The following is a 72,089-nucleotide window of genomic DNA, read 5'->3' as shown; positions in this document are numbered from 1 at the left end:
GGTATCAACACATCCAAAATGGTCATTTGTTTAAATGCCACTAGAACTTTTTGGCATGCACATTCATTTGTCTACTATAAATGACATTTAAAATCTCTTCAGTTAGGCCTATAGGCCTATCACATAATTTGTGTGATCATATGATGCAGAGTGTGCCTTTGCTACAATCCTAGATAGTAGGCCTAACACCTATATTGGAGTAGCTCAACAGCATAACAATGCAGCTCAATTTCATAGGCCTATTCCACTTTCTGCATTAGGTTTTTAAAAATAGATTCACCATCATGTACTGTAGACCCATCTCAGCCATTCCCCACAAAGATGAATGGCATTAGGCTATAACATTGTAAACTAAATATAAAAAACACAGCATTTGTGGTTTTCAACTGAATTGATAATGAATTGCTATTAGGCTACATTTTAGGCTTATATTTTTATAAGACACCTCACAATTTACCCCTCCACCATCATCCATTAGGCCTACTTAGCTAGGCTAGGGCCTACTTGTAGTGGCATGGTGCTCATAGATTAGCAATAGGCACTGCAGCCATTAAGAGAGGAACTGGAGTTTTACCTACCATTCATAAGCTAACCCATACAGCATTATCAATAACTGCAAAGGAAATAGACATAATAAGAAGCTGATGAAGAAGAAGCTTATCATTTCTTTACTCAGGAATGAGTCCTTCTAGCTCTGAGAAATTGCTTTTGCAAATAACTTGGACATGTCAGATCATGAAATAATTTTAAGGCTAAGTCTTGTGACAAGGTGTAACAAAACTTGTACCTCCCTAAATGATGAATTTGGTGGTGTTACTAGGCTTACTCCTGTGTTAGGTTATTTTCATACCTGGCTTCACACGCGGGATTTTTTCCCCAACTCCACCGCGAACGTGCATTTGCGTTTCTATCGGCATTGCCGTCCGTAGAACCGGCGGGCAGATGCGCTTTCGCTTAACATGGGGCGCACTGGCTTGTCCCCTACTTCTTTCGGACAAACGTTGCGAAGTGGCTAGATTTGATGAGAAGGGCGTGACTAATTTGCGAACGGTAGAGAGAAACCTGGAGTGGATGAAAATGATTCCTACTAAAGCGTTAAGTATGTTCAACAATATATTTTAAATGGCACCAAATTTATTTTGGATTATTCCAACGGCAGATCACAAGGCGCAGGGAACTTTGACGTGCGTAATTGCCACGCTATTTAGAGGTGGGTAAACGCTATTTATAGGTGGGTAAACGCTATTTCCTGAATTCCAGAGGTGCGTAAACGGCGTTTACGTGCGTTTACCCTCCACTACAGCCCTGGCTGTAGCCTACGGTGTGGCATAGAGGTTAGCAAACCCATATCGGGAGCAGCAATGAAATGCCATGGAGAGACCAAAATCCAGAGCCTTCTATCGTGGTATCCAGTTCAGTTGAGGGAGGCAGCCAAAGAAGCAGGAAAAGTTTCATTGATGAGCTGCAAAGTGGCATGGATGGAGTCGAGGAGATGCTGGTTGACGGTGGCAGCCAAGCCAAAGAGATTCATAGTTCTAACCCTTTAGAACGTCTCTGGCTGAGCATGCATAAAAGGAATTTGTAATTAAGAGCTGAGACTGAGATACATGCTGGGTCATGTTTTATAACATAGGCCTATTGGTTTCTGTCATTTGTTTTTGTATTTCAATGAATTATCACATCACTAATTTGTGCTAAAATGTTTGCTATGCTCACTTTATGGTGTTAACGTAATTAATTGTATTCATTGTGAACCAATTTTACAAACACAGTCATCTCTGCTGATTATGTTTTGAAAATGTGACAAGGCAGTGGAACACATTTGAGCAGTAGCATCTGTGGCGCTAAACAGACTTCTGTCAAGACCAACAGATGGTCTCCTCCCATACGATTGGCCTGACAGCAGCACTGACTCTGAGCTGTGACTATGGCAAGACAGCGATGAGACTGCTCATGGTCATGGACACAGTGTGTACTAGCCTCATGCGCATGAGTACACTGCTGAATCAGAACTGAATCACTGGTAAATTATCTTAGATTTTTCATTTAAAGTATAATCACTTTCAACAGTCAAAGTGTTGGTAGTTTTTGTCACCTTAGAGTGCAGCATTCCCATCTAATGTTGGCCTATTTGTTGCAAGGAGGATTTGGCAGTGTGATATCAATTGATGCAGACACATACAAATGAAAACGGCAGACAGAAGACAAAGACAGCAACTGCGACTAATCTCTCAAATCAAGACAGGTTTAAGATGATGTTCAGCTGTCATGATCCCTGTGTGAACATGATAAGTGCAGCAAAGAAATGAAGACATCTAGCTCCTGATGTGCAGAGGGTATCCTAGCAACCAGATACATTCTGTGTTCCAAGGACCAATGTTTCCATGTCTAGATATCATGCATCATGTCGAGGTGATAACTCACACTGACACATTATGATGGGATGTCTGGAAAAGAGGGATAGAAATCTTCTCAGGAGCCTGAGGTGAGATTGGTGCTGCTTCTACAACATGATTTGTTAGTCTACAAGTGAACACTCTCTACACCAGTGGTTATTTTAAGTCCGTTTGGAAGTCTACTCTTTGAACAAACTACAGAGAGTTCATACCCTTGAGTTTGACCTTTCTGGCACTCCATCTACATCTGTGGTGAATGAGAGAGAGAGAGAGAGAGAGAGAGAGAGAGAGAGAGAGAGAGAGAGAGAGAGAGAGAGAGAGAGAGAGAGAGAGAGAGAGAGAGAGAGAGAGAGAGAGAGAGAGAGAGAGAGATCTGTCCTGAGAATAGTGGTCAGAGGGAGACACTGTCCTGCTGCTGTGGTGCTGCAGGACAGCTGCCTGATGTGATGAGGCGATGTGCTTGGTCAGATACTGAGCCCGTGCCAAAATGCTCACAACAGCATCTTCGTTAAGAATCTGAGTGAGTGAATGATACAGTTTTTGGCTCTGGTTGTTGATCTTTCTGCCTGTCGATTGGTTTGTCTGTCCATCACTGCTTGAGGGTTTGAGCGTCTGACTGTAGCCTACATGAGTTTATCTCTTAAGACCTATTGGGATGGGACTAGTTTTATATATGGACATGGGGTAATTATTTTATCTCAGAACTTCAGTAATAGAAATGGCTTCAGACTAAAACAAATGGACTCGGACTGAATTAAAATATCTCAGTAAACGAACAGTAGTGGGAGGGGAAACTCTCCACGTACCGTTGTGGCAGTCTTGTCATCACATGTGTGCCATCTCCACAATACAGTATATTATTAATGTCTGAGCTTATTATTATTATTATTAATCCATGCTAGCATTTGGTTCCTTCATTTCAATTCCATAATTGCCTGCTGGTTTACTATCCCATCAGAATCCATTGTAGTGCGCCTGAATGATTGTTGGTGCATCTGAAGAGTGTGTTTGACCTTGCCTCCTGATTTTGACAGCGAAAACAGAGTTATTTTTGTTTTGTTTTTTTGCTTGTTGTTGTAGGGAGCAACTCCCTAAAATAAAACTGAATGCTACATCAAGATTGTAATATTTGCAAACCTGGAGAAATAAGATATAATGTGTGTTTCATGTAGGCCTACTTAACCAGACATCCTTACACAGGGTTGCTTGGGACTAGTATTACTAGGGTAATTTATCCAGATCGTTTCACAGGTGGTGAAACTGTCAGCAAAGCTTTCCGTCATACTCCGCTATCTTTACTGACATGATGCGTTTTGATTGGATTACATTTCCTAGTTATTATTACTTTACCCCAGGTCCGTCTATAAAACCAGTCCTATCTGAATAGAGCTTCTGTCTATCTGTTTCATGGTAGTTTTGTCTGTCTGTCATTACTGTTTGTCATTTTCTCTATATGTCTGATCCATCTGTGTACCTTTTTATTGTTCTGTCTATCAATCTGTCTATGTTGGTTGGACTGAGTCAAAAATATAAAACGCGCGCACAAGACGCAGACGCAGACGCAGACGCACACACACACACACACACACACACACACACACACACACACACACACACACACACACACACACACACACACACACACACACACACACACACACACACACACAGTTCCTCTGAACAGAGTCAAACCACCAAGGGAAAATCTGTTTGCAATCTGAAATTGAAGCTGCTTATAACTAATTAATGTTTTCATTGTTTCATCTTGTTGACTAAAATGGCACTGACAAAATTCATATGATTTCCAAATCTTCATTATCATCATTTGCATCTGCCAGAAATAAATGTGAATAAATAAATAAAAAGAATGTAAATTGATGTTAAATATCCTGCTTTTCCAGAATGAGATTTTTCTTCACAACATTTAGGAATGGAGACTCTGAATTCATCAGTTTTGACAGATTCGACAGCTTCGTCAGGAAGGCAGAATGCCAAAAATGCATCAAAAATGCTTTCCTTTCAAAACGTTTCAGTGATCTCGATTTCCCCGTTTATTCTCTCCTTATCTCTGCTGTGTTCCAAAGGGGCCTCATTCAATTCGATTACACACTCCTACACTACACATAGCCGCTGCTCTTATCCACAGGGACATGCCTACTTAGCTGCAGGTTGCCATGTTAGATTAGGTGCCTTGCAAGGGCATTTCAGCCATGGTGCAGGTTACTCCTTCTCCACACCCACATGCCTGCTAACCATTACCCTAACGGTATGGGATTCAAACCTGATCCCAAGACCGCCCTATGTACTCAGTTCCTGTACCAGTGGAAAGCATTTGGGTGGGTGAATATTTTCTATAAATTGTGCTATTACTGTAAAAAAAAATAGAAGTCCAGTTTCTCCTTTGAGTCCCTATAACTACAAAGTGGATATCGCTGCCCTTGTCTGAGTTTCAGGTCAACCAGTAAACTGTCTGCTCTTACAGTAATGACCTGTGTGCTCTGTATCAATGTTTGCAGGAGGAGTAGGTAACTCTGTGTATCTGAAAAAGTACTTTTTGAGGGGCCAAGGCTATGGGCTCAGCAAAACTTCAAAGATTGGAGAGTTTTAGTGTTTCTCCTCATAGAATCCAATTTGTCTAGATATTTCAGGTGAATCAAAGGAACAGGGTGAAAGACTCTGAAATGGGAAATAAAATGAGAGAAAGAAAGAGAATTAAAGAGAAGACCTACAGAGAGAGAGAGAGAGAGAGAGAGAGAGAGAGAGAGAGAGAGAGAGAGAGAGAGAGAGAGAGAGAGAGAGAGAGAGAGAGAGAGAGAGAGAGAGAGAGAGAGAGAGAGAGAGAGAGAGAGAGAGAGAGAGAGAGAGAGAGATGAGTACTTTTATGAATCCCGAGCGAAATGAAGGTGAGAGGCAGGAAGAAGAGAAGAGAAGAGAAGAGAAGAGAAGAGAAGAGAAGAGAAGAGAAGAGAAGAGAAGAGAAGAGAAGAGAAGGCAGTTAAATAGTGTTCTGAGTGAGCCTTCCAAGTAGCAGGCTTTACAACAAAATATCACTGCATGCTGATGATGCTAATCTAGAGCAGAACAGATGCAATGTACAAAAAGAGCATCTGCTTGATGCAACCAGACAGATTCCATATGAAGATTTTAAATTAGCAATGCAAACAAACAAGCACACCATTTTCTCTGCAGAGTCAAAACAGCATGAATCTGGTACTTCACATTTTTCCATCGCAGCAGGTACAAAGCACACACAGTTTTGCTTAATCCATGTTTAATCTGTAATAAAGGTAAATAAAGATTGCTTTTGCTGAGAGAATCCCTTTTCTTCCCTGTACCGTGTAAAACTGAAATAAAACAAATCTGTTCCCTTTCTGATATGTGACTAAATTATAGTTTTTATATAATACAAATTACAATGCAAGCTTTCCTTTTCCAAACTTTAACTCAAGATTAATGTGGTGTCCTGATTTACATTGAGTCAGGGTAGTTCATATATTTCCTGTGAAAGTTTCACTTTGTACATTCACTTTTTTGTACATTCACATTTAATCTGTAATGGCTTTTTTTTAAACTGTCTTCAGACAATTTAGCAGAAAAGAAAGCAGAGTACCTCAGTGTGACAGCAAGTTCAATAAATTAGCTGCCATTCCATAATCTGTGGAAGGTTCATCACCTGGTGTGTGTGTGTGTGTGTGTGTGTGTGTGTGTGTGTGTGTGTGTGTGTGTGTGTGTGTGTGTGTGTGTGTGTGTGTGTGTGTGTGTGTGTGAGAGAGAGAGAGAGTGTGTGTGTGTGTGTGTGTGTGTGTGTGTGTGTGTGTGTGTGTGTGTGTGTGTGTGTGTGTGTGTGTGTGTGTGTGTGTGTGTGTGTGTGTGTGTGTTTGTGTGTGTGTGTGTGTGTGTGCGCGTGCACGTGTGCGTGTGCGTGCGCGTGTGTGCGTGCGTGACACGTTTGTGCCTTGAATTTCAGCTTTATCTCTCCTATTGTAACCTTCCACATTTGGCATTTCCATTTGTCCTCTGACAGCATGGTGTCTGTCTAACACAATGTGATAATTCACCTGCAGGATACTCCTATCAGTGCACAAGGCATCCAGCTTTATGACTTGCAAGAACTGGGTGGAAGAATGAGATTCTTCATAGGCACAAGGCTTGTAGATTATATTTCCCTGCATTTATACACTTTTCTAGTGTAGCACATACAGTACATGACCAGTGTACCGCCATCATGGTCTAGCACAGTGGTTCCCAACCTTTTTCTTAAGGGACCCATGTTTTTACTATTGTAAGCAAGAGTCACAAGATGCCCTCCGTTTCCTGCGAAAACGTATTTTAGTTATTTTATTCCTCAATTCGTCTTTGGTTTAATGTAGCACTTACAATTTGTTGCGTCTATGCATTTATTAGTTAAATGCTTTGTCTTTTATTCAACATGGGCTATATATATTTAAAACGAAACCCCTTAAAATCAAGAGGGCTCCGCGACCCCCTGTGGATCTTTGGCGACCCATAAGGGGGGTCCCGACCCATAGGTTGGGAACCACTGGTCTATAGCACAATGTGCTGATTTACGCACATTCTTATCAGATGGCAAAGAAGAACAGTTAACTGCTAAAGCAAAGAGTTAAGAAAATTCAGGCCTCTGTCTGGGTCTTAATGTGCAAGGCAGATCGTTTTTGCCAAGCTGGACGAATAGGGCCTAAGACAAGCTGTGACACACATTTCACTCCTATGAGTGAATGCAAATCGCTGGTGAAATGTAATACAGAACCCACATGGGTTCAGACACAGTGGTTTGGCTGAATGAAAGTGAAGTAGGCCTAATCGTTACCCGACACTATAGTTCATGTCATGCCATCAACTCCATGTGACATTCCAACCCAACAGTGTTTCTAAAAGCTGTTTCTGTTGGCAAATGAGCTTTGAAATCAACAAAAACAGTCCTGTCTATCCCGCTTCCATGTTTGATGACTTTTGGCATCATGCTGGTTCACAATGCAAAGAAACTGTCTGTTGTTTCTCTCCTTTTCAGCTGCATGTGTAAACCACGCTGTGTGTGCGTGTGCGTGTGCATGTGCGTGTGCGGTGTAACCTTCAGGAATTCACCTTGCACACAACCTGAGAGCATGACGTCCCTCTAATGCAATGTGATTATACATGCACATACGCAGGCACATAGTCAGCACGCCAGGCAGTTATAAACACGAGACTATCTGCAAGTCTTACACAGGACACACACACAGGACACACACACACACACACACACACACACACACACACACACACACACACACACACACACACACACACACACACACACACACACACACACACACACACACACACACACACACACACACACACACACACACACACAGAGAGAGAGAGAGAGAGAGAGCTTGCTCTGCATTACCCCATATCTCTGTGATGTCTCTGTCTCACACTGACAGCATTCTGAATTTGTCATTTCTCCCACCAAAACCTCCATTTGGGACAAAATACAGTGTGCGTGCACGCCACACGCACACGCATAAGTGCACGTGCACGCACACACGCACACGCATACGCGCACACGCACATGCACACGCACACACACAAACATTTAAAAAAAGGTTATTATTAAGTCATATAAATAAGTGCAAGCACTGGGGTTAGTGCTGACAAGACTTACCTACTTAAAAGTCATTTTTTCACTTCACTAGACAAGGTATGAAAACTTGTAATGATTTTTGGGTGAGTGGGAAGAATATTACATTTTTTATAAGCTTTTTATAAGCTTTATTTTATAAGCTTATGAAAATAGTTGTATTTTACTTCCTCATTGGTCTGCAATGCGAATTTGTAAGAGGGTTGGACTTTGGCCATGGTTACAGTTTGCGGCCAGTGTGAGTGAGTTTGCTTCCTCGATTCGAAATGAAATGTATTACACATGTTTTCTGTCTACAGTACAAACCCCTCTAACTGTTACATTTCCTTCCCTTGCTAGGTGTTCGGGTCTTTTAGACTTGTTTTCAGATTTTTACTTGAGAAAAATAGTATGAAATATTATTTTTTCACATTGAGATTTATTGGCCTTGGCTCATTTTCTTCACTGTGTCATTATCTTTTCTCTCACCTTAGAAAGCATCCTACATACACAGAGATTCACAAACAGGGAGGTGGAAACATAAGGGTAAACAGGAGCTATGATTTATTTATTTATTTATTTTAAAAATTTATGATTGTTCTACAGGCCTGGATCTTTTGAATCCGGGCACCTGTGTAACAAAAGCATGAACACTTTACAAGGCTTAACAGTGCACACCCAAGCTAGCATGTAGGCACAGAAATGCAGGGATGTAATACCTATGTAATGCCTTTTCTGTTAGATTACATTATCTACTCAGGTGTGTATGTGTCCGGTGACCCTCGATGAGAGCATTGTGGAGAGGGTGCAAAAGACCATAAGAGCTTTTTAAGGCAGCCTTAACAATAAGCTTTCATGGTGCATTTCCAAAGATGGGATTCTGGCTGACGGCAATACAATCTTCTGTGCATGAGAGGAGAGGGGAAAAAACACTTTCACTGAACATAAAGGGAGCTGTGCTGGCCTCTTTGAGCACAGGAGTCAAACAAGGTTCAGCATTTTTACAGCTGGAATTGCATTAGCTGTCTGGTGCTGGGATTCTACATGGCCTTTTTGTATGGGCAAGGTATTTAATAAAATGGAAACAGGCCGGGCATCTCAGATGGGAAAAGCTTATTCATAACCAGGAACACACACACCCTCACATACACATTCACGTTCATGTATCTATCACTCTGAGGGTTGCAGGCATGTCGATACCTTTGTACCAAACCAGAATTCTTTTGCTGTCCCATCCGTTATTTTCTGGTGATGTTTCCCTCTGTAACTTTACCAGATGGCTCGGTTGCAAATGGCCATTAAAAGGTGTTTATTCATGTCATGGCTGCAGAGGATAAGCCTAAGAAAGTGAATGTGTCATTTGTGAGTGTGTTGTAAAGCATGAACAGGTCTCACTTTAGAATACAGTCCCAGGAAAAAGTTTGTACACCCTTTGAAATTTCTTACATTTCTGTCAAAATTGATCATAAAACATGGTCTGATCTTCCCGGAAATCTCAAGAAGGAACAATCAGAGTCTGCTTTAATTAATTCCACCCAAACATTTACATGTTATCATATTTTTATTGGTCATAAGGCCATAACATTCACAGGAGAGCTGGGCATAAGTAAGTACACCCTTGCATTAAGTAGGTTTTAACCCTCAGTTAGTTGCAATATCATCAACTGGACTTGTCCTGTAGTTGCAGATCAGATTAACAAAACAATCTGTTTGTATCTTGTCTCCCTCTTCTTTAGAGAACTGCCTCTCGTCAGCAAGGTTTGTGGGAGGTCTGGAGTGCATAGCTTTCTTGACTTCATGCCATATAATCTCAATTGTTTTTTGTCAGGGCTTTGACTGGGCTATTTCAAAATGTGTATTTCATTATTATGAAGCCATTCTAAAGTCGATTTGCTTCTAAAGTATGGGTTGTTGTCACATTTCAGGACCCATACTCTTGTGTGCTTCAACTGTGTGACAGACTTCCTCACGTTTTTTCTGTAAAATATCACAATAAACTTGAGTTCATTGTTCCACTGATAATAGCAAACTGACAAGGGCCTGAGGCAGCAAGGTAGCCGCATATAATGATGCTCCCGCCACCATACTCAGAGGAGGAGATGTAACCAAGAATAGCTAAAAATGGGATTCATTCTGACAATCTAAAATTAATGGGGTTTCTGTCCAAAAAAATATTGCTGCACCTTTGAGGTTTGCGAAAAAGCATTTATATGCTTCATAGAATTACTGCAAAATATTCTGTAGACCAACGTTGAAACCAAAGTTGAATTGTTCAGGGGAACACACAATGTCATGTTTGGAGGAGAACTGGAGAACCACACCTTCACCAAAACATCATCTCCACCTTTGAGTATGGTGGCGGGAGCATCATTATATGCGGCTACCTTGCTGCCTCAGGCCCTTGACAGTTTGCTATTATCAGTGGAACAATGAACTCAGAAGTTTAGCGAGATATTTCACTGGAATATCCCAGTCAAAGCCCTGACAAAAAACAATTGAGATTATATGGCATGAAGTCAAGAAAGCTATGCACTCCAGACATCCCACAAACCTTGCTGACGAGAGGCGGTTTTCTAAAGAAGAGGGAGACCAGATACATCCAGATTGTTTTGTTAATCTGATCTGCAACTACAGGAAACATCTGGTTGAGGTTATTGCGACTAACTTGGTGTTAAAACCTATTGAATGCAAGCGTGTACTTACTTATGCCTTGCTGTCATGTGAATGTTTACATCTTATGGCCAATGAAAATATGAAAACTTGTAAATCTTTGGGTTGAATTAGTTAAAGCAGACTCTGGTTGTTCCTTCTTGTGATTTCCGGGAAGATCAGACCATGTTTTATGACCAATTTTGACAGAAAGGTAAGAAATTTCCAAGGGTGTACAAACTTTTTCCTGGGACTGTAGTTCCTCAGATGTGCTTAGGTAATGAGCTATAACTCCTCTGTTATACATTAGCAAGTCTTAACGAGTCATTTGTAAGCCTAAATATCCTGCAATCCATGACAGGCAGTCACATGTCATAATCAACAAACACAAACCATTAATATGTGTTATGTTAGGCCTATTACATAACACAGTGCTATTATGCAATGTGTTGTTGCAATTGCGTAATGTGAACAATTCCATTGTATACCTGAGACCGTTTCCCCACATTTCTCTTGCAAATTTTTTCATAAACCTGTGTTGTTAAAAAAGACTTTGTTTACACAAGTGGGTTATAAACATAGCCAACATGGAAATACCCAAGCATGTTTGTATGGACACTGCACTACCTGTGTAGCCTATGTAAAGTAGCTGTATGACAGTAACACAGGCAGGACTGTTTATTTAGCCCTGCACAATGAGTCCATACACAATCTTTCTGGGAAACTTGGTCATCACGTCACACACAAATGATGTCTATTGCCTGTAATAGACAGGATGTTGCCCCTCTCTGACGGCCAAATCTTTACAGTGGGTGAAGCTGTTGACAGGTGAGATGTGCAGCTGGATTTCTCACAAGTGAACTGTATGTATATCTCCTGAAGGAACAAATACTGTGCGTATTCACTCAGCCAGAGTCTAAAATCTTCATACATGTGAGCAACCATTTACGTTTGTAACCTAAAATCATTTGATTAAATGTAATAAAATGAAATGAGAAAGTTTTGCGGTTGCTTTTTAAAATATTTGGTCATTTCATCTTTTCACAGACAAACGACCAGAGTTCTATTTCAAATGGAGGACAACCAGACCTATGCCAACGTATCTGACTTCCGATTCAACAAATTCTCAATCTGGGATTACACGAGAATGATACTTTACTGGGTTGTTTTCTCCATTGTATTTCCTGGAATTTGCTTCGCTTTGTACAAGTTACACTCTATGTCAGTGTTTCTCAAACTTTTTCAGACCGAGGACCACATTGTCACCACAAAAATGTTCAGGGACCACCTGTCAACCGAATTGACAGTTGACGGGTGGTAATTCAACACTGCTAATTTTGATGCAGATCACTTACTTTTTATTCACATTTACAAGTCTGTGTTATTGTGATGAAAATATGACTTCAGCTATGTTTAGCTTTTTAATTCTGTCACACATATAGCTAACTGCTAGCTTGTCTTGGAAAAGTAGGAATCCTCTGGCGGACCACCTTAGCCCTGTCGTGGACCACCAGTGGTCCCCGGACCACACTTTGAGAACCACTGGTCTAAGGTGAGGCCTGATCAGGTTGCTCCAGTGTATGTCACAAACCTGCTCATCTCTGACCTGATTCAAGCTTGTCTCAATCCAATTCAAATGACTGCACTGTATAATTTTAGGTTCTGTAAAAATTGCCAATATTTTGAATACAATTACAATATCTATATTTATGGTGATCAGGCATACAGATTTGGTGTACAGGTTAATGTTTTGTTCATGCTGTGTGTATCTGCAGAGAGATATGTAATGGTAGCACATGCTGTGTGGTACCGCAACATCCCGAATTACATGGTATCAGTTATTGTGTCTGTTGCCATTTGGATCTTGTCAGCTTTGAGCTGGCTCATTCCAATCTTCACACCTATTGAAGAACTCCCAGGGTATGTCATGGGCGCCATCTTGCTTCTCCCGTATCCCCTGGTGATGTTCTTCTTTGTAGCAACATGGCACGCCCTGTCCAGGTCATCAGTACCTCGTAATGACCAGATTCGCATCAGGAGTATCTTGGGCCTTATTCTGGGTATTTACACCATCTTATTTATACCATTCATCCTTGTCATGATCGATCCACACTATTTTAGTGGATGGTACATCTACCAAATTGGTTACATTCTTGTGGCATTGAATCCCCTATTTGATTTTCTACTTTATGTACTCATCAGGAAGGATGTCACACACTTGTGTGGCAGTCTTCTTCTCTGCTGTAATAAGAGGCAGGGGGCAGACACAACACAAGGGTGAGATACTGTAATCAAAGCATTAGTCTGCAATCATTCAGTCTGTTGCTTTTAAAGTCACATTCAATGGTGACATAGGACTGTATCTCAACTTCTCATTACTTTGTGATACTGACTGATGTTCTCATTTGCTCAATGTGATACAATTCATATATTTGAGTATTTTTTTCCTCTCCCTTGTCATGTTTAATAACTTCACATGGGTCATAATCATATTTTAATCTGTGAGTACACAATAGCATCATATAATGTTGTTCACAATATATGCTATTTGTTTCTATGTTGTCCAGGCCACCCGAGGTCTTGCAGTGTGTACTGACTGTTACTTTTTTCAGTCTCAATTGTTTAAGAAATCCCTACTTATTATGTTAAGGTGTCAAACAAGGTGTCATACAAAGAGGTTTGCCTTCACTAAAAATCCTTTACCCTACATGCTATAAGAATGCTAAATGATAGGTGACATGTCATACAGTGCACAGTCTTATGTTATATGTATTTTATGCTTGATGTAGGCCTATTGTTTTACATATGTATGAGGAAAGTGGATATGTGATGTGACCCAGTGACTGTGAAGTTCAAGAAAAATGTTCTCCCTGGGGACAATAATGTATACTCTACTCTACTCTACTCTACTCTACTCTACTCTACTCTACTTTACTCTACTCTACTCTACAAACATCAATAATGATTAAACAACATAAGAATACCACATGATTGTTCTTCTTAAGACTCTGCACATCCGTTATTGTATGGGTATAGAATTGTACAGTATTGCATAGAATTGTATTGCATTGTACTACATTACATTGTATAATGTGCATATTAGATCTTGCCAATTCTCAATCTGTTCTTTTCTGTTTGAAAATATGCATCTCACTAAGTGGTCAGCATCAAACATCAAAATTGGTGAGGACACTCTACTTTATTTAAGACAATTCAGAAAAGGGGCTACATGTTTGTTGTTTTTTTTTAAATAGTGCACTTGTCGTTTAAAAAGTTATTGATGCCGCACAGAGCATTACACATGCCTTTTGATAGTTAGACTGCTATTTTTGTGAAAGTGATGAAAGGGCGAATGACTGAAACATTTGTCAAACAACTTGTACAACAAACAACAAGCTGCTCATCTGTCAATCAGCATTTTGACCTCACCTCTCTCTCTCTCTCTCTCTCTCTCTCTCTCTCTCTCTCTCAAAACCAAGCAAACCGAGTGAGCATGAGTGTGAGAAAGCACAAGGGTTCTTAAACAGTCCTTGCCTGACTGTGCGTGTGCTTCATATTTTTAATGTTTCCTCAGAGAGAGCTGTTCTCAGCAGAACACTTTAATGGTCCAACTCCCTAAATAGCCAAGGTTTATTGTAATGGAAAATATGTGGGGACTTTTGAGCTTGTAACAGGACGACTTAGAAAGCACAATTAATGAGGAGGAGAATGAAGAAAGAGAGCATAAATTGATAGATGAAAAAAGCGAGAAAGAGGGAATGATAGAGTGAATGAAGGAGAGAGAAATAAAGAGAGATGGTGATGAAGTGAATAAGAGAGATAGGGTATAGAAAAATAATTTAATTACACCATGGTCTGCATTTTATTTGACTTGAATCTCCTTTTTATAGCACCACCAGGTGAGATAAAGCTATCAGAGTATCTCAATGGAAAAGTCTCATCTGCAGCTGAGTAACCCCCATACCAGATAATTAGCAAAACAACTAGCGTCTCCTCTTAACCTGAGACAGCACATCTAAGGTTCACCTCAAGACACACTATCATGGACAAACTGAATACAGAAAGTGTATGGAGAGATAAATGCTACTGAATATTCATTATGAGCTGTCTGTTACAGTTTACAACCAAGTGCAGTTTTCAACACCACCGTTGTCAGGGAATGACTACTGCATGTATAAAGTTGTTGCTCTGATGGAGTCGGCACAGCCATAATAACTAGGATGCCATGAGCTGCTCTCAGAAATATGCACACATCCAACATAGTGAAGCTGAAGTCATATTGAATGAACTCAATGTCAAACCACATTGCCTTGCCACATAGAATACAAGAAGCCTCGTGAACTAATTAAAATATATGTGAACTCCAATGAAATGAGTCTAAAATTAGTCAGGAGCTTTGCGAAGTTGAGCTCTTCCTCAGCAATACAGCCACTCGAAGCTTGGCTCCCTCAATGACATATTGATCAATGCTGTGGAATGTCTTCCCTCCCTAGCAAGATCAATGAAATCACTGATTATGATATTCCACAAAGTTGGCCAATAGACAAAAGGGTGCAGAGAGGTAACCAAAGTTCTGTAATCGTAGGCTATGGTACATTGCATTCACTTTCAGTGTCTATAGTCTAATAGAGTAATGGAGGTTGCGATGGATGTTATAGTAGGCCTATGTTTAATGGATTTCGGAAATGGATAGATTAATAGATATGTGGAGAGACTCGGTTCAGTGGTCGACAGGGATGACGCGTCATTAATTGCTTGAATGAAGGTGAATTGATCTGGCTCACCTGCAAATTAAGGTGCATGACAGGGGCTCTGGTTGATAACAATCTCACATGAGTCACTCTGAGAGAAAATTAGAGTTGGGAAGAGGAGAGGAGAGACGCAAAGGATGGGAAATCGATTAAAATGGTCATTGTCTATTGCCAGATGCTGAATACACACAGATTACACACTTACATGTGCACAGACAGACAGACTGACAAACACACACACACACGCACGCACGCACGCACGCACGCACGCACGCACGCACACACACACACACACACACACACACACACACACACACACACACACACACACACACACTTTTGAATGTTTTTTAAAGGAAGGAGAAGAGGATGAAATAGGGTTTAACTCAATCACATAAGGGGAAGACATGGAGGAAGAGAGGTGGCTGAAAAAGTGAGACCCAGAGAGGCCAATGTGTGTTTCTCGCACACACATGCATTCACAAACACGAACACGCACACATACAAACACATTTTTCCTGTGTTGTATCAGCTTGGCTGAAGGAAGTGTGTGTGATCCCGTGCTTATTTCATAGCTGACTGGGCAGAGAACACTGAGCGTTAGTCACAAAGTAGTTCTGAAGATACGTACAATGACGATTGTTTATTCACACCGGCCAAATTACTCTCACGAGACCTAAGCCTGACATTTTTTTGCTCTAACAGGTTGAATATATCGTTGGTTCACTTCAAAGGCAAAAAATAAATTGTTCTCTATTTTTGTCCCATCCCCCCTTCTGCAGCTTGTATCTTTAAGCACTGACAATACAACATGAAAAGAAGTGGCCACTGTGTGAGTGGAGAGACAGATCACTGCTGTCTCTAGAGGATTCTACTTTGTTTCCTGTTGTGAAATGTGTCACTTCCCCAGCTCAGAAACTCACATGAAAACTGTGACTAAATCATAATTAAAAATCTCAGAGTTAGTTGAAGAGTGGGAACCCTGACGGATGATGTGGCCCATAACTGAAAAGTGAGAAAAGGTCGTACGTGTTTCGGCGTGTACGTGTTTCGGCGTTCTGCCTTCCTCAGAGATGTGGCAATAACTATATCTTAATTGCCATAACAGTTGGTTTCCTGCCACTCTAACAGTCTCTGTGGTGGTCTTTACTTTGTTTTCCACAGCTGAGAAAATACAATACAGCAAAGAAAGATTTCAGATTCTGTGATGCGATACAGTAGAAGGCCACATGCTAATAGACTAGGGCTGCACGATTCAGGAAAAAATGTGTATCACGATTTTCTTGATAAATAGAGAGAAACGTCTGCTTCAACCACTATGTTTTGCTCTCACTAAAGAATTTGAACTCTGAAAATAACACCACACAGAATTTCATTTTATTTAGCTTTGTGAGCCTAAAGGAAATTGAAATGTTCCCACATCACCACTGCTTCATGTTTCAAATGGGTCTCTCAATAGCCTCGTTGGCGGCGATTAATTGCAATTAATTTCATTTGTTCAAACAACCCCTTATTCGATTAATTGTTGCGTGGGAAAGCAATAACAGGGGACTTTATGGGAACAGAGGGAAACTGTGTGACGAAGCTCATGATGGAACAAAAAAAGAAACAAAAAAGAAAAATAACCTCTTAAAAAAGTAAATTGCGTGTGTGAACCGAGATCAGGTTTTTTGACAGTATTGTGCAGCTCTAACAATGCCACATCCTTGAATCCAGACCATTTTGAATGGGCTTTTATAGAAACACGATTTGCTATGATGAAATGTATGTGCAATTTAATGGTCATATCATTGTATGCAAACTTACTTTATTAAGTTAACCGAAATGAGTTAGAGAATAAAAGATGTAAACTATCCAACCCACTGTATCATATTGTCACTCCAAACGACCTCTATCTGGAAAATTATGGGTATCATAAGATTCTTCGAAAGAGAACAACTGGTGTCAACAGATAGCTAACGAGAGGCCCATAAACCATTTAAAGTGGACAGCAGTGGCCATCACAGTACAAGAGTCTGAGAGTCTGCAGTCACCATAATTGTTACCAAAGCCAGTAAATGACTCCTATCAATCATTCAAAGAAACTAGCCGAATGGGCATCGTTAACCCTAAAGCGACCGACTGGGGTCATTTATGACCCCGGGCACATATTTTCATACACCATTTCTGCAATTTTCATCAGAAAAACTTGTCCTTCTAGGAGTTTGTCAATACATATGTTGTGCATGTTGTGAATGATTTTTGTGAGTTTTGGACCATCTATATGGGATTTATAATCAAAACACCTCTGGATAGGGTGACCAGACGTCCGGTTTTCCCCGGACATGTCCTACTTTTGAGACCTAAAAAAAAGTCCGGGGGGAATTTCAGAAATGTCCGGGATTTTATTGGACTGCCTGAAATATAGACCTAATTCATCTGCACTGTAATTTTCACTTCCATTTGACTCCACTCCAGGTTTCTCTCTACCGTTCACAAATTAGTCACGCCCTTCTCATCAAATCTAGCCACTTCGCACCATGTGTCCGAAAGAAGTAGCCTAGGGGACTAGCCAGTGCGCCCCATGTTTACAAGCGAAAGCGCATCTGTCCGCCGGTTCGACGGACTGCAATGCCGATAGAAACGCAAATGCACGTTCGCGGTGGAGTTGGAAAAAAAATCCCGCGTGTGAAGCCAGGTATGAAGGTAATCTAACACAGGAGTATGCCTAGTAACACCACCAAATCCATCATTTAGGGAGGTACAAGTTTTGTTACATCTTGTCACAAGACTTAGCCTAATAATTCTTTCATGATCTGACATTTCCAAGTTATTTGCAAAAGTAATTTCTCGGAGCTAGAAGGACTCATTCCTGAGTTAAGAAAGTAAGCTTCTTCTTCATCAGCTTCTTCTTCTGTCTATTGTCTTTGCAGTTATTGATAACACTGTATGGGTTATCTTATTAATGGTAGATAAAACTCCAGTTCCTCTCTTAATGGCTGCAGTGCCATTTGCTAATCTCTGAGCACCATGCCACTACAAATAGCCTATCTAAATAGGCCTAATGGATGACAGTGGAGGGGTAAATTGTGAGGTGTCTTATAAACATAGCCTAATGCCTAAGCCTAAAGCCATATGTAGCCTAATAGAACTTCATTATCAATTCAGTTGAAAACCACAAATGTTGTGCTTTTTATATTTAGTTTCCAATGTTATATAGCCTAATGCTGTTCATCTTTGTGGGGAATGGCTGAGATGGGCCTACATGATGGTGAATCTATTTTTAAAAACCTAATGCAGAAATTAGAATAGGCCTATGAAATTGAGCTGCATTGTTATGCTGTTAAGCTACTCCAATATAGGTGTTAGGCCTACTATCTAGGATTGTAACAAAGGCACACTCTGCATCATATGATCACACAAATTATGTGATAGGCCTATAGGCGTAACTGAAGAGATTTTAATTGTCATTTATGGTAGACAAATGAATGTGCATGCCAAAAAGTTTGAGTGGCTTTTAAATAAATGACCATTTTGGATGCGTTGATACTTTATAGGCCTACTATCATACCTCATACCCATATATACTTTCATACCTGTAGATACACAGATACACCGATGACATACACCGATGACCGATGACATACACCGATGACCCCCCCCCCCCAAAAAAAGTGTCCTCCTTTTTACAAATCCAAATCTGGTCACCCTACCTCTGGGGTCATTTATGACCCCGAGAGGATCCATGAGATACTCAATATAATGTCCATTGTTGTTGTAATTTTCAAACTCTGGTATTTGTATTTTGTGTCTTGGGGCAGGCCATGGTCAGTAGACCCACAATATTCATAATACAAACATTTATAGTATTAAAATATAATATATTATATAAATAAGCAGGGCACCCCTGCGATAGCCAACGAAGCATATTGTGAGGGCACCCAGGGAGCATTTCCTCTGTTATTGCTCCATATTTGTTGATATCATGGAAAATGAAGAAATTTTGAGTGTGCATAAGGTTATATGTTTGAGACATGGTTTGGTTTTGTCTATGTAAATTACCATATTCTCTGATCTTGTGATTTCATGAACCCAGGAATGTTGAGTACCCTAAAGTTTTATTGCAGAAATATCATCTATGGGCCTAATAGATAGAATTTGGCTTGGTTTCCCAAAGTTTCACTTTGAGCAATTTCCATAATTAGCACAAATATATTATGGTAAGACTACTACAAGTGAATAGGCTAAAAAAATAAAAGATAGATATCACCATGAAACTTTCTCAGTTGATTACTGATGATGAGAGAAGAAAAAAATGTATTGGATGTTTTTTGTATTTTGATGTTTACATATGCAAATGAGGGCATACATCATATTTAGCATATACGTATGTAAGTTTGACTAATTTTTAGCAAAACAATAAAATGTTCAAATTCACATTTTTTTGCTTTAGATGAGGGACAAGTATGTACAAGATGTAAATAAATTTGAATGAACCCCAAAAAATAATTTATATAGTGGTATTTCTATATAAACTCCTTGGGGTCATAAATGACCCCGCTCGGTCAGATTAGTCGCAAAAACAGGCCGGTCGCTTGAGGGTTAAGAGTATCATAATTAGATGCATGTGAGATTTTAAATATTGGAGGCACAGCAGGAGTCCCACCCCATGAGGGCTCCTCTCATCTATAATGTTTCCCCTTCGCCAGGTTAATAATGCAAGTCAGGGATATTATATTCCCTTAGAAGTGACAGGGTTATCTGTCTTAATTAATTTGCCAAAACAGCCCAAGCGTTGAAGCAGGGAACTGTCCTCATTCTATCTCTCTTACTCCTCACTCCCCCCACCGCTCCTCTCTTTCTCCGCATATGCAGCAGTACAGACGTATGCAATGCTCTATTGGGTCATCATTTGTTATCTTTATGTGCAGTCTCCTGGTGATGAATGGCTGTTGGTTATATTACCTGCTGTGAGGCAGAACCAGTCATTTGTGTGTGTGTGTGTGTGTGTGTGTGTGTGTGTGTGTGTGTGTGCGTGCGTGCGTGCGTGCGTGCGTGCGTGCGTGTGCGTGTGTACAGTAACTACTCCAGTTCAAACATGCACAGTAACATGGAAGGCCTCACCTTTCCTTACTAACTACTGGGGGCCCTCACCTGGGACCAACCTTCCAGCCTTGACTTCAACAGCAGCATGAGGATGATGCTGATTAAAAGGCTCACAAAGGAGGTCTTTGTGCACATCCCCTCAAGGCATGGTGCAGAGCAAAAAAATGTTCATTGACAATAATGGAATTGACAATTGCAGATTGAATGAAATGTCAGCACCCGTGAAATGCCTTTTTTATTAACCCATTGATGCCTGATGTTGCGTTGTGCAACATTGGCCCTGGCGCCTGGAGCTGCATTACGCAACATTCAGGCTCATGAGATTTGAGACAACTTTATTAAAAAAACTCTGTTTGTTTGAGATGAATGAACTCTTTCTAATGAAAGATGAGGGTCTTAGTGTTTAAATGCAAAAAATATTTTACATTTTTTTATATGCTTCAGAAGCTGAGATATTTAGGTTTTTATAGGCTGAGGGCAGCTTTTCTTAAAAAGGGTCAGGCATTCAGCACCCTTTTTTGCAGGTGCCTTAGGCGTCAATGGGTTAATTGGTCTATTTTATGACAAGAAATAAAGTCACACTTTGACTTCAAGTTGTCAAGTTTCCTCATATTTTTGGACGGCTTCAAAACGTCAAAAGAATAATAATAATAAAAAAAATCACAAATCTCACCAGGTATTCCTCTCTTGGCCAACACACACACACACACACACACACACACACACACAAACACATACACGCAAACACACACACACACGCGCAAACACACACACACAGTGAGAGAGAGAGAGAGAGAGAGAGAGAGAGAGAGAGACAGTCAGACAGACAGACAGACAGACATAGAGAGAGGGAGAGGTAGAGAGGGATGGAGACAGGGAGACAGGGAGAGACAATGGTCCAGAGCCCCAACACCTTTATACTACCCTAATAGTGGAGCTCAGCAAAGGATTCAAACCAGATTCACCTTAAGCCTGGCTCAAACTACGCGACTATCGCGCCGATTCTCGCCTGAAAACCCCCCTTACGACAATCGCTGGAACGTTACCCCCCAGGACAATCGCAAGCGATTGTCGGGGAAGATTTCCTCGTCGTGAGCGACGTTCTAAGATAGAACTTTGGCAGCTCAAAGAGTCGCCGACCGCAAATCGTAGAAATCAAACAGTATTTGATATTTGCGACTGGAAATAGAACGTCGGGCATTGTCTCGGTGGCTGCGAGCAGCGACAAGATTGACAGTTGCGATTCTCTTCTAGTGTGCGGTGCACCCCGACGCCAAAATCGGACACACAATCGCTAGTCGTGTAGTTTGAGCCAGGCTTAGTCTGCCACTCTATTCATATCCATCATTTGCATGTGACGTCAAACGTTCTAGTGGACGGCCACTGGACGGCAAGAGGACGGCAGAGTGCAGCATTAATGAATGGATTCCTATGGGAGTCGCAACGTTTAGTAACTCATAACGTAACTTAGATCACCGATAAACTAAACACCGTAAACACACATTGTGCTGTTTGTTACAAAAACAGATAGGGTTACAAACCAGGCGTGACTTTTCACTGGATCTCAAAATAAAAAGAGGAAGCTGAGGTGAATCGCGGCAACCAACTGGAAAACCATCAAGCTACTCGAGTAGCCTGGATGAGCACCACGGTAAGTTTCTCATTTGCCATCCTTTATATCACCGTTTGTCTCTTAATTCGTGAACGCTAGTTAATTTAAGTCTAATGTGCAATTTCAATGTTTTTTTTCTGTGAGGTCAATGCAAGATGCTTTCCATCATTAACGTTAATTAATTAGCATCATCATTATGATGGACGTATGCTAAGATATTGCAGGCTGTAACGTAAACACGGAATTCATAAAGCTCTTGGTGAAATAGCACGGCTATGACGTTCATACTGTTAAGGTTCAAATGTAAAAATAAGCCATGTGTACATCTCTAGCGGTGATTTCCCAAATAGCTTAGGCCTACTCTCCAGCATGATGCTGTCATGAAATGCCAGTCCATTATCCATGCTGGCCTATTTATGACATGCTTAGGCCCACCAGTCTTGGTGTTGTCCTTGTCAATAATAGGCCTATAAAGTGCACCACTTTGTTGTGTTGTCATCCAAATTGTCTGCCCTCTGAAATCACACACATCAGAGGCTTAATGGTTTGGGAAGTGGTATTAAGATTGGAGGGTTGCAGGTTCAAATCCCATCCTACACCTCTCCCTTCACCTCCCATCCAGGCTGTGCCCTTGAGCAAGGCACCTAGCCCCATGCTGCAGGGTCAGTTAGCAATTCACTGTGAGTAAGGAAGTTGCCTTGGATAAGTGTCAGCTAAGTGTTATCTTTCTGTTTCTCCAGATGAGAAGAGCGATGATCTGATGTCATGACAGATTGGATGTATGGAAGAGCCAGAGGTCCAGCACACCAAGCCAAGTTTAGCCGATTTCAACCTCTTAATCACACCAACTCAATGTAGTAGTTTATTTTTAGACACAAAGTACAAATACATTTCAAGGTTATGTAGGTGATGGGAGGGGATATCTATTCTGGGGTGGACATGTACAATAGACGTGCAAGTACTTATTTATATTAATAAATGGTTATCTGAACTAGGTCTGTAATAGTCAACCCATTGATGCTGGATGCTGTGTACACGTTGTATTGACCTAGGTGCCTGGAGCGACAGCATTCAGGCATGACATTTTTTTAGATTAAAAATGTGGGTATGTTAGAGCCGAATTAACATGTTCCAAGAGGATGGTCTTGGCTTTTAAAACTCATATCATGTTTGTATGTGCTTCAGAGACTTATTTAGTTATTTGGTTTTTTTAATAGGATGAGGGCACCTTTCTTAAAAAGGGCATAGGCAATTAGCTGGCATTTTTTGCAGGTGCCGGCTAAAATGGGTTAATATTATTTACATACAGCACTATCCCCATACTAGTATACCCATGTCACCTGAGATATACATTTAGTGGAGACAATATAATTAGTTAGACTAGACTGAAGATTGACAGGCGGTCATGGGTAAACGGTTAGAGTGTCAGACAGTGCTCTTCCCCATCCTCCTTTGGCCCATTATGTAATGTACTGGTATGTCTGGAGATTAACATACTAGCCATTTTGGCTAGTGATGAAAAAAGTTGATTTAGAGCCCTGCTGAAAACTCCAACAGCTGGTACAGATGATCAGTGCATCAGGTGAGGAATGTAAGTAGGCCCGATGAGGAAACCAGCATCACTGATGGTGAGGTCCTGGTGCTGTTGCAAAGCCCAAGCGAAAGAAGCCTCTCTGGACACCTCTTCATGTTGGCTCCCCCATCTAATTAAAAAAAAAGAAAAGACAAACATGCTATTTAAATTAATCTAGCCATGCATTTGTAATGTACCGGTACAGTACTGAATAATTAACTCCCTTGGCAATATTGTCTGAATTAAAATGTGATGTAAAATGTCAGAAAATAACACTCATCCCAACTTACTAGTCATGTCTTTACCTGTGCTGCTGGGATGCAATTCTTGGACGTCATCCTGGCCACCATGACTCATGGTTTTAGTTTGGGTGCTGACCACCTGACTGATGAACCTGTTATTACAAAACAATAAAAACAATAAAGATAAATAACAGGTTTGTTGTGCTTTTCTTTCTCTTGTGAAGGTCATCTTTTCAAATGATTTATTTACACTTAAACTAATCAAAGTATGTAACCGACATTCTATCCTGTGTTTCTACCTGTACATGTACAATGTAATGCAACACCGATTTGAAACATTGAAGTATATGTCAAGTCAGCTTTTATTGTCACTTTCTTCATGGTCATACAAGGGAAACGAAATTAGCCTACGTTTTCTCTCTACCATGCCAGGACATAGACAGGACTGACAATTTACAGACAGACAGAAAGTGCAAGACAGGACAGTGGACTGGTAACATAAGTGGTCAATAATAAAAATAACAAAAAAAAACACGGTACAAATGAACATGTAACATTGGAGTCCAATTTGGACATGTAAACAGAAGATAAGATAGAAATATAGCTGCAAGCAGCAATGCGGGGCCAAGCAGGAAGTCCGCCTAAGTCGCCATGGCAACCGAAAGAGCCGAGCAGGCAGACTGTCAGAGACACGCACAGTTATTTTTTACAAGCAGAAATATACCTCGAAATTTGATTTGTGACCTGCCGGTGGCGCTAGCGAGTGAGCTGGAGACCTGAAAGTTCTTGTGGGGAGTCATGGGATAGCCAAGAATGTGTGTGACGATTCCCAAAAGATTCTGACCATGGGTTGCTGAGATATGAGCTCACTTCCTGTTTGGCGTCTGTGTGGAGGATTTTGATTGGCTGTTACGGCCAAACGGTAAAAGATGTAATAAAACCCTTTTAGGGACCTCTTCACAGTGCTCCAGAGATCATGTGTATCAAGTGAAAATCAGACTAAATTTGAAGGATGAGGAGCCTTTTATTGATTTTCACCAAATCCAAAATGGCGGGCACTCTATTGTGGCGGATATGATGTCAGAGGGTGCGTTGGATTCGTCTTGGCCCGAGGAATTTAACAGTACTACCAGAATAAAAATTGAGCATGCGGTTCAAAAGTTACAGGCAGAAATGTAGCTAAAACTTTGACCAGCTGGTGGCGCTAGAGAGTTTGAGCTAGCGACCTTAAATTTGTTTTGGTGGGTCATGGCATGGACAAGAATGTCTGTGACAATTTGCAGAAGATTGTGACCATGGGTTGCCAAGATATGACTTAATTTCCTGTTTGACGACTTTTAGGCCGTTTTTGATTGGCTGTCACGGCCAAACGATAAAAGATATAAAAAATTGAAGGCATAAGTTTTGTGAAGCTCAGTCCAGAGATGCTATATACCAATTTTCAGAAAAAATGTGAAAAATTGAGGGAGGAGATGGGTTTTTATTGATTTTCACCAAATCCAAAATGGTGGGCATTCTATTGTGGCGGATATGATGTCAGAGGGTGCGTTGGATTCGTCTTGGCCCAAGGAATTTAACAGTACTACCAGAATAAAAATTGAGCATGCGGTTCAAAAGTTACAGGCAGAAATGTAGCTAAAACTTTGACCAGCTGGTGGCGCTAGAGAGTTTGAGCTAGCGACCTGAATTTTTTTTGGTGGGTCATGGGACTGACAAGAAAGACTGTGACAATTTGCAGAAGATTGTGACAATGGGTTCCCAAGATATTACTTCACTTCCTGTTTGGCAACGTTTAGGCTGCTTTTGATTGGCTGACGATGATGTCATAGGATCCGTTGGATTCGTCTTGACCCAAGGATTTCAACGGTACCACCAGATTTAAAATGGAGCATACGGTTCAAAAGTTACGGGCAGAAACATAGCTAAAAATTTGACCAGCTGGTGGCGCTAGAGAGTTTGAGCTAGCGACCTGAAATTTGTTTTGGTGGGTCATGGCCTGGACATGAATGTCTGTGACAATTTGCAGAAGATTGTGACCATGGGTTGCCAAGATATGACTTCACTTCCTGTTTGGCGACTTTTAGGTCGTTTTTGATTGGCTGTCACGGCCAAACGATAAAAGCTATACAAAATTGAAGGCATAAGTTTTGTGAGGCTCAGTCCAGAGATGCTATATACCGATTTTCAGAAAAAAACGTCAAAAATTGAGGGAGGCTATGGGTTTTTATTGATTTACACAAAATTCAAAATGGCGGGAAAACTATCTAGGCGGAAAATGACGTCATAGTGTGCGTTGGATTTGTCTCGGCCCAAGGATTCCAGGGATACCAAGTATTTGAAAATTGACCCAGCGGTTCAAAAGTTACAAGCAGAAATGTACTTGCAACTTTGGCCTGCTGGTGGCGCTAGAGGGTTGGGGCTGGGGACCTAAAAATTGCTGTGGGTAATGCTGACACGGTCCTGAACGCGTGTGCCGATTTTCAGCATTTTCGACCATACGGTTCTATGGGCTGCCATAGACTCCCAGAGGAAAGTAAAATAATAAGAAACAGTACAAACACTCTAAGGTGCCAGGCAGCTTCGCTGCTTGGCCCCTAATTATATTTCACAATAGATACATTGGGCAGACGTGGCTGAAACAACAATGAAATCCACTTGGATGAAACGAAACGCATCCAAGTTAACCTACAAGATACATCCGAGATGAAAAGATATGCTTTTCAAAAGACCACTTTGCAAAATGCCTGACACAAAATGTACCGTGCGTCTTGTAGTAAGTTAGGTTAGCAGCATTATCTTACCTGTGCCATGCCACGAGAGGATGCCAGCCGCGGTGCCCAGCCACCAATGAAGAAACGGTGCATTAAGGTGCTAGTATTTTGCCAATGCAGAGGTTTGGTTTAAGTTCACAACTTAACTGAAGAAAATAAATACGGGATAAAAAAAAAATACATCGCAGGCAGAGTAAGTTCATGGCTGGAAGCAAGCAACAACTTTCTCTTCTTCTCCCAGTTTCCCGTACCGCCCGTCCCCGTTATGCCACCTAGTGGAGCAGAATACATTTTAATAAAACTATGATTTGAACACATCCACCGTGGCCAACCTAGCCTGATAACGCCAGGTACATATCCCGTTTTTTAAAAAAATACAAGAACTACGTGTTTCTTTGGTATTTTATGGTCAAAGTTGTCTTCGTCTGCATAATTCCTATGTACGAATGTGTACTTCTGCCGTCCAGCAAAAACGATTACGTAATATTGTGACGTCAATGCAAATGATGGATAGGGTCACTCGTCTGTGATGTCTGCCACTCTATTCCAATAGGGTCACTTGTCTGTGATGTCATAATGATGTGTCCTTGGAGATGGTTCTAAAACCTTACCTGAGTATACAGACACTCATTAGGCAGCAGGGGGCGAATTACAGAAACTTCCTAAGTTGAGAATCTTATCTTATCTGTCTGGTTACCGCGGCAACGGCACTTTAGGACCGTATTTAGGAAAAGCGCATTACAGAACAGTGTTTCCTAAGTTGGCTTACGCGTCCTATCTCAAGTTAAGAAAAGTGTATTACAGAAGCATCCTATCTTCGAAAAATCTTAAATAAACTGTCCTAACTTTAGGATAACCCCGTTGCTGTCCTAAGTGTGCTCTGTCAGATATTTTCAGTTAGGCTATCTATCGGGGGGAAAATGGCAGCAATTTTGTTGGCACAACAGCGTCGGAGGGAGTACCGAAACCTTTATGTAGAAAGGGCAATGGTGGACCCCGGCGATGTATTGCGATTTGATGACCGCGTATTAATTAGCAGATATCGTTTGCCCCGGCATGTAATAATACAATTAGCCGAGCACCTCCGCCCAAAGTTGGAGAGACCTACGCGGCGACACGGAGCCTTACCGGTAATTTTGCAACTAACCAATGCTCTGCGGTTTTTTGCCAAAGGCGACTTCCAAAGTGAGGTCGCTGACCTGGCGAAAGTTTCTCAGCCTGCCGTATCAAAAAACCTGGAGGAGGTGGCAACAGCAATTGGCGGACTGGCCGTGCACTACATACGTTTCCCTACTGGGCAGGAGGTGAATGTTATAAAAGAGGCCTTTTACCGGCAGTCTAATATGCCGGGCGTTTTGGGTTTGGTGGATGGATCATTGTTTCCGATAAAAGCCCCCGCTGTCGACGAGGGGGCGTATGTGTGTAGAAAACCTTACCATGCCATCAATGTGCAGGCTGTAGGGGATCACAATATGATGATAAGGCATCTAGTAGCAAGGTGGCCTGGTTCTGCTCACGACGCATTTGTCTTCAATACAAGGTGGCATACTTTTCTTGTTATTACATTACATTACACTAACTTTAATATGCCTATATCTACTGTATCTAGCTATATAGCCACTAATCTAGTTCTTCTTTACTACTGCAGCGACCTGAACACTTATCTGGGGGAGAGGAATGTAAGTGGGTGGCTGCTTGGGGACTCTGGTTATCCACTGAAGGCCTATCTCATGACCCCTGTGGTGGATGAGCAGACTGACGCAGACATGCGGTAGGCCTAGGCCTATGTGTAATGCAGTCTAAATATTTATATTGCAGTGACTGCTGCCTGGAGACACCACTTTGATTTTGCTGTTGCTTTGTTTGTTATTAGATACAATCGGGCCCATAAAAAATGTAGGGCGAGAATAGAGCGGCTGTTTGGTGTTTGGAAAAGCAGGTGAGCCTAAATGTTGCACCTTGTAGAAAAAATCTGACCTTGTAGATAATACTGTCTTATATAAGTGTCATATAACTTAATAAGAATGTATGTCTCACCCATGACCATTATAAATGTGTCCAATACCAGATGGAGGTGTCATGATGTGAGTGGAGGCTACCTACAATACACGCCTGAGAAGGTGGTCCTATTCATTAAGGCCACAGCTGTACTGCACAACATCTGTAGGCTGGCAAACGTACCAGATCCTGAAGTAGACATTATTCAACAAGAGCACCCAGAAGAGGTGGAGGAGGCTCATGCCAATGGGCTGACTGTAAGGGCTCAGCTCATAAGAGACTTTTTTACAAGGCCATAAATCATTTGAAAATAAAATAAGAACTTAAAAAAGTAAATAAAAACACATTCCATATTGGTAAAATTAATGCATGTGAACTTATTTATTATTTACATTTCAATTTCATTTTCAATTTCGGTAACACTTTATAATAATGTTCCTTAGTAAAGACTCAGTAAATAATTAACTAATGATGAATAAAACATTAACAAATGTTTTTATTATTAACTAAGCTTTATTAATGCTTTATAAAACATCTAAAAATGATATATTCAATATTTTACACACCTTATAACAGACTATTTTATTCATTTACAAGTTGCTTGTAAATGTTTGATAAATATGAAATATTAACATAACATTTCCTAGTCATTTACAAGCATTTGTTTACATTTCCTAATCATTTACAAACGTTTGTTAATGTTTTGTTCATCAATAGTTAATTATTTATTTAGTCTTTAAAATGCTTTTTTGCATCCATTATTCTAAAGTGTTACCTCAATTTCTTTTGAGAATTTTCTCCTCTCCCATTCAAATTTTTCTCTTTCCAGAGCCAGTCGTTCCTTCTGTAACTCTAAATGCTGACGGTACAGCTCCAACTTCTCCCTCTCTATCTCAATTAAGGCTTGAGTGTCCGTTTGCTGCCGTTTCTTTTTTTCTGTGGGGAAAAAAAGCAGAACATAAGTCATGTAGGTTGACGGCTTAAAAAAATAAGTACATTTTTAATCTACTTGTGAAGATCTTGTTAGGCATACTTACTTGGTGATGGTTGGACTTCCAGCTGAAGGACCACTTCAGTGTTGCCAAAATCCAGCTCAATGGTTTCCAAGTCCACATCTGGAACCGGCAACCCCACCTCACTGCCTCCGTGTACGCCTGTGATGGACAAGGACAAACAAGCAGACCTAAATAATGCATCATCTCAAAGGATAGGCCTATGGCTATTGTTGCAGCAGTCAAATCGGGGTAGGTTAGGCCTACTCTTAAATATTTAGTGTTGTTATGTTCACCCCCTGCACTAGGGGGAGCCTGGCATTAGGCTACTGTATGGGTTCGGTAGCAAGGACAAGAGAGCTAGCACTACTCTCAATGATACAGCATAAGATCCCGTTATTATTGCTCTCATGCATAAGCGTTATTCTAAAGTCAATGTAATGCACTACGCGTGTTCATTAACGACTCAACACATACGGCGAGCATGAAATGTTGCGATGTTAACAGGACAGCGTGGCAAAACATGACCGTGTAGCTGCACATTGGATAAAAGTTGTGATCGGCGTGATTTCGGTAAGCCATCTTATGCTATAACATAGAGTGGTCTACCCTGTTGTGTAATTTTGACTGCCAGCACAGTCATGTGCTTCTTTATATTATTTTGTTGTTGTGAAGCCATGCTTGTGGGCTAGTAGGCTTGTCAGACACCATTGCAGAGTTCTTATACATACCTTCATAGCTGACCGGTTTTACGAGGCCGAGCACCCTCGTCTCCGCTGGTGTCAGCACAGGAGCAGACGACGTTCCCCCTCCTGTCTTGCGTTGCTCTTTATTGGCCATCGCCGCCTTCATTTTTATCTGGCTGGTGAGCGTGGTGATTTTCTTTTTCACCGAGTCTACATCTCTATATATGCCCGCCACGGCCGTGACGGTGTTGGCAATTCTTTGCCACTCTTTGTCTTTCATTTCTTTCGTAAGTGTGGCACTGAACTTGCCGAACAAAATGTCCTTCGACTCCTCTACCAAAGTTACCAAGGCTTCCACCTCGTCGTGTTTAAAATTTAATGCTCTTCTTTTCGGATTATCCATATCTACCTTATTTTTTTCTTTCGCTAGTGCTAGTTGTTAGCCTACTTTGTCAAAACAAACGACACTTCACGAGACACAACGCATCATCAGTTGCTAAGGTAACAGACATAAAAAGTCGATCCTAGATGTCTCGATCGCTTACTTAGGAGTCCTAACTCGAGATAAGATAGGATTTACAAAGATAAGATAAGAATCCTAAATTGAGATAGGATTTGCTTCTGTAATACCAAAATGGAAAAAATCTTATCTCCACTCGTCTTATCTTAACTTTTGACTTAAGATAGGAAGTTTTCTGTAATCCGCCCCCAGGACAATGAAGAGTACAGTTGGATTGTTGTTTCCTCCTGGACATTTACACACGCCTCACATAGTCTGGGACTCAGATGGACAGCAAAAGTCAGGGGTGCAGGCCAATCATCATGCTGTAAGTACATGAACATCAACAGAGCATTATCATATCAGTAAGCATAGCTTTTTATAGCTCAACTTCAACATGAAGACACACACACACACACACACACACACACACACACACACACACACACACACACACACACACACACACGTTCACTTGTTGTTTACTTTGCCTCATAAATAACCAATATGGTAAATAAACATGAATATTTAAGTTTTACAACAACTTTGTGTGTGTGTGTGTGTGTGTGTGTGTGTGTGTGTGTGTGTGTGTGTGTGTGTGTGTGTGTGTGTGTGTGTGTGTGTGTGTGTGTGTGTGTGTGCGTGCGTGCGTGGTCTGTATTTGTATTCTAGTCCATTACAGGTTCCCTCATGCGTATCGTCAGCCTGCTTCTGCTGCCTCTCCCCCTGCCATTAGCCACCTGACTGGGCAAAATCTACTGTTGTCTCCTCTCGTCTCCTCTCCTCGCAGTCATGGGTGAGCGGTTAGGGCGTCAGACTTGCATCCCAGAGGTTGCCGGTTCGACTCCCGACCCGCCAGGTTGGTGGGGGGAGTAATCAACCAGTGCTCTCCCCCATCCTCCTCCATGACTGAGGTACCCTGAGCATGGTACCGTCCCACCGCACTGCTCCCCATGGGGCGCCACTGAGGGCTGCCCCCTTGCACGGGTGAGGCATAAATGCAATTTCGTTGTGTGCAGTGTTCACTTGTGTGCTGTGGAGTGCTGTGTCACAATGACAATGAGAGTTGGAGTTTCCCAATGGGCTTTCACTTTCACTTTCTCTCCTCTCCTCTCCTCTCCCCTCCTCTCCTCTCCTCTCCTCTCCTCTCCTCTCCTCTTCTCTCTTCACTTTTTTTCTTTGTCTTTCCTCTCTGCTCCTCCCTCTGCTGCTGGACAGCTCTACATTTCCCTCAGTTCTCCTCTGCTCCTCTCCACAGATGTGTTCCACAGCTCTGCACTGACGGACACTGACACTGCACTCCTGTCCACAGGTGTGAACCCCTTCTCTGCCCCAACAGCAGCAGGGTTGGTGTGGCTGGTGTGTATTGTGTGACTGGTGTGACTTGTGTGGTTTGTGTGGCTGGTGTTTGTGCTAAACAGGTGACTGTAATGAGTCGTCTGGCTGCAGCTGATGTGAGCAGTAAGCACAGGCCAATTAATGGACATAATGAGGCGTGGAGAAACTCAGCACTTGGTCAACTACAGATGATGTTCAGGGGACCAGGGGGCATGGGAGCGGTGTGTGTGTTTCTGCACACGTGCAATGGTGGGGTGCGGTGAAATGAGGATGCTGCTGTGTGTGTGTGTGTGTGTGTGTGCGTGTGTGCGCGTGTGTGCGTGCGTGCGTGCGTGCGTGCGTGCGTGCGCTTATGAGGGATTGTGTGGACTGATGCGTTCGTGCACCGGTTACCCTTGAGCACTGGTTGTGGTCCGGTGGATGTTGTTTGGATGCTCTGGAAAGCAGCCCAGAGAGCAGTTTAGCATTAAGTGTTGCAGGTTTTTGCTTTGCTAGGCCTCTGTTATTTCAGCTGGAATGGTTTGGGTGCATTGCTTTGTACAGTTAGTAACTGTATGAAGATGTTGTAATTTGGTGATATATTGCATCAGAAACTTTTTAATAGTACAGAAAAAGACATCAATAATGAAATAATGCCTTCAACGGCCAGTGTCTATCTTCTTTAGAATGCTTTGCTTTCCATTGCTATGCGTAATATGGCTGTTAAACTAGGCAATACAAAAATCCTATGTATTTTCATATTTCACCAAGGCTTAATTACATATGAGTAATTTCCTGAAATGAGGTGGACTGTTCCTTTAAAAATGGATGCAAGAATACTGTTGCTGCCTCCAGACAAAAATCAAGAGCAATTTAGCAACCTTCTATTTGAGATGCAGAGCACAGCACAGGAACAAATAGCACCAGTTACTTTCTAAACCCCTCAAATCATTGTCCTGACAGGTGTGTAATGCCTTGTCATTTTTAATATATGTTGGTAGTTCACACTAAACACATCATATTTTATTCATGATATATGGGCTTAAAGTCTGACTCGAGTGTGCTATGTTTCCCAGATGCAAAACTGCAATGCTAGTCTCCTGACCCCTTTCCGACTTCAATGTTGTAGGGAAAGGATGAAATGTACAATAAACAGGAATGGATGGATGACAAATTGCTGGTTGTTGTGGTTTCTTGTATTCTCCTCTGTGTGCATTGTCAGGAGATTGAATGTTTTCTGTGATTATAGAGACACAGCGGAGGAGATGTAAAATGCGGGAGAGTTTAGAGAATCACAGCTTCCTGTCTGGATGTTCCCCAGATGCCTTGAGACACAAGGTGTGTCTTGCCTCAGAGCTGAGCCTGCTGTCACTGCTTCCACAGATTCTGCTGCTGGAGATGGTGGACTTGGGAACAGGAAGCAGTGAGGAGGGAGGATGTGATAAAATACTGTGGCAGTGGTGGAGAGGAGGCAGACATCTTGAGACAAGGGGGATCTAGAGCCTGAGCAGGCTGTCACTGCTACTGGAGATAGCAGCAGAGTTGCTAATGGTGACAGTGGTGGAGAATGTGGTAGTGGTGGAGAGGCCTGGATGGACTACTCCACTAAACCATGCTTGAAACGTAACAGGTTTCAAAGAATCACTTTGTGATGTAGTCAAGTGTTGTTCCTTTTGTTAAATTATGAAATTGCACTCGATGTGAGGCTTTAGGATGCCACAACGTGAGACACAAACAGGACCCACTCCACATTGACACCAACAGTATTGGATATTAGTGGTTATCACAACGCTTAACGCATCCATTCATGCGCAGCAAGTGGCCATTAGCTTCGTTGCACAGCATAACCACATGCAGGTGCAGCTTTAGATGACTGGCTGGACAAAAAGGTCTGCCAAAGCAACACAAAACCGTCTCAAAACATATAAGCACAACCTTGTCAGCTTGGCTTCGGAACCCACCCGTTTGGTGTCTCCCACGGCAACCTGGGGTCCGTTTCTCGATTCTTGTCGCTGCTAACCGCCTTAAGACCGTCTTAAGACCGTCTTACCATTCCCTTGGATTCAGTGGTGAGCGTCGCTGTCGAGAGAGAGTTGAGTCGCTCTTACGAAGGACGTTGCTACCGTCGTTAGCAAAGACGCTTTCGAGATACGGACCCCTGGTTGACAGGTAAGTGCTCTTTATAGACCAGCAGTCCTGAGTCCTCACGCCTACACTGCCGTGCAAAACAAGAACGCAGTAACTCAAAATGGTCGAAATTTTTCTTATATCGGAAATGGGTTTTAAACTACCTCATTTGTCTTGTGTCAAAAAATGGTGGTCCAACACCGTCCCGTTTTGGAGAAAACTCATTTTGAAAGTGCAAAAATTACCAAAAAAAAGTTACTGCTTGTTGTATTGTAAGGTTATGTCGTACAAAACAAAAACGCAGTAAGTCGGCGAGTTACTGCTGCACGTTCCAATGGGACTGGTTTGGGAGTAGACAGTAATACTAGCCAAGAACGCAGTAACTCCTGCAGTAACTCCATTTTGTGGCAGTAATACCAGCCAAGAACGCAGTAACTCTGTTTTTTGTGGCAAAAAGACACATACATGTTTCTATCCTAAACAAGCATTACCAGGAAGAGTCACCACCAATTTACCGACAACACAGTTGTCGCGCCATATGGGAAACTTTGAAGCCTTTTTTCTCAGTTTGCCATTTTCAGAGTTACTGCGTTCTTAGATTGTAGGGCAGTACAGGAGAGAGATAATGGCTGATCAATGACCCTGCTAAGACGAGGAGCTTACACACTTGGCATCGTTGACTCCTTTGCTGAACTAAACACATAACTCCTCAAAGCAGTGTGTGTGTGTGTGTGTGTGTGTGTGTGTGTGTGTGTGTGGTTCTCATGCCTATGGGAGAGACATAAAGGCTGATCAATGACCCTTTTAAGATGCAGAGTTTACACACCTTTTTGGTTTGAGTCCCTCACAGGAACTTTAAACATAACTCCTCACAGCAGTGTTTTGCCCTTTTTGTAAGTCATTTTTGTGTTCAGGACTTACGACACCCCTCTTGCCTTCAGGACAGAGATACAGTAACTGCTGATCAAGAAAAATGAACAGGGTACATAATTGAAATGAGCTTGAGAAAATGTGCAATAAAAAACAGAAAATGATGATAAAGGAAGGAAAAAAACAAGTGATGAGACAGAGCAGACAACAGGCCCATAATGAGAGCACTCTATATCATGGCGGTAAATATCCATCACATGCTACAACATCCTCAGAAGTAAACAAACATTAATATAAACATATATTACAGTGTCGGGCGGCAAAGCATCATGCGTGCACCACTTTAATGAGAACATCCATCATCGTTGCAATGAGACAATGAAACGAAAACAATTATCTCTAGCAAAGCAGCAAGACTATCGTTCTTAGGATGTAGACAGTGTGCAGATTGTGTGTGCACACTAGCATGCATGCGTGTGTGTGTGTGTGTGTGTGTGTGTGTGTGTGTGTGTGTGTGTGTGTGTGTGTGTGTGTGTGTGTGTGTGTGTGTGTGTGTGAGAGAGAGTCTGTATTTGTTTCTATCCAGTACCACAACTGTAGTTGTAATCTTAACCCTCTACCCAGGAACTTAGCTGACATCGGATGAGTGGGAATTCAGTATTACTGTAGTCTTCAACAAAAAAACTTGAGCCTGTCATTTTTATGCAGAATCACCAGCTGTCTACTAAACATGTACACCACTCTGTGTGTGTGTGTGTGTGTGTGTGTGTGTGTGTGTGTGTGTGTGTGTGTGTGTGTGTGTGTGTGTGTGTGTGTGTGTGTGTGTGTGTGTGCGTGTGTGCGTGTGTGCGTGTGTGTGTGTGTGTGTGTGTGTGTGTTGAGACAGAGAAGTAAACAAGAGAAGTAAGAGGCAAGAGAAGTAAAATCTGCTGCTAAGTGCCTTCAAATGCAGACTCTACTATCAACAGCTGGGGAGAAAGCCCTCCATGTGTGACATGCAGACTGTGGGAGAAAGCAGGCTGTGTGTGTTTGTGTACGCAGGTGTGTGATGGGTGTGATGGGTGTGGGTGGGAGGCAAGTTATTTATATAGGTAGCCTGGTCACAAACATCATTATATGCCGACTTTTGTGTGTGTATGGTTTAAGTGCATGTACCAACTCAAATACAGGAGATTCCTCTTGCATCCACAGTTAATCCTTTTGGATGTGGTTCATCCTTCTTGGTGGTATGCAGACATTACCTTGGATACTGTGGCTCTTGATAAATCACAAAGACTTGCTGTCTCGGTCAAAGATGCAACTGTTATACGCGCACCAAGAATTTCTAATTTTTGAGCTCTGATACGTCACCCATAATGTTGTGTGCATTGCAAAAATTTGAGCAGAACTGTGCTCTTACCCTGCTAATTGAACCTTGACACTTCACTTTACTGGTGCAATGTGCAATTAATGAAGCTTGGCCAACAGGCTGGTCCACTTGAGCCATGAAACTTCCCACACTAAAATGACAGGTGTCTCAGATATTTTGTCCAACCTCTGTATGTGCTTCTTAGTACTATGACTGAATGTAAATGTGTAGAGCTATTCATCAGACTGCTGGACAAGTACACAGTGATGCGACAGTGACAGTGTGTGTGTATGTTGGTGTGTGCATGCGTGTGTGCGTGCCTGCGTGTGTGTGTGTGTGTGTGTTTGTCAAGCACCGCTGAAGCCAATTGCCTGTAGTGTTCATCTCTCATGTTGAGGTACGTGTGGTAAGAGACCATCACACATACTGGCCTGGATAATAATAGACACTGATGGTTGTGTATGTTTGTCTGTGTAAGTGTATATGCATGTGTTCACGTGTGTGTGTACGGCCTTGCGTGTATGTTTGTCTGTGTAAGTGTATGCATGTGTTTATGTGTGTGTGTGTGTGTGTGCGGCCTTGTGTGTATGTTTGTCTGTGTAAGTGTGTATGCATGTGTGCATGTGTCTTGCGTGTAACGTTGTCAGTGTTAATGTTCTGAGCCTCTCTCCACAGGACTTTGCCAGCAGCTTTCACAGCTCCTCACTGGATGGAGACAGCTGTTTAATAATGATGGGACACATCAGACAGGAACCTTTGTGTGTGTGTGTGTGTGTGTGCATACGTGTGTGCATGTGTCTTAGGGTGACCTTCTGTCCAGACTTCGACCGGACAACCCTGCCCCTTAACTATCTAACCTACCATCCTCACGCAGTACCCGTGGCTTCAACTCGCTGACTCTCCGCCTTCGTGTCACTCCCGCCTTTGTGTCATTCTAAACAGTAGGCGGAAATCAGGAAGCTGCGCTGCCATCTTACCTCGACTAACTCAGCTGCCAAAAACAGTTTTAGTTGTAAAACAAGATGTTTTGGGAAGGATTTTCGCATGGCATTACACCTACCTCCTCGCCCCGATAAAGAAGTCTTTGTGATTTATCAACAGCCACGGTATCCAAGGTAAAGGAATCATCAGTAGTACCACTAATTTAACGTTGTATCGAGGACGGTAGAGGCTTTGATAGACAATCCTGATGTTGTAGGCTAGTCTGTATTCATTTCATCAATATTTTTTTTACATGTAGGCTATAATTGGGAAGTCATGCATGCATGCATGTGTATAATAGCCTACAAAGTATTTAATGTACTTTACTCAAAGTAAGGTCAGGAGTGTGTTTATCAACGGTGTTTTAAAACGAGAGGCGGCCGCTTCTGTCAGCATTTTTTTTCCTACAGACGCTTGGATAACCATAGCAACAACACGAGTTCAAAATACAGACAGAGAGCGCCCGTGCAGAAAGGCGCTTTCTTTCCTGGTTGCAAAGTTGTGAGAGCCCTCGTTGTAAATGCATTTAGCGGACAAACTTGCTTGCACTATGCGTTGCTTGCCAGTACAGCAATACAGTTAATTTGCTGTGCGAAGTCTGGAGTCAAATCTGGAGTAACATGGCGGCCGCAGATATCGGAAACACGAGCGACTGTCAGTCTAGTTTGTGTCAATGACGTTGCCTCGCATCTCGAGGCCATAAGCACAAGGAGAAGAGGAGAGGAGAGACAAAGAGAGGGACACACGGACGTCGTAAACGGGTCGTAAAAACGGACTGATGGCCACCCTAATGTGTCTGTGTGCATGCGTGCACGCGACTATTCACCATTCTTTCTGCATCACAATTGCAGTGTGTGTGGGTGCGTGTCTTTGTGTGTTTGTATGTGTACACAGGTATACGTGTGATCACTTATTCAGTAGCTCTAGTGTATTTGGCTGAAATAAAATCAATATTCCCCAGCATTCTTCACCTGTGCTCCCACTGTCTGGCTTCTACCTTCAGAGGTCATGATGCTTAATATGTGATTCAATATTGATTTTATTTCTTTTTTTCTTTAATATCTGGTGTGCTGTTGTTTTTCTTTTTCTTTCTGTCTATTCTATTTGTTGAGCTTCACAGCAATGACGGTCATCTGAAGGGGCCTTCAAAGACGATATCACCATGCCAATTTCAGCCCCTGAAGAAAAAAAACCTCTCCCTCAAGTCGACCCACTCTTCTCCTTCACACCAGACTTGCCAACATGATCGCAATCACAGCTTAGCACACAACAAAAAAGTTCATGTTTTTGTTTGTTTATTTTGCCTCTTCACTTTAGCAGGTAATTTACCTCATGTCATTCAAACTGTCATGAGAGGAAGTAAACATAATGGCAGCCATGTTTGATCATTAACCCCGCGATGACATGTACTGCCCATATGTTGACAAGATGGATGACTGGCTCCATAATGAAGCAGGAAGGAAATGATTTACCCATAGCGGTAATTAACTTTACAGTGATTACTTTCAGCCAAAATCCTTTAATCTAAGACCAAGGTGAAAAAAAAAAACGCTGTAATCTAAAACCAAGGTCAGAGAGGTTACAGCCTCCTGAAACAAACAAACAAACAAACAAACAAAAAAGATTTCTCTACCAGATGCACTCTCAACCACTCATTCATTCTCACTGCATTTTTTTGAGGCTGGGTACTTACACAAAAACACCCATGCATGCTTTGACACACAGTACTCTCTCTCTCTCTCTGTCTAACTCACTCGCTCTCTAACTCTCTTGCTCTCTTTCTCTCTCGCTCGCTCTTGCTCTCTTCCTCTCACTCTCTCTCTCCAACTCTCTTGTTCTCACACACGCTCTCTCTCTCTAACTCTCTTTCTCTCTCTCTCATACACACACACACACGTTCCTGAGAGCACACACACGCACACGCACACGCACACACACACACAGGTCAGCTATTGGTATTGAGGGCACACCATTTCTCCCCTCAGTGGGGAAGAGGAGAGGGAGCAGCCATACATCACGACCATACGGCTAAATAAGGTAGCCCCAGGCTACACATGGGGAGGAGTGTGTGTGTGTGTGTGTGTGTGTGTGTGTGTGTGTGTGTGTGTGTGTGTGTGTGTGTGTGTGTGTGTGTGTGTGTGTGTGTGTGTGTGTGTGTGTGTGTGTGTGTGTGTGTGTGTGTGTGTGTGTGTGTGTGTGTGTGTGTGTGTGTGGCCACAGGGGAGACAGACGGGGGCAAGTGAAAGTGATGGCAGAGCGTGTGAGTGTGTGTGTGTGTGTGTGTGTGTGTGTGTGTGTGTGTGTGTGTGTGTGTGTGTGTGTGTGTGTGTGTGTGTGTGTGTGTGTGTGTGTGTGTGTGTGTGTGTTTGTGTGTGTGTGTGTGTGTGATGCATGGCTGCAGGTGTAAGGCAATAAGGCTTCTCCAGCCCTGAACTCCTGTTGCACTCCTTGCCCAGCAGCATCATCCATTTAAGACACACATACACACGTACACACACACGCACACGCACGCGCACGCGCACGCGCACACACACACACACACACACACACGGCAGATGGCACAAGTGTGTGCGTGTAGAGTGAGTACATGAGTGTGTTTATGCATATGTGTGTGTGTGTGTGTGTGTGTGTGTGTGTGTGTGTGTGTGTGTGTGTGTGTGTGTGTGTGTGTGTGTGTGTGTGTGTGTGAGAGAGAGAGAGTCTGTGTGTGTGTGTGTGTGTGTGCGTGTGTAAATTGGTCTGTATCCTGCTGCTTTGGTCTCCTCCTGAGTGTCTGGCTCATTAAACGGTGGGGCGGCCCGGATGCACTGCTGCTGTTATCTGGAGGCCTCCCTGTACCCCTCCTCACATCACATACCCCTCCCTCCCCTAGTACCCCTCTACCCCTCCACACATCACACACCCCTCCCTTCCCTTCTCTCCCTGCACCCCTTCGCACATCACGCACCCCTCTCTCCCCTCCCTCCCCTTCTACTCCTCCGCACATCACGTACCCCTCCCTCTCCTACTCCCCCTCTACCCCTCCGCACATCACGCACCCCTCCCTCCCACATGCCCACACCTTCCCTTCACATCCTCTCTCCATCTCTCCCAGACTAATGCTGCTATCCGAACGCCTCCCTCTAGCTCTCCCCACATCACATACCTCTCCCTACCATACTCCCTATGCCCCCTCCCATCACACTACAACTCCCCCCCCTCCTCCTCCACAGCCTCCTTCCTAGACTACCGCTGTTATCTGCATGGCTAAGGCCCCTTGCCCTGCCTCCCACCCCCTGCTGTGCTCATGCCACCATTGTGCCCTCCTCCACCCCTCTCCTCTACCTGTATACCTCTGGCCTCACACTGGGGCATCCTTGCTCTACCTTGACCACTGCCGACTCCACAACCCCTCAACCCCTCAACTCACGCAGTGCCCTCTCATTCTTTCCCTCTCATCGAGCCCTCGGTCTCAGACTCTTCTGGCTTCACACAGTGACCTCTCATCCACCCTATCCACCCCTCTAGCCCTCCCGTCTTCCCCTCAGATCAGGCCTCATCAATCACAACACTCACTGCTGGACACCGGATCTCACCTTCCTCAAGCTCATTTAGTGCAGAGATGAAGGGCCAGAAGGAGAGAGACAGAGAGAGAGAGATAGAGAGAAAGAGAGAGAGAGAGAGAGAGAGAGAGAGAGAGAGAGAGACAGAGAGAGAGAGAGAGAGAGAGAGAGGGAGGAGCGCATTTGACTAAAATAGAGAGGGAGAGGTCAGCTGATTTAGGGAAGAGATGGTGGTAGACCAGATGATAGAGAGGGAGAGAGAGAGAGACAGAGACAGAGACAGAGACAGAGAGAGGCAAAATGTGAGAGGAAAGAGAGGAGAAAAAGGAGGAGAAGAGGATTTAGCAGGTGGAGATCAGGGGTCATGGAAGAGAGCATAGAGGAACAGATGGAGGGGAGACAAGGTGGGATGGGGAGAAAGCAGAGTGAGATCATGGGTCTGTATTTTAAATGACTGGCAACCTGTAACTGATGTTTTGTACTGAGCACATTTTTACCTTTTATTTATATACTGTATAGGCCTATTATATATAATATATAAATAGAAATCAGCTGCTTCTTGTGAAAACAAAAATCATCCAACTAGCTTTTCCTTCCACCACCTTTCTAATATATAAGACTGTAAGTGCAAATGAAGGTGTGGAAGTAAGAGAAGACAGGAAAGTGGCGAAAAGAAGTTAAAAGAGCCCCATCCAACGTGGCAACATGAACAGCTTGATTCATGGCAGGAATTTGCTGCGTGAAAGATTGGTATGAGACTCGCAGAGCAGTGTGTGTGTGTGTGTGTGTGTGCAGGGCCGCTGACAGGTTTGGCTGGGCCCGGGACAAAAAAGTATCAATGGGCCCCCCTTCTTCCTACCCCCCCCCCCCCCCCCCAAAAAAAACAAAACAAAACAAAAAAAAGGAAAAAAACAACCACCGAACCACCAATTTTTTTCATGAGAGACCAGGTGGCCAGACTACACTTTCGGCCTGAAAGTGCACCACTCTCACGTGATATGCTATATATTATTAGGACTACCCATTATAAAAGAAATGACATTGGTATTATTATTATTACATTGCACTTAGCTAACGCTTTCATTTATTCAAAGCGACTTACAACTTTTCTTTTTCAGGGTACTGGTTACAGTCCCTAGAGCATGTGGGGTTATGTGCCTTGCTCAAGGGCACTTCAGCCATTGATGGAGATTTTAGGGAGAGGTCAGGGGGATTCGAATCTGCAACCCCTAGATTGAAAGACCAACTCTCTAACCACTACGCCACGGCTGCCCTGGTATCAAAGTAGCCTCACAAATCAATGACACATACAATAATTCCATAGTAAATGATCTATCCATCCAATTATCCATGCATTTTTGCCAACATTTATTTAGAAATGAAGCAAAATAAATAGGATTCACATCATTAATAACACAAGTGTACGTGTAATTTACTTAAGCAATTTGAGGGCTTACACATCAAAACATGCCTGACTGAATCAGCTCTAGTTTGAAACTGACTTCAAGTGATGTGTGATGACAGTGAACAAGTGAGCAGCACACCAAAGACGTCAGTCTTCCACCACACCAGGAATAGCTAAACACAGGAACAAGTAAAGTTGCAGACATGTACAGTGAGTCCAATATGTATTTGATCCCTTGCTGATTTTGTTGGTTTGCCTACTAAAAAAGACATGATCAGTCAATAAATGTTATGATAATATGTATTCTAATATGGAGAGACAGAATATCAAAAAGAGAATCCAGAAATTAACTGAAGAGAATATATATTAATTTATTTCCATTTCATCGAGCAAAATAAGTATTTGATCCCCAGCCAACTAATTACAGTTCCGGGCCCACAGACCAGATGGGCACTTCCGATCAACTTGTCATCTGAATTAAAGACACTTGTACATACTAACATGCATAAAAGACACATTGAATCAGCAGAATCAGTCCATAGTATGAGTGAATCAGTCACACTCCAACCTCACCAGCATGGGAAAGACCAAAAAGTGGTCAAATGATATCTGGGACACGATTTTAGACCTGAACAAAGATTAAATGGGATGCAAAGCCACAAGAAAGAGACTGAGTATTAATGACCCAGCTGTTGATGCATTTCTTCCAAAATGGGAGGAATACAAAATGACTATCCATCAGCCTGTCTGGGGTTCTATACAAGATTTGACCTTTTGTAGGGATTTGATAATCATGAGAACAGAAAGAAATCACCCTAGAGCTGTACGAACTAGGCAATGATATCACAGCTAACGAGACCAAAATCACTGAGAAAACTACTGGTAGCACTTAATGCCACAGAGGTTTAAAATCCTGTAGTGCACACATGGTACCTCTACTTCAGAAGGAACCTGTGCAGTCCCACTTGAGGTTTGCCAACGGACATCAGACTGGTTTAGGATATGATAAGGAGGTGCTGTAGTCAGATGAAACCAAAATCAAGCTGTTTGGCATTATCACAATTCAATGTGTTTTGAGAAAGAGTACTGCTGTCTATGATCCCAAGAACACCCTCCTCACCATCATGCATGAACGTGGTATCATTATGGTTTGAGGGTGTTTGTCTGGCCAAGGCACAGGACAACTTCACATCGTCAATGAATGGATGGAGGGAGACATGTAATGTGCAATCCTGTGTGCAAACGTCCTTCCCTCCACCACTACACTGAAGGGTGTGTCATTTTTGGATCTCCCAACATGACAATAATACACAACATACAGTCAAAGCAACAAAGGAGTGGCTCAATAAGAAGCATATTAAAGTCGTGAAGTGGCCTAGACAGTCTCCAAATATTAACCCTATAGTAATTCTATGGAGAGAACTGAACCTCCCATTTACCAAGCTACACCCACAAACTATTAATGTTTTAGAGATAATGTGCAAAGAAAAATGGGCAAAAATATGTTCTACTATATGCACAAACATTGTCATGAACTAAAGGAAGCATCTGACCTCAGTGCTAGACAACTAGGACTTTGCCACAAAGCACTTTATCTTCTTTAGCTAGAGGGGTCGAATACTTATTGGCCTAAATTAAATACAAATAAATTAAAATATATTATTTGAAGTTATTCTCTGGAATTTCTTTTTGATATTCTGTCTCTTCATGTTTGAATACATATTATCATAAATTTATAGACTGATCATGTCTTTATTAGTGGGCAAACCGGCAAAATCAGCAAGGGATCAAATACATATTGGACTCACTGTATATGCAAAACAGATGTTTCTCCCCACACACAGTTAACAGGTTGATAAAGTGTTAGCATTTGCGCTAAGCGGGATTTCGCCAAGCGAAATAGCGTTGCATAATAGCGCTGTTTAAAAAGTTCTCCCACCCTCTCCTTGTGCGCGACGCAACTTCTCATCATGTTATGATTGGGGCTAATGTGCATATTCCTAGCTAAGGTCACAGATGGTCAGATTTGAAACACAATTTTACTAAGCTGTGGTTATAAAATGATGCGACTGTGTGACCGATTATGTTTTAAACATGAATGCTGCAGTGCAGTGCGTGTCCGTTTATGAAGGGAAACTTTTGCTTTGTTAGTGTCCTCTGCTAGGCCTATTGTTAGTACCTGCATCATCTGAAGAACTTTTTACTGAAATCCTGGGGCTTCTGGTGTCTTCATCTATTTTTCTCCTATCCTTCATTTTCTGCCCTCCTGGTTTGAACGACTGCTTCTTCAGACACCTTGGCAAATTGGCACGAGCCGCGTTAAGTTGAAGCAGTTTTTTTTCTTTCTCGAAATGACCGACCAAACCATTTGTTCACTGGGGGTGGGGGAGGTGGGGGTTCTTGATCCTTTTTAAGGGCGGGAAAGGCAAAATATCGGCATCATTTATTTAATGTAAATATAGCGCAATCTCCCTCTCTCAAAAACCATCTTATTTTGAAATTAATTAGAACCATTAATCACAAACTTAATGAGGGCCCAGTTCTGGGCCCCCCTATCCCAGGGCCCGGGACAAAAAGCCCTTTTGTCCCCCCCTGTCGGCGGGCCTGTGTGTGTGTGTGTGTGTGTGTGTGTGTGTGTGTGTGTGTGTGTGTGTGTGTGTGTGTGTGTGTGTGTGTGTGTGTGTGTGTGTGTGCATGCATGCGTGTCTGTGTGTGTGTGTGAGTGTTCAACAAGGCATTGGCACTTTGTATCTCTCCCATTTTCTCTCTGTCCCAGTTGGCAAACTGCAGCAGATGGGAGTGGAGACGGGGCTGGTGGTGACCTTGATCACAGACTGCCTTACAGAACGATCTCAGTTGGTCAGTCTGGGTGACCTCACATCAGTGACTGTGGTCAGTAGCACTGGAGCTCCACAAGGAATGGTGTTCTCTCCTGTGTTGTTCACCCTGTACACCGCTGATTTCAACTACAACTCAAAGACCTGCCATGTGCAAAAGTTCTCAGAGGACACAATTGTGAGATGTATCAAAGATGGGAAGGAGGGGGAGTACAGGGGAGTGATGGAGAACTTTGTCAGATGGTCCAGGACCAACCAGCTGCAGCTGAAGAGCACTAAAACCAAGGAAATGATTGTTGACTTCAGGCAAACCACCCCACCCCTGGTGACTGTCTCTATTGGATTGGAGTCTGTACCTACCTGGGGTTACATCTGGACAATAAACTGGACTGGTCTGCAAACTCACACACACTCTACAAGAAAGCCCAAAGCAGGCTCTACAGTCTAAGGAAGTTGAGATCCTTCAATGTCTGCAACAAACTGCTGCAGTTCTACCAGTTCTACCAGTCTGTCTTGGTCAGTGTGCTTTCCTACATGCTGTAGCATGCTGGGGTGGTAGCATTAGGAAGAGAGATGCTGGACCCCTTGACAGACTGGTGAGGGAAGCTGGGTCTGTGGTAAGCACAAAGCTGTCATTACCACAGCTGAGAAGATGACACTGGGCAGACTTGACTCCACAGTATAATGGAAAACTATAATCACCCTTTGCACTCAGTCTTAGCCAACCACAGGAGCCTGTTCAGCTACAGATTCCACGCCATCACTTACAGGACAGACAGGCTACAGAGGTCCTTTGTCTCCAGGGCCATGCCAGCTATTCAACACCACACAGAAGAACACACAGAAAGATATTGTCATACTGTAGGTGACTGGACCGCATGAACTAACCCACACCTGCACACTTATCTGCAAGCTTTTCTCCTCTGTGGAAGCTGCTGATCTGCCTAATTCCACCCCCACCATCCGTTCTATCTGGACTCTTCTCCTACGCCTCTGTGGAGTGGTGCTAATAACATAATAATAATGACATCGTTATATAATCATCTACAGGTATGATGTCCACTTATATTAAATAGGCTACATTCACCATTCCATGCATTAACTGTAATAACACATTTCTCTCGTTTCCCTAATGTATTTCAAAAAAATGCATATCATAGGTCTATCGAAGTGTGCCCACAGGTCTGAAGCTTAGAGCCACTTTATTGATTCCTATAATTTCTACTCTGCCACCAGTGAATGTGGGCTCCTGCTAGAAAGACCCATGGTATCGTATCACTGGAATGGATCATGGGGGAAATACACCCAGACAGGACAGCAAGCGACCGGCTAGATGAGCTGCTCTCTCCTGGGCTTCCCTTTGAATTACTGTGCCGGCTTAGTGTGTGTGTGTGTGTGTGTGTGTGTGCAATTTATGTGCTGCAGCTTAACCAGTGCCACAGAATTAGGCCATACACCACAGGCCCATAAACAGCTAAGCAATGTGGTTGTAAATAGCGGAGCAGGATGCACTGAAGCACCTCTTACCACCACCCAGTGGTGTAGTCTACTTTTTTTATGGTGGGTATACTGTATATTTGAGCATTTTTTGAAGTGGGTATACTGTATATATTTGTGCTATTCAAAACAATGGATCAATCAATTTTAAATGGGTATACTGAAATCCCTGAAATTTAGAAGTGGGTATACTCAGTATACCCGCGTTCTACATAGACTACACCACTGCCACCACCCTGCTCTTAACCACCTGTTACCAACCACCCTGCTCTTAACCACCTGTTACCAACCACCCTGCTCTTAACCACCTGTTACCAACCACCCTGCTCTTAACCAAGTCTCTTACCAACCAGCCTGCTCTTAACCACCTCTGTTACCACCACCCTGCTCCAACTCACGGCTGTTGCCACCCACCCTGCTCTTAACCAACTCTCTTACCAACCACCCTGCTCCAACCCACTCGCCCCTGCCCTTCTCAGAACCACCTCGTTGTCCAAGACGTCAACCATCTGTCCTCCCGACAGCACCCATAGAGCCATTATATGGCACGGCTGTGAACCACCACTGTTGTCACCCACACTTTCTAAAACCCACCAGGCCACTGCCTTGGTCTGACTTATCATCTCTCTGTAGCCCTTCCTCTCTCTCATCCTCCCGACCTCCTGCCCATATGAGCTAGACACCCAAGGGTGGTATCACCAGGGTGACATACAGCTCTGTCAGAGAGGGGTCCACCCTTAACAACATCTCTATTGATCTGCCATGTAGCACTACCGCATGTACTGTGTGTTTTGCTGGGCTGGGATGTGTTTTTGCGCTGCCGAGCTTTAATCTGAATAGATTTAAGCCTCTATCTTGTTTGTTCCACCTCGCTCTCCTCTCCTCCTTGTCAGCTCTTGTCAGGTGCGCTACGCACTTACGTAATTGGACACTTGGTGTACAGCATACAGCCTCATTACCATCTTCCTTCACAACCAAGTGATGGGGGGAAGAAACCATCTCGTTATGTGTTTCTACATCTCCCAAGTAAAACAGTTTTCTGACTTAATAACAAACTTCTAAGGGATGCATGGTTAAATTATAATTTTTAGCAGGACGAAAGGATGAAAGATGATTGAAAATGTATCATGGAAAAAATCCAACAATTTTTTAAATTACTTTTTTAAATTTCATTTCATTAATTGATTAAGTTATTTTTGTATATATGTTTTAACACTTCTAAAGAGAGATGTGAAAAAATATTATCTGCTAATCAGACTTTGAACTGACTGTTACGGAATGTTTCTCTTACACTTTCACTTAAATTTATACTGTGCAAGGGGAAAAAATGTGTCTGCAGTTATAAATATGAACTTAAAATGGAAACAGCCATTCAATCAAGCCGTTTTAATTGCATTTGGAGTCAGGAAGTCCATCTGCACAGTCAACAAAAATGTAGTGCCGTTTCATTTATACACTCTCAAGATAAGATATATACAGTCAGTACACAGGCCCATATCCTGAAACAACCCATAAACTACAGTACATTCTCTACTGTCTGTGTGCCTGAACGACTCTGATGAAGATGTGCTATTAGCCTTGAAATGTTTGATGCTGTGCATCTTCATTTAATATATAGGTAGGTTTACAATACTGTTACTCTATTGTGTCTCTAAGGTCACTCAGCACACATATATCCTGAAGTGTGTCAGGATAATACATATTGGCCATACAATCAGTCTGTACACATCCATCATGTATGATTAATTATGTCCAGGTGAAGCAGGCCACGAAAGCTGTGATGTGGTTGATTGGTAGGTGTTCATCTTCTGCTTAAAGCTGTGATGTGGTTGGTTAGTTGGTTGGTGTTCTCCTTCCCTCCTTTAGCGCTTGATCATAAGACCCCATTAGTGATACAGGTGTGCTTGAGGACTGTACTGTTGTGCGTGGTGCAAGCTCTCTCTGATTTAAAAATGTCACTTCCTCAGGACCCATCAGAAGAGAAAGAGGAGGAGGAGCAGATGAAGGAGGAGGAGGAGGAGGAGGAGCAGATGGAGGAGGAGGAGGAGGAGATAGGCGGGCATCTGTGTGGAAATAAGACTTCAGAAATATTTCTCTCTAAAGAGAGGTACAGGAACACAACTGAGGTCATCGATCAATACAGAACACCACTTGAAGCTTTTCCTCCTTCTTCTTTGCTAAAAAGTCTGATGACATTATTGCTCAGAGCTCCCAACTCGCTTTACCACACAACACCATTTCATTCCTCTCCTGCCCATTGTGGTCGTCTCTTTCACACTATTCATCCTTTTTGTCAGCACACATTTAAAGGTTCTGAGGATTGAATGTAGTCTATGTAGAGACAAGCACTCCCCCACAATGATAACCACAAGTTCTCTAATGACACAGTCATCCTCGTTCTTAACACTGCTCTTCTCACTTTTGTTTCTTCACCTCTGAGTGACTTTGTCTCTAAATCTGTTCTTTCCTAATGATTCCCTACAGAAATGATTTTATTTCTTTATTTCTCCTCCCCGTTCTCTGATTACTGCCGTCAGTAATGTTAATGTCTATAATCCCATATGAAGGAGACACAGGGTGATCACAATACTCACCTCATCTGTGTGTGTGTGTGTGTGTGTGTGTGTGTGTGTGTGTGTGTGTGTGTGTGTGTGTGTGTGTGTGTGTGTGTGTGTGTGTGTGTGTGTGTGTGTGTGTGTGTGTGTGTGTGTGTGTGTGTGTGTGTGTGTGTGTGTGTGTGTGTGCACTGCTCTGCACTCCCCACACCCCACCTCATTCCTCCCTGTTCGCTAATTCTGTGTTGTGTTGTGTTGCAATGCATATTAAAGAGATTACTTAGGCCCTTCAAAAGGCCGCGACTACCCCAGTCCTTAGGCTCTGCTAAATTAAAACAATTTGAAACAGAAAATGAGGATTAATTGGACTGTCGTGACTGGTGTCTCTGTGTTTTCATCTTCTTTTTTTCTTGTGGGCCACATCACGATAAATAAAATAAAATGGATGCAACGAATCCACTCCCTCACTCTGGCATTAATTGACCATTGAGCCTCATTTTTACTGTAGAAAGAAAAAAAGACAAATCATCCCTCTGTTGCGCTGTTTCGGTCTTTGCCGAAGTGCATTAAAAAAGTAACGGGATAGATCATTACCACCACCATGTCTAGCTCTCTCATATCCTCACATCACAGGCAAGACGGTGATCACCTTACTCTTCCCTGTGTGTGTGTGTGCGCGCAACCTCCAGCGGGACTGGACTCATTTTTCAAAGATGCAAGGACTCCACACACACACACACACACACAAACACACACACACACACACACACACACACACACACACACACACACACACACACACACACACACACACACACACACACATACACACACAGTCCTCCCTTCCGCCCCTTACCTGTCTCACTGAAACACACTAGCAGCAATAATGGAGGGTAGCGGTGCACTTTGCTGGAGGTAAACACATTAGAAGAATCTGCTGAGCAAAGTCAAGGTGACGAGGGTGGTTTGTGGTGTGTGTGCGTGCGACGTGCGTGTGCGTCAGGAGACAGCTGATGACACACCCACAAGGGGAACAAGAGGATGACAGTGTCGTTTGCATGCAAGTGAAGCCACATCATTAAAGTAACTTGAGTCTTGAGTCTTGAGCAGGACACGCAGATATATCTGTAAACACTCATCCACTGTAACCCCTTAGAACCCAACCTCTATGTGTTATAGCCACTAATGTGTTATAGCCTATAACAGCCTCTTATAAATGTGTTATAGCGTATACAAGCCTCTTGTAAATGTGTTATAACACATGAAAGCCCATTATAAATGTGTTATAGCCAACATGGCCAAGACAAAGTAGCAATTAATTAGTAATAATAGTAATCATAGTAACACTGAAGTTGTATCTACATATTTCAGAAAATTATGTCCAAGAGAATAAAAATATTTTTTTATTGGTCAAGTACAATCTTTCGTCTTGATTTGAATCTTGCCAGAGTGAGCTAAGCTGTTAAAAAACAGCAGACAACATGCAGCTGTGAGGTCTTCACCTCAGCTTTCCCACAGCCCTGCACTTCTCTTAAATACAGGACTGTTTTTTAAAAAGTATTCAGGCACTGACAATGCCTGGGGGTCTTGATTTCCTTTCTAACAATTACACGTCCTCTGGAGCACACATACTGCGCTCAGTTACAAGGTCAGCACTAAATGGAGGAGTGGAGATTATTTCATTATATTTCTTCTGTGAGAAACGCTTAAAATATTTGGTATATTTAACTGCACAAAAGTGCTTGTCGGTGTACGTTCCTGAGACTGTTTTTCACACACACACACACACACACACACACACACACACACACACACACACACACACACACACACACACACACACACACACACACACACACACACACACACACACACACACACACACACAGTCCTGAAAGTTTAATCAGGAGAGACAGGATGTAGCTGTTGCTTGGACACTGTAACACTTGAGGACACTGAAACTTTTTGGAGTGAGACAGACAGACAGACTGACATCCTGTTATCAATAAAGAAACAAAGAAAAATAAAACATGTGATCTTTAAAACACATGGAAAACAAGAAAATATTTTAACACATTTCACCAAGTAGGCTATAGGCTACATCTTGCATCACACAATTCACAGTACATAATAACAATCACTAGTCACCAGTTCAATCAGATGTGTGAATCTTGGGTTTAGAAAGTTGAAACTCTGTTACAAACTTGACCCCACCACAAAGGAAACAGTGGGAGGGCTTTGATTGACAGCTCTGACTGCTAATAGATACAGTACATTCTGTCTCTGGAGCTCAGACACGGACAGATGTGAAAAGTGTCATCCTGGAATCCTGTCATCAGGTCTCTTAGCAACACTTCCTGTCTGCATTCCATCAACACCAAGTCAAGGAGGTAAATATAGTTGTTACTCTGCTCAGAGGCGCATCTTGTCAACTGGCTTGGCAGGCACCCACTTGGGGCCCCCAAGCTCATGGGGGCCGCTAGGTGGGGGGAAATGTTTCAGATTCTAAGAGCCCAAGCACTGACAGCACGGGCCCAAGCACTGACAGGGACCCTTAAGGGGCCCCAAAATGTGAATCTTTCATGGGGCCCAAAATTTCTGGCGGCGCCCCTGCCCAAGCTCCTAGATGGGAAATAACAGCTCACACATTTTCACAGTAGAGACAATTTTGTTTAAACTGTTAATTCCTTTGAATTTTCACTTGAGGGCCCAGCTGACCCTATGTTGCCTTTTAGCAGTCTGAACTGCAGCCTAATTGTGTCAGACACAGAGAAACACGCAGGCACAAACCAACATACGTTCTGTCTTCGCATGCACATTCGCATGCAGCCCTCACACTCACACGCACGCACGCATGCACACACGCACGCACACACACACACACACACACACACACACAAAGTAACTGTTTATGTACTAGGTGCTTGCGCTGTTGAGCAAGGACTAGACACCCTGGGTCCACATTATATGTTTCAAAAACATCATAAAAGCAAGAAATATGTGAAAAGTTTTCGTCTTTGTTTCCTCTCCTGTCTGTGTGTGCGCGTGAGAGAGAGGCATTGAAATTCAGTGTTAGTAGAGTAGGGATTCACTAGGGACTGCTCAGGCGAATGCATGCATATTCACTGGCAATTTACAGAGACACAAACATGTGGAGGTGCTCCATTAATCTCTATGAGTGCCAATCTACGTGCTGGAGTACAGAATCCAGGCAGCCATGCACCACACTCACTGATTGATGTTGTCGTGTGTGTCCTCTTCTCACGTCTATGTGGGAGCTCATTCTGTCCCAATTGCATGAACTGCTTAGCCTGCCAACACATTCAGGGTGCACTCTATGTGTTAAGCTCCACTCTTCTCCTCCTCTTATCCTTGAATTCTCATTTTGTCTGCTGTGATTACCTTCATCAAGGAGGTTATGATTGTTTTCAGTCACGTTGGTTTGTTTGTCTGTCAGCAGGATAACTCAAAAAAGTTATGTATGGATCTGGATGAAATTTTGTGGAGTTGTTGGAAATGACAAAAGGAAAAAATGGCATGATCCAGATCCAGATCTTCTAGAGCTTGGCCAGACCAAGCGCCATCTACAAACTTGGAGCGCCAGCTAGGGTAATGAATACGTCAAAGATGTTCAGAAATACACACAATCCCTTTTCTACCAAGGAGTGACTCAATAGAGCCTATCTTCATAAGGACTGTGGTTACTGTTGATGCCAATAAAAATCACAAGTGTTGCCTGGTTCTTGGCAGCGGTAACACACAAACACTGAAGCTTCCACTCGCTGCCAAGTCATCTGATCACAGTCATCTTCCAAAGCAGATTGTCATTATGGACATTATCATAATGATTATCTGTTGCGATTATTGTGGTTTATCAATGAAGCTGTTGGATAGTTCACCTTGCACAAGCTAAACATCAAGCAGAGTTGTCATTTTCATGGAAACAGCCACATGCGAATTTATTAAATGCCAGAAAATATATAGACCTACGCATATTTTTGGTTTAAAATCAACTGCAGCAACAGTATATGGCATTACCATTTACAACAGAACACAAATCACTGCTTAACCAAATCGGCCAAGACACTTCCCTACAGCACAGCATGTCTAAAGAGGCGCAGTGCAACAATAACTTGACATCCAAACCATAGCCTACGGTACATCATGACATCATGCAACAACTACAATGACGCCTTTGTGAGTATTCATTGGGCCTTTCCCACTGTGATATGCGCCTGTGAACTATTAAATTACACATGTCAGTGATCAGACCTTTCACCACTTGGACATGACAATCAGAAGCTTATGGGGCTGAGGTGTCACCAACCTGACATTTACCACCTTAAAAAAAACAAAAACAAGGCACAGCAAACTTGCATGGCAACTGGCAAGGACTTCAAGTGTACGCTTACACAAGAAATGGTCTATGACGTGCAAATCACACTTACACTAAAATATATATATTTTAAAAACATGGATGGAAGACTGGCATACACTCTATGTGCTCAATCATCAATTGGACAGAATTTTAGGATGTTTATTCACTTTGAAAACAAAGTTGATCAATCACGCATAATCAGATATAAACAGTAAACTAGAATGCACCCAATGCTGTAGACAGAAGATGCTGTATGTATGTATGAACAAGTCACAGCATAGTTACCGGTACATCAACATTAGTGGTGAGGATGCTAACTCCAACAGTGAGAGGTTCTCTTCGTCTATGGGCTTGATGGAGATTGCGCAGGATAATTAACAGGCACAGAGCAGGGAGAGTAAAAGGTGGGAAATAACCCTCAGCTGTTAAGACTCCCTTAATCTCTATTCTGCAGTGGATACACGGGAAGGACATCATTAGAATGCCTCCACAATAAACCCAGGTTGTACTCACTTGGGTAAAAAAAAATCCCTCTTTAAAATTACACTCATGTTAGTACTACAGTGACATATCTGATGTTGTTGGAGTGGGCATGAAATGATTTAGCTTGCTAGCTCCAGGCTACACATGTTTCCATTGTACAGCCTCTTCAACAATGCATTAGCATTTTAGTCAACATTTTAGCTGCTTCAGGAAGAGTGGCTGTTTAATCTTTTTTAGTAGGCCTACTACTATTACTGTGTGTGTGTGTGTGTGTGTGTGTGTGTGTGTGTGTGTGTGTGTGTGTGTGTGTGTGTGTGTGTGTGTGTGTGTGTGTGTGCTCTCACATGAACCCCGGACAATTGGCACCGTATACGGCAGCCTCCAAAGCTGATGTGTGAATGTGGGAATGTTTGTACTGTATGTGTATGTATATTTTGAAAGTGATTTGAGTCAACTTCATAGTTGTGATACTGCACTATGTAAGTGCATGTTCTATTGTATTGAATTAATTGAAATTATGGTCTGTCATCTTGAGCTGAACAGATTTCCTGCACACAAGGTGGTGAGGCACATCCACTTACAATTAGATTCGGTGGCCGATTCAACAATTCGCTCAAAAGAAACCGCCTTGTCTGCTGAATGGCTTACTGACACCATCACCGGCTGGTGTCTGGCCGTCTTTTCCAAAAATAGGGATGAAAAGGATGGAGGCATGAATAAAAATGGGTGATATTTCCTACTTCTACAGAGAAGCCCTCTGCTGACTACAGGCAATTTCTCATCCTGGTGGTCCTTTCAGAAATGACTTTCTCAGTGAATACTCTGACCTTCACGACCCGCTTTGCCTGCCGGTAAATAGAATTATACTAGAGTTGGATTGTAAATGTGACCGCCAGACAAAGACAGACACAGAAAGAAATGAGAGATAATAAGGATGGATAGAGAGAAATAATGAAAGAGAATGAGAAAGAGAAAGGAAAAGGAAGATGGACAGCGGGGAAGAATGAAAGAGATGATGCTATGAAAATGGCAGACAGACAGACATGCCATAAGAATGGCAGAGAGAGAGAGAAAGAAAGGAAGGAGAGAGAAAAAACCCTAATTCCAGGGTCAAAAGCAGCGAGTGTTGAGTGTGGAGAGTAAAGTGAGGACAGAGACAGACAGTAAACCACGGGGGGATCCCCCACTTCACTTGCACCAGGATTAGTTAAGTCCTCTCCTCTCCTCTCCTCTCCTCTCCTCTCCTCTCCTCTCCTCTCCTCTCCTCTCCCCTCCTCTCCTGTCCTCTCCTCTCCTCTCCTCTCCTCTCCTCTCCTCTCCACCTGCTTTGCTAATCTTTCCTCCCTTTTGCCCTCTCCTCTCCTCTACTCTCCTCTCCTCTCCTCTCCTCTCCTCTCCTCTCCTCTCCTCTCCTCTCCGCCTGCTTTGCTAATCTTTCCTCCCTTTTGCCCTCTCCTCTCCTGCAGGGCTGGTAATCTGCCAAGTGCCTCTGACAACATGAATCACGACCCTGCCTCTGGTCTGACATCATTTCCTCCTCACTTCACTCCACACCACCACATCACCACTACCTCACCATACCTCCACCTCAATCCTCCTACACCCCAATCCGGCCCCCACCACCCTCTCCACTTCACTTTCTAATGCAATTTCCTTCATCTCCACCCTGTACCCATCTCATCCCAACACTTCACATTTCTCCACCTCCAACCTCATCCAAAATTCCCCACCTCCAGCCCCCCTCATCATCCCCTCCACTCCTCAATCCTTGACTGTGTGCTACCGAGAGGGAAATGAGGGGGCCAGGGTTTACATTACAGGGATGAAATATGGGGCCTTGGGGGTGACGGCGGCAAGGAAGATTGTCTCTTCTGCCAGCAGACCCAAAGACTTTTTTATCCGGCAGCTTTCTCTTCTCTACTCTACTCTGCTCTTTCTCACTCTATTCTGTTCACAGGCTATGACGTCTCAGTACCCATCTGCCGTTGCCACCGCTATACCTAAAGGTAAAGTCGACAATTTAATCTCTCTTCCAACACGTACAGAATATGTGCCCTTGGCTTCCATCCACCTCCCTTTCACATACTCATACCCGCAATACATGCCGGCCTAACACCCACTGAACACATCCCCTCTCTGCATACTCCCCTCCCTAATCCCCACACAGCATGCCAACCTTGGGCAAATACTTGCACACGTCTGCAAACTGAATAGGCACAGTCCCCTGCCATCCCCTCCTTTCGCAAAACCTCTTCCTGCTGCCTCTCCTCTCCTCCCGTCTAATCCAGAGCACACCTCAGCCAATGACACTGTTCCTTCCCCGTCCTCCTTCCCTGACCTCCAATAAATGTACCCTGAATAAATTCCGTCAATTCAATTTATCCTCTAACACCAACCAAATCACATCTCCTCTTGTCCCTTCCCTTTCCATGCCTCTACCCCACCTCGTCCATGGAAATGACCCCTCTCCCTTCCCATCCGCACACCTCACCTAACCCCTAATGAATGCTACCAATGAATGGATATGTATCCCAATGGTGGCAGTGCTTTATGAATTAATGTGATTCTGGCTAAAAAACACTTAAAACTCCACAATAGACCCCTTGCACCTCCCTTGACAACCGTCGTCAGGACGAACTCAGAGGACAATCGCGCTCCGAACTCAGTGCGCAGCCTGTTGGAATAGCCAGATTACTGTAGATCAGTGGTCGGCAATTTAGTTTGTATACGGACCAATTCCCGCCCTAAAACAATCAGATTCTAGAAAAAAAAATAGTATCTGAACTTGACAGTAGGGCCTACCGATATTCCTCTGTAGACTTCCATTGTGCTTCAAACTTTCTCGCCAAAGGACCACTGAACTGAATTGACGCGCTCGAGCTGTAGGCACCGCAAATCCATCTCGCTTGCTTTGTTAGATCCGTGTATACATTTCAATGCTGTCTTATTTTTTTGTGAAATGTGCGATTGTCCTCTGAGTTCGTCCTGACGACGGTTGTCAAGGGAGGTGCAAGGGGTCTATTCACAAAATGTGTCAAGCTGCCTGCATAATGCCTTGAAGCGATACTTCTTCAGTGCCACTCACCTCACACAGAGCAAAAAGAGAGAAAGATGGACAGCTTGTCATTTGTTTTTATGAGCCATGCCAATTACTCATAGTTCTTCAGCTTGTGTAATTTGATATGGAAAAGTTTTGGGTTTAAGGTTAATAGTTTAGAGGGTCAATGAAATTTTATATTTTGTTTCTAGTGGGTAAAATGGGAGCCGAAAGAAAAATGAGCCTGTGTGTGTGTGTTCCATTTTTTTGAGTGACCTTCTAACAAATGTCTGGGCTGGACCATTGAAAAACTGGATTAAGGTTATTTCAGAAGTAATTAAACCTTGCTGCCAATCCTGCTCACTCACTCCTGGGTAAACTGATTAAAAATGGAGTGAGGGTATAGTTGAGTTGTGTTCTGTCATTGAGAGAGAGAGAAAGAGAGAGAGAGAGAGAGAGAGAGAGAGAGAGAGAGAGAGAGAGAGAAAATAGCGAGTGATATTACATCAAGAAATCCAGTTCCTCTGTACCAATTCCTGTTGCCCTCTCTGATGTATTTCACTGCATTTCCCCAGAGTGAATGTGTCTCCCACGCACTGCATTCTCTTACACGTCTTAGAGATGGAACATGTACAGGCTTACTGACCTGTGACTAAAAAGGAGAAGTGTTTTTCAGAAAGTAATAAAAGTTTTTTTTTTTGTAAATAATTTGAGAGAGGTCAACACAAAGCAAAACATATTGATGGAAAGTGTGAACGACTCCTGTGCTGATGAGAACCAAAGAGAATGAAAATTTGAGAAAAGATGAAGAAACTGAAAAAAAGATTAATGTCAGGAAGAGAAGGGGAGGGAGAGAATTCTTCAATCCCCCTCCCTCACTTCTTCGACACCGCCTCTGTCTTCTTTTAATCTCACTTATCAGACCTCTCGAGCGATTGCTCTATTACCGAGCCCCCCAGAGAAGTTTCCGGATGCTCAGCTCAGCTCAACTCGGTGCCACATATTTCAACAGCATATCATCTCAGATCTCCACTGATCCGTTTCAAGTGTCCTGGTGGGATATTGAGCCCTGGTCTGGTCTCGTGATGGTTAAATGGGGTGGGGTTTGGAGGGCTTGATATCAGGGAGCTGTACGTCACAGACATCAGTATAACTCTCTCCTTCAGTCCCCGTTTCTCTCTTCCTTTCCTTCTCCTTCTCCCTCTGTGTTTGTGTGTGTGTCTCTCAGCTTGATTTCTGCAGCTAGGCATCAGAACCTGCATGATAAAGACCCACTGCTTCAGTGTCTCTCCTTCTCTCTCCCTCCAAGCCCGACACACGTCTCTTGGTGTTAACCACAGCGGATGGCTCTCACACTGACTCTTGTCTGCAGGCACCATCACAAACAGCACAGAGTTAATGGAACGGCAATACACACCCACATGCACGCGCACACGAATGCATGCACACACGTACACCTGACCCGCCAACAATTACTGAGATCCTAATTAAATGTCTTTTTTATAATCTTGACAGCTGTGAGCATGATGCAGTGTTTGCTTAGCAACAGTATCTCTGATGGTTCGGTTTGGCTTGTTAGACTGTTACCATACAGTAGTCATTTTGGCTGGTAATGAAAAAAAAGTTAATTTAGAGCCCTGGTGAAGATGTACATAGATTGAAGATGTACGTACGTGCTTACTTGTTGGGAAAAGGTCAAATGAAATCTGTCTGTACACTGTGTCAAATAGACTTGCACATTTTGTTTAAAAAAAAAAAAAAAAAACAAGGATGAAGATGTCTGGTGTCATCAAGATGCTACAGTGCTGTATTCCTATTTGAATCCCAGAGTCATTAAAACATGTAATGTGGTGGTGTCTTTTTTTAGATGATCTCCCTTTACTTTACTTTTTGATCTGCCAGTGGCTGTTTTTGGATTAAGATATCTGCAGCTGCAGCCCACACCATCTCTCTCCATAGTTCAGTCCTGTGAACACAGCAACTCTGGAAGTATTTGTGTAGGTGAGTTTGCACACTGCAGCCTTGTGATAAAACAGCCCATGCAATGGTACACAGGAAGACTTCCTTGTCATCCGTTCAAACATTGTGATTGAAAAAGTAATAGAACACAGTACAGATGACACTGTAGCTGCCAAGGATGATGTATTAGGAATTTTAAACACAAATGCTTTTAATGGACAAGTCTAATCAGCATTCACTGCAGGAGTCTAACCTGATACTCCAGGCAAATTTTCACATCAGTCAGCACTTGACTTCATGTCTGGATAACAGAGAAGAGCTTGTTAGGCTACATTTGCACAAGGATTTAGGGTGACAAAAAATATGTTCTTTCATCCCAGACTCAAACAATGGCAGTGCAAACACTTTAGTGCAATATACCATTTTTACAGTGAAAGAAGGTAGATATCTGAAGATGTCTGCCTAAACTGGTGGGGGCTTCTGTAGTTATTTTCTTAAACTCATATTGCTGTTGTTGTTATCTTTGCGCCTATGAAATGGCTGTTCAATGACATACTAGAGGCAGTATAACTTTGAGTGCATATTTCAAGGCAGCATCTTGCCTTAACTGCCTGAATTGTGTGCAGATTCCAGTAGGTCCAAGCCTTCTGTTTGTGGGACTTGCAAGGCATATATATATATCACTGATTCTTGAAAGTCTGGCAAAAACATGTCCCTGCAGTAAAATATTAATTCTGTTGAAAATCAACTAAATTTTCACAAACAAAATGAACCCAGGTAATGGCCAAGGGGTCTGTCACACGAATACACAGTTGTTTGAAATATTTAAGTGTAATTTTATTACTTTTCATGGCTATAAACCTGTCCACACCCTGTAAAAACGCCTGTCCCAAGGACTGGCATCATCATTTCAATTGACTTAAAATACAAAAATCACCAACAGAATTGAACAATATCACCATGATGTGGAAGACCATATTAAAGTGGTTCTACAGATGTGCACATAGTGGATGTAAAACAATATTTACTATTATTTACTGATTGCTCAAAATGTGTCCAGCATATTGGTCACCACCGTCAGATTTTTTCTAAAAGACAATAAAATCAGGTATGCACAAGGTAATTTTCATTACTGAGGACCCCTTTTCAAACCTTTAGCTCTACTGCCTACTTCACCATCACTGAAGCTCCTGTAAGTTTATTCTTTTGTCCTCAATTTGTTAATTTGTTTGGACACTGGTACTGTCCCAACCATAAACTGTCAACACCGTCGGGGTTTTAATAGTATTGTATTACATTAATGTTAATAAATATATTTTTTTTCAGAAAAGGTATGAAGCACCCAAGAAACAGAGCGAAAATGAAATGGCTAATGTGAACAAACAATGCATAATATTTAAAAGAGTGTTTTTTTGTCTCACACCGTCAGATGTCACCACCGTCAGATTTTGTTCTGCTCATCATGTTGTTCCATATTTTACTAAATTGTGCTGGTTAATGAAACATTACTAGGCATGTTAGTAATAATTGTGATCCAAAATGATACTCTAGCCACCACTGAGGTGCATTTGGAGGTTTTTTTGTCAGAAAACCTGACGGTGGTGACATCTGATGGAGTTCACCAAAAAACACATGTTTTACGTGTTTTTGACATGTTTTAAGAATATGCATACAATAGGTATCTACAGTTATGTTGAATTGTTAAAGTAATTCACTTTAATACAGTAAACATGTGTTTTTACTTCTAATTCTGTCTGCCGCTGTTGACAAAACAAGAAAGAGCCCATTTTATGAAAAATGTTAAACATGGGGAGCTTGGCCAATGCATTCACTGCACAGCCAAGACCTACATCTATGATAATACATCTCTATATGTTGGATTTGAACAACTTAAAAGCTGTTTTTACCACATTTTCAACAACCAGTGGCTTACTTCCTAGATAATCTAACTAATGAAGTAAAAACACATGCTCATACTGTGCACACACAAAAATAAAGTGTTTATGCAAGATGCCATTGACTTGAGAGGGCTATTTATTTTGCTAAATGCAGGTACTAATTAGGCCACTTTCACCACTCTCAGATTACTGTCACCACTGTCAGTTCTTAAGTCACCACCGTAAGAAGGAGTTTTGGACATTTTAAAGGAATGTGCTTACAACATTTTCCTTAGGAGTTGTTGAAATATCAAAGTAATAGCCAATTTAAGCCTACACGAATATTTGTGAAATTACAAAAAAATGTTTGTTGTATTTAGGCGTTAAGTAAGCATGGTATGACGGTACATATTCAACATTTAAAGGCATATGTGTGAACCAAAAAATACACATAATCACTTAAAAACTCCAGATACATATGCAACCAAATCAATACAATTTTAATAACTTTTAATTGTGTCTGACGGTGTTGACAAAAAACAAGGTATGATCGGAGAAAAGCCTGATTTCTGAAAAAAAATACATAATGGGGAGATTGGCCTTGTGCATTTCTGAAAAGCCAAGACCTTAGTCTACAAGGATATACCATATAATTTTGTAATTCACTTTGTTTTTTTCTGTCAACATTACAACCTGTTTTAGCCACTTTCTCAAGAATCAGTGATATATATGCACACTTACCTTACAGTTACACATACAAGAGACCAAACAGTACTTCCAGTTTAAGTTCATGATAATCTGTGGGTGGGTTGTTGTGTACTTCACCTTGAACCCATATACTTGTGTAATGTGTAAATGTGCCTCTACAGTTCATCGTGGGTGTGTTGTCTTTTGCCTGAACACATGTAGCTTTCAGCAATGCCTATTTCTGGAGCACAAGCCCCATATGGAACACTGTGGAATGATTCCAGACCACCAGGAGGACAGAAAGATATACTGGCAATGGTGATGTGTGGAAAAAAGAAAAATAAGCAGATGAAGGCCGAAGAGGTACGGGAAATGCCGTCAGGGGGAAAATAAAAAGTATAGAACCACACCGCAGGAAGGCTCTTCTTCGGGCCTGTCACACCTTCAAAGCGAATTCAGCACGAAACACAACTCTGACACACTCTAGCTTAACTGCTGGAAGAACTAGAGGTTGACAACACCTCCTCTCAACAAGAGCTTTGCATTTTCCCCAGGGTCTGCTAAAAATGGGATCTAAGAAAACATGCACACGGACATGCACACACACACACACACACACACACACACACACACACACACACACACACACACACACACACACACACACACACACACACACACACACCTTTTTTCAATATGTCGACATTTCACGCTTCACATCAAATGCAATTATGGCAAAAAACAACATTTCAGGACATACCACCACCACATGAAACATAAACTGTATACTGTAGCTATCAATGCATTATAAAAAGAAACTCGATGAATGCAGGATAATTTTACCAGAACACTGTGCATCCAATACAAAGAAGAACAAAAAACGTCCCTTACATATTAAAAAAATAGGCCCACATGAATATACTGTAGCTGTTGAGCATGAGGAAAGTAAACATAAACATTTAACCATGTTCAAATAACTTTACGTGGCACTGTTTATTGTGAATTCAATACACAGAGTACTGCCTACATATTATTTAATGACCATGCAAATGAACTGTTAGCAAGACACCGTCTTGCTTATCAAATCCAAGGCAAATAAATCATTTTTCATTTCATTCAGTCAGTTCATTGTATTGCGTTTACCTCAATGGGCTGGTGACATTCAAACGGTTTCTCAATAGACCGCTGCACTGTGTTGTTTCATTTGCATAACCCGTCAGGGATGAAGAGTTCATAAAGAGTTTCACCAAAGGGGCACTGACCTGTACTATAGAACCATGTTCATTTATGTTCCCTATGGCTACGAGGGGGTTGCATGAGTTTGCGTCAGTCTGTATTGTGCAAAGCACACAGAGATGACAAGCTGATTTGTCCAGTTGCACACAGCTTTGATTAATCGTCCTTACAATTTCACTCTTCTTTACTAAGTGTAAACGATCCTATATTGATTTCTGTTACCACACTGATGTCTTCAATATACAGTAAATTCAATGTATTCACTACTGGTATATTGTAGATAGATAAATAAGCATTGCAATTCTAAAATGATTTTAATTAATGAAGCAATCAGTAAACAACCAAACCAGCAAAACACTAAATCGTTTAGACCATGGAACTAAAATGTAAACCTAAATCCTAATTCTAACTCTAGAATAAATGGACAAATGTGACCTATTGCTGATGGCTGATGTGACCCAATTTGAATCTCATATTTGCATCAAGAATGTTGGTGGGCTCATCTACCCTCATCCATGTGTGAAATGGCCTTGATCAAAGCATCTGACTGGCATTTCGCCAAGACAAGACTATTGGGAGGGAAAGTAATCTCATCGCCCCCTGCTGGCAACGTTCCAAGCCTCTGCATCAAATGAATGGGTTTTTTCAGGTAGTAGTTCATAGTGGTGTCAACAATGATCGATTCGGCGATCCGAATCGATGCGGGGAATGGACGATCCAGAATCGATCCGGCAAGTTCCAGAATCGATCGGGCAATTTTTTTACGTTTCAATTACTTCTATGGATATTTTGGGAGCAAATGAATGTTAAATTAAATAAAAGCACTTCAAAACATTGCAAGACTGATACAGACTGATACAGAAAACAGCCAATAAATTGTTGGACTACTTGTATTGCCTCATCATGGCTGATTAAACATTTGCTTTGCGTTCAGTAGAAATGTAATGCATTGCAATGCATTGTAGAATTGAATCGGATTGGATCAGATCGGATTGGATCTAATAGAATCGAATCGGATCTACTACCTCCCGAATCGTGATCGAATCGGATCGTTAGGGCAATGCCGATCCACACCACTAGTAGTTCATCCAATTGTGTAAGCTGAAACATGTGTCTGGTGTGCAAATTCAGCGTCATATCTTTTGTGGGATTTAAAAAAAAAAACTCGTCTATGGGAGTTTCAATAAGGTGCTTGGAACGTAACCGCTAGCATCGCTGTTTTCCACTTTCCCTCCCAATACCCTGTACTTAAAGAAAAAAGCCAGTTCCAAATTTGAATGGAAGCACAATGGTCTGAATGGATGTCTGAAGCCCAAATGAAAGGAATGATTGATACCTTCATACACCTGCTAATTATGTCACAAATGTCAGCCAATGAAATGAAATTAATTGGTTCCTGCTTGACAAAGTCTGCACTCCAGCTTCACCTGCCTCCTCTACTCTCCTTCACTTTACTAATAGCACTGCGCTGCTCACATCACATCTCCTCTATAGGGGGTCTTGCCCAATATCATTTGCATACACATCTCCATTACGAGCCCACTTCAAGTCCCCACTCATGGCATGACAGCAGGCTAACAAGCCTACGATGCATCCTTTACTGGCCCTGCACTACAGTTGTATTTATTATACTTCAGTTATTACAATGTGTCTATTGCACAAGTACACTGTAAACAGCCCGTTAAAATAGAGTGCTACCCAAAGATGTTGTGGGCTACTGTGAATAAAGATGCTTACACCTGCTGGCTCACGCCAACAATGGGACAGAAATAGATAAACAGTAGGCCTATATCTAACCCTGCCCTAAACAAATAAGCGTACATAAGTACAGTACTCTGTCAGTCCCTGGATACATGAGCTACAGTTTCGATACTTTCCTGATCCAATCCATAAATACTCCGCCTACCTGCCCGAACAAGCATTAACACAACAGAACTGCTTTTACCTACACAAACAGACATGCCCTGGGCAAGGTCCGGGTGTTCCCAAGTCCCGGCCCAGCACTCTGGCCAGAGACATTAGATAATGCTGCTGCTCGCTCAGTGCCAGTTGTCCTTTCTGAAACCAAATGTAAAATATGAAACACAACTTCCATTTTTATCTCCCCTCTTTCTCTCTCTCCAGACCCACCCCCTTCTCTTTGGTGTGCGTGTGCGTGTGTGTGTGTGTGTGTGTGTGTGTGTGTGTGTGTGTGTGTGTGTGTGTGTGTGTGCATGTGTGCGTACGTGTGTGTTTAGCCATATAAATATAGCTGGGCCATACTTGCACTCACCCACTGGCAGAGTTTCCATAAGAGCAAGCAGAGTTTCAGGGCACCAAAACTCCTGAACGAATTGATTCTGGGCATAACTAAGACATGGGGGAATCAGCCGTCAAGTCATTGTAAAATACTGTTAGTGGGAGGGCTTACAGTATATTAAAAACACCATTCAGCTAAATTCCGGGTGAATCAGACTAAAGCAATATTTGGATTGAATAGACCCCATGCATGGTAGTGGTTGGAGTCTAAGGATAAGCACTGTATATTGGAGGCTATTTATTCTATGAATTAGATAAGATGGTAACACACACAGACACACACACACACACACACACACACACACACACACACACACACACACACACACACACACACACACACACACACACACACACACACACACACACACACACACACACACACACACGTGACACAGATGGAAATGGTCTAAAAGTCACATAACAAAAAGGACAGACCAGAGCTATTCAAGGAGGTGTGTGTGGGCAGACTGCATGGATAGGAAGCCATGTATATGTGAGAAAATGTGTGACATCCTGTATTCAACATGAAATCCACTTTTTTGAATATTTTTAAGGCAGGCCAAACTCAGAGGGGAAATGTGTGTGTGTGTATGTGCATGTGCGTATGTCTGTCTGTCTGTCTGTCTGTCTGCGTGCCTGCCTCTCTGTCTCTGTCTTTGTGTCTGTCTCTGTCTCTCTCTCTCTATCTGTCTGTCTGTCTGCCTGCCTGTCTTCCTTCCAGAGATGCATTGTAATCTCCACAGCTAACCCAAAAGTGTCAGCACCACTCCAATTTGTTATTTTAATGGATATCTGACTTAATGGATATCTGTGCGTGTGCGCGTGCGCGTGCGCGTGCGTATGCATGCGTGCGTGCGTGCGTGCGTCAGGACACCCTTCCTCTCCCCATCCTGTGGTGCACTTGTGATGTATTTTTCACAGAGTGTTGGCTGAGAACAGATGGTTTGACATGACGGTCACAGGTCAGCTCCTCAGCTAAGCCCAATGGAATGTGTGTGTGTGTGTGTGTGTGTGTGTGTGTGTGTGTGTGTGTGTGTGTGTGTGTGTGTGTGTGTGTGTGTGTGTGTGTGTGTGTGTGTGCTTGTGCCTGTGTGTGATTGCATCTCCCTTAGCTCTCCCCGTGTTCAGCCAGAGAGACACAGTTCACCCTGACACTGACAGGCAGACATTTCTGGCGGAAGGCGGTGCGTGTGTGCGTGTGCGTGTGTGTGTGTGTGTGTGTGTGTGTGTGTGTGTGTGTGTGTGTGTGTGTGTGTGTGTGTGTGTGTGTGTGTGTGTGTGTGTGTGTGTGCGTGTGCGTGTGCGCGTGGCGTGTGTGTGTGTGTGTGTGGAGAGAGAGAGGAGAGGAGAGGTTAAGCATTTGTGTCCAGAGGTGTTGATCCCTCCAGATGCTCCCCCATGCTCATCTGTTAAGCCTGTCAGATTAATGAGGAGGCTTTAAGATGTGGCTGCTTCTTCATTTCAAGGACTACTGTATGTCTTAGCCTCTGCAATAATTTTACATTTCTACTTCCACTTAAACTAACTAAAACTAAATGCAAAGAGGGTGAAATGCAATAGCTTTTCAACTCTGTACTACAACCACACATAAGAGATTTGGAGGAGCAGTAGGACATTTAGTTAAAACTTAACGGTTGCTGATACGTAACTTGATGAATATATTTCTGTAGAAGCAAAGCTGTAATTAAAATCGGAATAATTTACAATGTTGTGCGCTCATGTGAAGTCACGTAATAATGTTACAAATTGGCATTATTTACAGCAATAATTTCAACAATGTTGTAGGAGTGCTATTACATCTCACATAGGTCATGCTTGCTTTTCTCAAATGGTAAGGTGTTAAAAATGTAACTTGTTACTCCCTCTGTACATTTTTTTTAAAAGATATTTTGGTAACACTTTATTTTAGGGACACATCTATTAGCACTAATACATACAATATTAATGCATGTGTAAGTAACTTGTAAGGCATGTACTAAGCAAAATAAGACAGTTGTTAAGCATGTATTCACAAATGTCTTGTTCATGCCCAATTAGGGATTTATTACTAATATAACCTTAGTAAGGACCAGTAAGCCTATATTTCTATTTATTAGTAAGTAGTAAGTGGCAGAATACAATGTGTATAAGCTCCCGACACACTGTGTGACAAACCCTGAACAGTGTGAAAACAGATGCAGAATAAGGGTCCCTATTCTAAAGTGATGCATCGGTCAGCCCAGATGGCTCAGGGCCTCTGCACTACCAAAGTCCTAGGGCCCCCACACCACCCAGGCCTGCACTACCTAGCCCCCCCAATCTACAAAGTGTAAGGGTATATCAAATAATTAATATTTACCCAGCCGAGTCACCTAGTTTTCTCTTATTCATATCAATGAGAGGGAGGTAACAAGAGCCTATATATAGCAAGGATTGAACATACACTTGTCAATGGCGGTGGGTTGGTGAGATGTAATTTTTTTTCATGTACCACTGAGTTTTAATTGTAAAAAAAACCAAAATAAATGCAGAACATTAGAATAATAGTTTTGAAGCAAAACTAAACTACTCTTTTGTGATAATTAAGTGAATGTTTGAGAACATTAGCATCAAGAAGTGCAGTGCATGATGGGTACGCAATCTAGGCCAACAGACAACCTACCCAGCTCTGAGCCTACGTCCTTAGCTCCTCCCCTCACTTGTGAAATTTAGTTGCTATCCAAACAATTTGCCATATACGTAACAACAGAAATATTGCCGCATTGGCTATGCATTGCATTTCTGACTAAGGGCGTACCCATCATGCACTGCACTTCTTGTAGCTAAGTTTCTCAAACATTAACTTATTTATCAGAAAGGAATAGCTTAGTTTCGCTTCCTAACTATTACTCATCGTTATATTCTGCATTTATTGTAGGGTTTTTACAATTAAAACTAATTGGTGTATGAAAAAATGACATCTCACCACCCACCGTCATTGATAACTTTACGTCCAATCCTTGCTATGTAGTGCTTCCAATTACTCATTACCATAATGAGTAGAATAAGTGAGATCTTCATACCTACTGAGACTAATAGAATCTGAATTGCTCTTACACTTTGCGGGGGGGGGGACGTAGAGTCGGGGCCCTAGGTAGTGCGGGGGCCCTAAGCCATCTGGGCTGAGCAATGCATCACTTTAGAATAGGGACCCTTATTCCACATCTGTTTTCACACTGTTCAGGGTTTGTTCACACAGTGTACCAGGAGCTTATACACATTGTATTCTGGCCCTTACTGCTTACACATAAATAGAAATCTAGGTCTACTAGGTCCTTACTAAGGTTATATTGGTAATAAATCCCTTATTGTGCATGAACAAGACATTTGTGAATACATGCTTAACAACTGTCTTATTTTGCTTAGTACATGCCTTACAAGTTACTTACACATGCATTAATATTTTATGTATTAGTGCTAATAGATGTGTCCCTAAAATAAAGTGTTACCGATATTTTTTGGTCTTTTTATGACTTTATTGACAGTGACAGTGAGAGAGTGACAGGAAATGAATAGGGGGAAGGATGGGGATGGGGATGGGGATGGGGAAGGATCGGCAAATGACCCGGGCCAGAATCGAACGCATCGAATCGACCCGGGCCAGAATGCATAGCAGCCCAGTGCCCTACCGCTAGAGCCACGGCAGGGCCGTACATTTTGTTTTGCCATGCAAACAAATTAGATGCACTCACAGACCATCTCCTGTATTAGCATAGAACAGTGAACTGACCATTTTTGCTCTTTTGGCAGCTCTAACTGGCAGATGAGTTGTTGTTGGTGGAGGAGGAGGAGGAGGAGGAGGAGGAGGAGGGAGTGTGGGAGGAGGAGGAGGAAGTGGTGGTGGTGGAGGAGGAGGAGGAGGAGGAGGAGGAGGTTGAGAAGGAAGAGTAGGAGGTGGAGGGTAATGGGGGTAGTAGAAGGAGGTTGTGGTTGGTTTCCTTGCCAACATGGATGCCAACATGGAAGAGACAGAGAGAGAGACAGAGAGAGAGAGAGATCTTGTTTGGCAGGTGAGCTATTCCATTCCAATTGGCCATTGTGCATTACACAGGTGGGCCAGCGAGTTCCAGTGAACTCCATTGAGCTCTGGCAGCACAATGAGAGCCACAGGTGGCTGATGGTGAATATGAAAAATGAGACGCTTTTTGGCAGAGCAAGCGGAGCAGAGGCCATGAGAACAGAACGAATGTAGCAAACATCTCCCCAGACAACCAGTGCCAGAAACACCAAAGGAATAAAAGAGGCTGTGCTGCCGAGCGTTTTGAAATTACCTTTTTGCATTTGCATGAAAAAAGTCTGGACTGCACAATTGACTCTCGGGTCTGAAGTGACTGTGTGATATGAGTGATGTGGTGTTCTTTGGCTTATCATACAGATTTCAAATTACACAAAACAAAGTAAGTGTGTCTTATGCAGATTTTCATCTGGAGTATATGGAACATATGCTTACTGTTCATCAGACTTTGCCTCTGGCAGGGTACTTGGCGAAGACGTGCTTACTCACAAAAAGAGTGATTCTGTGTGGGTAAAACAGTCACACCTTTCAAATTGGGTTTTTGTCATCTTCTCAAAACATATCACAGGCAGTGCCGAGGGGAAGGGAAGGGAGTGCAGCACTTATTGAGCCATTTAGAATGCAAATATGTGCTAACCATATGCAAAGCAAAGCATGTAAGTTTCACAAACGACAGCTGCATCAAGTGTGCACAGCCAATTGGATAAAAGACAGCAAAATTGGTCTATTCCAATTCAAGTCTCCATGATGCAGTTAAAATGTACCATAACAGTGCACATTTCAATTTTTCATGTCTGATTATTGTGGGATGATAAAGCATCTAATTTACAGTTCATTCATGCTCCCTTCAACTACAGAGAGTGTTCTTCTATTCCTTTAGTTACTGTTCATATTAGGCTTGTCCTTTTACAATGGCAAGGAAACTTCCACATATGTTGTCATAAAACTGCCAAAGTTTATGGTATCTAAGCATAATCAGCATGAAACAAAAAGAAAAGAAAACATAGAAAGAAACTCTATTTAAATGCAATTCACGCCTCTGTGCACTGCATGCATTGCCAATGGGGGATGGAAGACAAGCAATATTATGCCATCATTACACAGCCACACAATAAATATCATGCATGCCTTGCTCTCTCTCTCTCTCTCTCTCTCTCTCTCTCTCTCTCTCTCTCTCTCTCTCTCTCTCTCTCTCTCTCTCTCTCTCTCTCTCATTCGAACACATTATTCAATAGTGCTGTGGTGTTTTCTATAGATTAATACATTGTAGCTGACGATATTCTGTACTCATCATCTGTTGTCTGTTGAAATCCCAACTTTACGGTTGGCAAGAAAAGTAAAGTTAGTCATTCAGCAGTTTGATGACAGACCGTGATCATCTCACCGCCTTGTAAAGCATGAAGCCTCAGCTGTGGGATAAGTGGATAATGGGCTGAGCTTGGCCATGCTGCTGGGAGCTGTCACATATTATTTCATTCAGTACTGGGCTACCGCTGCCTTTGTGCGCTGGGTAAGAAATAAAAAGGAAGATTTTGTCTGTGGACTGTGAGCAGGGAGAATATGAATTTGAACTCTTCCTTCCATTGACGCATATATTAACTGCCCGGGGCCAGGACAATAGGCAATTTTGCGGCTGAAAAAGGATGTACATGCATTTGCCATTCATCTCTACGGGAGACCAGAAACAACGCATCTCCTGAGATGTTGTGATCAAATGGTAGTTTCCCATCCTTTTCCGATAATCAATTTGCTTCGTGCTGAGCCCTTATTTGGTTCAAATGGTTAAATGATCGATTGGGACAGGTAGTTTGTTTGATCTTTTGATCAACCTCTCAGCGCTTGTTCTCTGCGCAAGTCCATGGTGGAAATAATCTCGCAAATGCTTCAAACACATTGAACAGAGTATTTAGAATTTTGGGGTCCAAGTCAATGCTTCCCTTAAAGCAGGGGTGTCAAACTCATTTTGGTCCGGGGGCCGCATACAACCCATGTGGACCTCAAGCGGGCCGCATTAGTAACATCATCGCAAAAAAAAAAAAAAAAAACGTAAAGCAGAGGATTAGTGTTCAGTACTATCACGTTTTAAGTGTGTTGAATATGTAGAAAGCAATGCAATACTGATAATCCTATGCAAAATGTCCTTGACTTCATTCATTCATTGGCAACCGTCAATTAATTAAATATGGGACAGTTCATTTTGGCAGGCGGTCTGGGGGTTTTCCCCCAGAAAATTTTGCATTTCTTATATGTAATTTCCTGCATTTTCATGCATTCTAACATCCCGTTTCCAGTTTGAGCTTAATAGGAACCAATACAAATCCAATTATATTTATTATTTAATTACAACCAATACCAATACAATACGAATAAGAAGTATTAACATTTTATCTCTGTATATGAGGTCTATAATAAATGAGCTTTATCAAATGCCTGTTACAGTACAAATTCACTATTTATAATAGAAGTGTGATCTGCACTTTACTACATATATACAGTGTAACAGAGGGACCATTGGGTTAATGTCATGCAGGTCTCGATTTTGCCCCGAGGGTCGTAATTGCGCATTTCGGTTATTTCATTTAAAAAAAAAAAAAAAAAAATTTTTTTTTTTTTTTTTTACATCCGGGCCGGATGGAACCCTCTGGCGGGCCGGATGCGGCCCGCGGGCCGTATGTTTGACACCCCTGCCTTAAAGTGTAATCTAAGTGAACTGAGTACCATGCTGCACCTTAGGACTGGTAG

The 72,089-nt window shown here is 42.4% G+C and overlaps 2 protein-coding genes across 2 annotated transcripts; one reads left to right on the top strand and one right to left on the bottom strand.

Annotated features, from left to right (window-relative positions):
* Nucleotides 1-27,636: 27,636 nt before the first annotated feature.
* LOC134455317 (putative nuclease HARBI1) lies at nucleotides 27,637-28,999 on the top strand. Its single transcript, XM_063206339.1, has 4 exons — nucleotides 27,637-28,242; nucleotides 28,351-28,473; nucleotides 28,576-28,641; nucleotides 28,771-28,999. The coding sequence occupies exons 1-4, from the start codon at nucleotides 27,689-27,691 to the stop codon at nucleotides 28,997-28,999; spliced, it is 972 nt and encodes a 323-aa protein (XP_063062409.1). The 5' UTR covers nucleotides 27,637-27,688.
* Nucleotides 29,000-29,463: 464 nt separating this feature from the next.
* On the bottom strand, nucleotides 29,464-31,076 carry LOC134455316 (uncharacterized). The gene is made up of 3 exons (XM_063206338.1): nucleotides 30,424-31,076; nucleotides 29,738-29,854; nucleotides 29,464-29,636 (listed from the first exon to the last, which is right to left on the bottom strand). The coding sequence occupies exons 1-3, from the start codon at nucleotides 30,779-30,781 to the stop codon at nucleotides 29,464-29,466; spliced, it is 648 nt and encodes a 215-aa protein (XP_063062408.1). The 5' UTR covers nucleotides 30,782-31,076.
* Nucleotides 31,077-72,089: the final 41,013 nt, after the last annotated feature.

This window comes from Engraulis encrasicolus, chromosome 9 (assembly GCF_034702125.1).
Source record: "Engraulis encrasicolus isolate BLACKSEA-1 chromosome 9, IST_EnEncr_1.0, whole genome shotgun sequence".
In the NCBI taxonomy this organism is placed as follows: Eukaryota; Metazoa; Chordata; class Actinopteri; order Clupeiformes; family Engraulidae; genus Engraulis; species Engraulis encrasicolus.
The sequence above is the reverse complement of the archived record's forward strand: the minus strand, read 5'-3'. Positions and strand labels throughout refer to the sequence as shown.

Bases quoted from the DNA above. Each gene is read 5' to 3' on its own strand.
- LOC134455316 (XM_063206338.1), bottom strand. From the start codon at position 30,781: ATGGATAATCCGAAAAGAAGAGCATTAAATTTTAAACACGACGAGGTG. The intron at 29,855-30,423 runs GTATGTATAAGA...TGTCCATCACAG, and splicing joins AAAACCGGTCAGCTATGAAG to GCGTACACGGAGGCAGTGAG. The intron at 29,637-29,737 runs GTAAGTATGCCT...TTTTCCCCACAG, and splicing joins GGAAGTCCAACCATCACCAA to AAAAAAAGAAACGGCAGCAA.
- LOC134455317 (XM_063206339.1), top strand. From the start codon at position 27,689: ATGGTGGACCCCGGCGATGTATTGCGATTTGATGACCGCGTATTAATT. The intron at 28,243-28,350 runs GTGGCATACTTT...TTACTACTGCAG, and splicing joins GCATTTGTCTTCAATACAAG to CGACCTGAACACTTATCTGG. The intron at 28,642-28,770 runs GTGAGCCTAAAT...GTCCAATACCAG, and splicing joins TTTGGTGTTTGGAAAAGCAG to ATGGAGGTGTCATGATGTGA.